Source organism: Aegilops tauschii, chromosome 2, assembly GCF_002575655.3.
Source record: "Aegilops tauschii subsp. strangulata cultivar AL8/78 chromosome 2, Aet v6.0, whole genome shotgun sequence".
Lineage (NCBI taxonomy): Eukaryota > Viridiplantae > Streptophyta > Magnoliopsida > Poales > Poaceae > Aegilops > Aegilops tauschii.
In genome coordinates this window covers 261363768-261435856 of record NC_053036.3, presented here as the reverse complement: position 1 = coordinate 261435856, position 72089 = coordinate 261363768, and positions in this window count along the sequence as shown.

Here is a 72089-nt window from a genome sequence, read left to right as displayed (position 1 = left end):
GTGCTCATCCTCACGAAATCCCTTGGCTTTACCTTTGCTCATCTTCGCTTTTATCTCTTCAATCTCCTTGTCTGTTTTCTGAGCTTCTCTGATCTTGTCCATCAAGGTAGAATGAATATCCAATGACGCTAAATAGCCTCTTGGGACTATCTCCAAACATAACTCACGTATGTCCTCGGCTAACTCCTGAGGTAACTCTCCTGTCATGAGGGATTTGACATGACTCTTGCGGCTCAACGCGTCTGCTACTACGTTAGCCTTTCCGGGGTGATAAGCAAAATAGTCTTGCTGGCACAATCGATGTTTCCTCCATACAACGATAGCCAATCCATTCCCAAAATCACATCCAAACCTTGCGATTCCAAAACAATGAGGTCTGAGGGGAAAACATGCCTACCAATGGCCAATGGTATCTGAAAACATCCTTGGGTGGCCATATACTCTGCTCCTGGCGAGGTTACTAACATGGGGCTTTTGAGAACTTGGGTGGACATCTTAAACTTGTTTACGAATCCCCTTGATATGTATGAATGCGATGCACCAGTATCGAAAAGAATAGTTGCAGTAAATGACTTAACCAAAAACTTACCTATTACTGCATCAGGCTGAGCTTCAATCTCCTCCACGCTCACGTGGTTCACATGTCCTTTGTTGAACGGGTTCAGCTTCTTCCCAGAGCTTCCATTGCCATTTCCATTTTGGGCTTTGGGACAATCAGTTGCATAATGTCCCGTCTTCTGGCACTTGAAACAAGTAGTGTGACTTAGATCTCTCTTGGTTGGGGTAGATGGGTTGGTGCGGTTTTGTCCGTTTCCTCCTCCATTCCCATTACCATTCTTGGAGCCATTATGGTTGTGCGAACTACCTCCTCCATGGGTATGCTGAAACTGTCCTCCCGGCTTCGGGGTAAATCGTGGCTTCTGCTGGGCTCCAGAATTATACTTCCCTTGTCCATACTTCCTCTTGCGGTTTTCAATCTGCTGCTGCTTCCCTTCAATCATGAGAGCTCTATCTACCAGCTCCTGGTAGTTGTTGAAAGTTGCTACCATCAACTGCATACTCAGCTCATCATTCAATCCTTCCAGAAACTTCTCTTGCTTGGCTGCATCCGTAGCAACGTCATCTGGTGCATAACGTGCTAACTTACTGAAATCTTCCACATACTGGCCTACGGTGCGTCCTCCTTGGCGTAGGTTGCGAAACTCACGCTTCTTCATAGCCATAGCTCCTGCTGAAACATGAGTTGTACGAAAAGCTTGCTGAAACTGGTCCCATGTGACAGTGTCAATAGGGTGCGTGGTTGTATAATTCTCCCACCATGATGCTGCGGGTCCATCAAGCTGATGTGCGGCAAAACGCACTCTTTCCGCGTCTGTGCATCCTGCAGTGGTCAACTCCCTTCCAACTTTGCGGAGCCAATCATCTGCAACAATCGGCTCGGTGCTACTGGAAAACACCGGCGGGTTTAGCCTTAAGAAACGGGCTAAGTGATCAACAGGTGGTGGTGGCGGTGGGTTGTTATTGTTGTTGTTGCCTTGGTTCTGAACTAACACTTGCATCAAGACATTCTGTTGCTGAATCAACTGGGTGATCTCTGGCGGGAAAACAAATCCGGTGTCGCGTCTCGAAGGCATCTGATAGGTTTAGAAAAGATGAGAATTTAGAATAGAATGAGGTCTAGAGAGAAAACACTACCCATATGCTCATGAGACAAATTCAATCAATATCACTCAATCAATTCAAACAAGGCAAAACAATCGATCTAACTAGCGTTACAAAGTGCTTGATCTATACTACTAATGGGGGAAAACTACTACTGATATGGTAGTCTACTAAAAATTCTGATCCGTTGAAGACTCCATGATGACTGCTCCAGCTTCATCAATCCATTCGCCTTCACTTGGTTCCGAGTCGGTGTCATCGATGATGATGTAGTTATCCGGACAAGTGCATTCGTCGACTTCTGCTTTTGGCACTGGATTTCCCACGAATGATCCAATCTTATTCTCCAGGTCGTCAATCTTCCCTACTAGTGCGTTGATTTCCTCCAAATAGTCTTCGCGTGTAGTCTTGAGTTCTTCTTGGAGCTCCTTGATCTTCGTGAATGCCTTCTTCAGTTCTTCCTTGTCCGTGCATATCTGATTCTCCTGGCGTCGGATATGTTGGTTCTGCTCCTGGATGAAAGCTGCAATTGATCCATCCTTCTTGGTCTTGATCATCTCCCATTGCGCGTCTCGACGTCCACAAATCTGGTAAATTGTATCCTTAAGCTCCTGGTGATAGACTTCTCCAATGCGTCCCATGGCGATATGTGCGGCCATGCTCTTCCCTAAGCTCCAAGTTGGTGCACCGAAAACCAATCTCATGGGTTCCGTAATTGGCGCGAACGTCCTTCCTGGAATGATAACTTGAATCTTCCAGCTCTCCTCTTCAGGTAATGTGGCGTTGTAGGTTCCGGTGACGCTTGGTATTCCTATGTTCAAGTACTTGGTGACTTCCTTCAAATGTCATCCAAACGGCGTGTCTTCATCCGGTTGCATGAACTTGCTCCTTGCATTCGCCATTCCTAAAAGAGTATAAAGTGGAGAGGAGTCAGAAATGAGAAGAGGGAAGTTTTCTAGGGCTTAGGCTTAGTGGTCGTGTCCTATAGTCAGCGTGTGCTCTGATACCAACTTTGTAGCGACCAGACCTCAAATGGCCTGTGCTGCTGTGCACCAGTGTCATCCCTGGATCAGTAATGCTGACACGCACAGTACAAATGGAGGATTTATAACAGAGTAGCAATCACACACTTATTACACCGAATATCTCCAAAGAGAGTAAGTATAATAAACATGGCTTAAGGCCATCTAATAACGATAACAGCGGAAGACTTGGAAGATAAGTGAGTCCATCAACTCCAGTGGCATCACTGAGTATAAGACCACGACCTAAGGCACCTTACTCGTCATCTGAAAAGTCTGCAACATGAAACGTTGCAGCCCGAAAACGGGTCAGCACATAGAATATGCTGGCAAGGTAACACATAGAGAGCAATGAACAATAGTAATGCTATACTATATGCATATGTGGCTGGTGGAAAGCTCTATGGTTACAGTTTTGCGAAAAGCCAATTTTATCCTACTGCAAAGGAATAAATTTTATTTAACTATCATGGTGGTTGTGAAACATTGAGAAGGTACCTCCAACTCAATCCCAATTAAGTATCATCATTAACCAAACAAAATTAATTATAAGTATCACGGTGATGAGATTCAAATGAAAATCCAGGTACTAGATACTCAAGTTGTCCATAACCGGGGACACGGCTAATCATGATCAGTTTGTACACTCTGCAGAGGTTTGTGCACTTTTCCCCACAAGACTCGATCGCCTCCGCTTGATTCTCGCACTACAGGTTGTTTGAGAAACGGATGACCGAGACACAGTCTTTCAGAAACAGTCACTCTCTACTCTGGATGGACCGATACACCTACTTTCCCCTACATCTGCTAGTCCACCTCTTCAAGAGATCCTGTAACCTACTCAGCTATGCTAGAGCCCATAATAGCTTGCGGCTGCACACGGAAGTTTCTAGCATGAAAAATCTTATGATCCCTTTGAGCCTGGGTGGCGGACCTTATACATACAGACAACACTGGGTTCTCCAGGTGTCTCAATCCACCCAGATGTGAGTTTTAGTTGCCACCTTAAGTTGAACCATTATTAAACACTCACATCTGTCATGAATATCTCTCAAACCCAATCCACGTCTACGAGCATAGCATGGCAATAATAAAAGCAACGTAGAAGTAACTCCCAAGGGTTAGATAAAGAACAGGTAATAGGTACTACCTCAACTACATCCCAATACCCACAGTTTAATTAGATCCTAATCATGCAATGTGTTTGGGAAAAATAGATCTAATGCAATAAAACTAGGTATGAACGGGGTGTGAGCAAAGTGTTACTTGCCTTGCTGATGATCCGCAAAACCTAGCGAGTCGAAGTAACAAGCGGCACACTCCGGATACTCTGTCGCAAACAAACAAGCATACAATCAGTACTCATCTAATGCACAGGTAAAACTCGAAAGAAAGATCCAACCAGAAAGTTCAACTTAAGAACTCCGGTTTGCAAAAAGAATCAACTCGAAAGAAACAACGAAAGTCAAACGGCGAAAGAAAGAAACTTCGTTTGCTAATCTGGATCTAGGTCAATTTTTACTGTAGCAAAAACTTGTTTGAGTAGGTTAAACGGAAAGAGAATTTCGAGACGAAACTCTAGGCGCTTGAATCACCTGATTCCGATAAACGAGCGAAAAGTTAAACAGATTCGAAGTTTCGATCAGAAATCAAATCCGAGAAAAATAACGAGAAAATCCGACGAAAAAGAAAATCGGACGAACGGTTAAATAACGGACGTTCGTTAACAGAGAAAAACCGACGAACGCGTTCGTTAAAACGAACGGTTCAGTGAACGCTCGTAAAATAAGAAAACTAAAAAAACCGATCTAGGGTTTTTTTTTAAACAAAAGGTTTTTTTTTCAGAAAAACCGGTCAACTCGAACGGCAGTACCTCGGCGGGGCTCGCTCCGGCGAGGGCTCCGGCGGGCGGGGCTCGGCGGCGGGGGTGCGGGGCTCGGGCGGCGGTTCCGGCGGGCGAGGGGCGGGCTCCGGCGCTCCCGGCGGCGAGGGGCGAGGTCAACGGCGGGCGGCGGCGGGCGACTAGATGCGGGGCGCCGGCGGCGGCTTCTCCGGCGAGGGTGGCGGCGAAAACGGAGGGGGGTGCTATATATAGGTAGGGGGGCTAGAGGGCTTGGGGGAGGGGCAAAGCCCGAGGCGGCGGCGGCTTCGTGCTCCCGGCGGACTCCGGCGGCGTGGGGAAGAAGGAGAGGTCGCGGCGGCGTGGGCCTGGCTTCGGCTGGGCCTCGGCCCAGTCGGGCAAGCGCGTATTTTTTTTTTAAATTGTTCCGCGGAAAATATTGCATAGAAAAATAAATAAATATCGGAAAAATACGAAATAAATTTTGCCCGTCTAGTTAGAAAATCTAGAATAGGGTGAACATTTTTAAAATCAAAAATAAATATTTTGAAAACATGCATATTTTTAAATGCAATAAAAATTGCAAATAAAATCCAATAAATTCCAAATAATGTTTTTAACATTTTTCCTCCAGTATTTCAATATTTTTGGAGAAGTCATATTTTCTCCTCTCGTTTATTTTTAAATGAAATATTTTTCCGGAGAGAAAAATAATTAAAATAAAATCCTCGTCTGAAAAATCAAATAAGAAAATTCGAGAAAATCCCCAACTCTCTCCGAGGGTCCTTGAGTTGCTTAGGATTTATCGAGGATTTGTCAAAATGCAATAAATCATGATATGCAAATGATGATCTATGTATAACATTCCAAATTGAAAATTTGGGATGTTACAAACCTACCCCCCTTAAGATGAATGTCGCCCTCGAGATTCGGGTTGGCTAGAAAACAAGTGGGAGTGGTTTTTCCGTTGATCTTCCTCTCGCTCCCAGGTGGCCTCATCTTCTGTGTGGTGACTCCACTGAACTTTGCAAAATTTGATAACCTTGCTGCGGGTAACTCGGCTGGCATACTCGAGAATCTTAACTGGCTTCTCCTCATAAGTCAAATCGCTTTCCAAATGAATCCCTTCCAGTGGCACAGTATCTCTCAGTGGTATCTCAGCCATCTCTGCGTGGCACTTCTTCAACTGCGAAACATGAAATACATCATGTACTTCAGACAATCCTTCGGGCAATTCCAGCTTGTAAGCAACTTCTCCCATACGTTCCAACACTCAGTATGGTCCGATAAAACGGGGTGCTAACTTTCCCTTAACTCCAAAGCGCTTCACTCCTCGAAGTGGTGATACTCGAAGATACACTCTGTCTCCGATTTCGTGAACTGTCTCCTTGCGTTTAGAATTAGCATAACTCTTCTGCCTGGACTGGGCTACCTTGAGCCTATCGCGAATCAACTTCACTTTCTGTTCAGACTCCTTAATCAAATCTGGTCCAAACAACTGATGGTCTCCAACTTCGTCCCACAACAACGGTGTTCTACACCTCCTTCCGTACAAAGCTTCGAAAGGGGCCATCTTCAAACTGGTTTGATAACTGTTGTTATAAGAAAACTCCGCATATGGCAAATTGTCGTCCCAACTTGATCCATAATCTAGCGCGCAGGCTCTCAACATGTCCTCCAAAATCTGGTTGACTCTCTCGGTCTGTCCATCTGTCTGCGGGTGAAATGCCGTACTGAATTCCAGCCTGGTTCCCAATGTTTCATGTAGCTGCTTCCAAAACTTCGAGGTAAATTGGGTTCCTCTGTCTGATACAATGGTCCTCGGAACTCCATGCAAACATACTATCCTGGTCATGTATATCTTTGCCAACTTAGCACTGGTGTAAGTGGTCTTCACTGGAATGAAATGAGCCACTTTCGTCAAACGGTCGACTACAATCCATATCGAGTCATAGCCTGAACGGGTCCTGGGTAATCCGGTGATAAAATCCATGCCTATTTTATCCCACTTCCATTCGGGTATCGGCAATGGCTGTAGCAATCCTGCTGGCTTCTGATACTCTGCCTTCACTCTCTGACATACATCACAAACTGCTACAAACTCCGCAATGTCCTTCTTCATTCCGGTCCACCAGAAAGTATTCTTCAAATCCAAATACATCTTGGTATTCCCTGGGTGAATCGAGTACGGTGAATCATGGGCTTCTTGCAAAATCAACTTTCTGATCTCTAGATCATTTGGCACATATACGCGGTCCTCGAACCATAAGGTATCGTGCTCATCCTCATGAAATCCCTTGGCTTTACCTTTGCTCATCTTCGCTTTTATCTCTTCAATCTCCTTGTCTGTTTTCTGAGCTTCTCTGATCTTGTCCATCAAGGTAGAATGAATATCCAATGACGCTAAATAGCCTCTTGGGACTATCTCCAAACATAACGCACGTATGTCCTCGGCTAACTCCTGAGGTAACTCTCCTGTCATGAGGGAGTTGACATGACTCTTGCGGCTCAACGCGTCTGCTACTACGTTAGCCTTTCCGGGGTGATAAGCAAAATAGTCTTGCTGGCACAATCGATGTTTCCTCCATACAACGATAGCCAATCCATTCCCAAAATCACATCCAAACCTTGCGATTCCAAAACAATGAGGTCTGAGGGGAAAACATGCCTACCAATGGCCAATGGTATCTGAAAACATCCTTGGGTGGCCATATACTCTGCTCCTGGCGAGGTTACTAACATGGGGCTTTTGAGAACTTGGGTGGACATCTTAAACTTGTTTACGAATCCCCTTGATATGTATGAATGCGATGCACCAGTATCGAAAAGAACAGTTGCAGTAAATGACTTAACCAAAAACTTACCTATTACTGCATCAGGCTGAGCTTCAATCTCCTCCACGCTCACGTGGTTCACATGTCCTTTGTTGAACGGGTTCAGCTTCTTCCCAGAGCTTCCATTGCCATTTCCATTTTGGGCTTTGGGACAATCAGTTGCATAATGTCCCGTCTTCTGGCACTTGAAACAAGGAGTGTGACTTAGATCTCTCTTGGTTGGGGTAGATGGGTTGGTGCGGTTTTGTCCGTTTCCTCCTCCATTCCCATTACCATTCTTGGAGCCATTATGGTTGTGCGAACTACCTCCTCCATGGGTATGCTGAAACTGTCCTCCCGGCTTCGGGGTAAATCGTGGCTTCTGCTGGGCTCCAGAATTATACTTCCCTTGTCCATACTTCCTCTTGCGGTTTTCAATCTGCTGCTGCTTCCCTTCAATCATGAGAGCTCTATCTACCAGCTCCTGGTAGTTGTTGAAAGTTGCTACCATCAACTGCATACTCAGCTCATCATTCAATCCTTCCAGAAACTTCTCCTGCTTGGCTGCATCCGTAGCAACGTCATCTGGTGCATAACGTGCTAACTTACTGAAATCTTCCACATACTGGCCTACGGTGCGTCCTCCTTGGCGTAGGTTGCGAAACTCACGCTTCTTCATAGCCATAGCTCCTGCTGAAACATGAGTTGTACGAAAAGCTTGCTGAAACTGGTCCCATGTGACAGTGTCAATAGGGTGCGTGGTTGTATAATTCTCCCACCATGATGCTGCGGGTCCATCAAGCTGATGTGCGGCAAAACGCACTCTTTCCGCGTCTGTGCATCCTGCAGTGGTCAACTCCCTTCCAACTTTGCGGAGCCAATCATCTGCAACAATCGGCTCGGTGCTACTGGAAAACACCGGCAGGTTTAGCCTTAAGAAACGGGCTAAGTGATCAACAGGTGGTGGTGGCGGGGGGTTGTTATTGTTGTTGTTGCCTTGGTTCTGAACTAACACTTGCATCAAGACATTCTGTTGCTGAATCAACTGGGTGATCTCTGGCGGGAAAACAAATCCGGTGTCGCGTCTCGAAGGCATCTGATAGGTTTAGAAAAGATGAGAATTTAGAATAGAATGAGGTCTAGAGAGAAAACACTACCCATATGCTCATGAGACAAATTCAATCAATATCACTCAATCAATTCAAACAAGGCAAAACAATCGATCTAACTAGCGTTACAAAGTGCTTGAGCTATACTACTAATGGGGGAAAACTACTACTGATATGGTAGTCTACTAAAAATTCTGATCCGTTGAAGACTCCATGATGACTGCTCCAGCTTCATCAATCCATTCGCCTTCACTTGGTTCCGAGTCGGTGTCGTCGATGATGATGTAGTTATCCGGACAAGTGCATTCATCGACTTCTGCTTTTGGCACTGGATTTCCCACGAATGATCCAATCTTATTCTCCAGGTCGTCAATCTTCCCTACTAGTGCGTTGATTTCCTCCAAATAGTCTTCACGTGTAGTCTTGAGTTCTTCTTGGAGCTCCTTGATCTTCGTGAATGCCTTCTTCAGTTCTTCCTTGTCCGTGCATATCTGATTCTCCTGGCGTCGGATATGTTGGTTCTGCTCCTGGATGAAAGCTGCAATTGATCCATCCTTCTTGGTCTTGATCATCTCCCATTGCGCGTCTCGACGTCCACAAATCTGGTAAATTGTATCCTTAAGCTCCTGGTGATAGACTTCTCCAATGCGTCCCATGGCGATATGTGCGGCCATGCTCTTCCCTAAGCTCCAAGTTGGTGCTTCGAAAACCAATCTCATGGGTTCCGTAATTGGTGCAAACGTCCTTCCTGGAATGATAACTTGAATCTTCCAGCTCTCCTCTTCAGGTAATGTGGCGTTGTAGGTTCCGGTGACGCTTGGTATTCCTATGTTCAAGTACTTGGTGACTTCCTTCAAATGTCGTCCAAACGGCGTGTCTTCATCCGGTTGCATGAACTTGCTCCTTGCATTCGCCATTCCTAAAAGAGTATAAAGTGGAGAGGAGTCAGAAATGAGAAGAGGGAAGTTTTCTAGGGCTTAGGCTTAGTGGTCGTGTCCTATAGTCAGCGTGTGCTCTGATACCAACTTTGTAGCGACCAGACCTCAAATGGCCTGTGCTGCTGTGCACCAGTGTCATCCCTGGATCAGTAATGCTGACACGCACAGTACAAATGGAGGATTTATAACAGAGTAGCAATCACACACTTATTACACCGAATATCTCCAAAGAGACTAAGTATAATAAACATGGCTTAAGGCCATCTAATAACGATAACAGCGGAAGACTTGGAAGATAAGTGAGTCCATCAACTCCAGCGGCATCACTGAGTATAAGACCACGACCTAAGGCACCTTACTCGTCATCTAAAAAGTCTGCAACATGAAACGTTGCAGCCCGAAAACGGGTCAGCACATAGAATATGCTGGCAAGGTAACACATAGAGAGCAATGAACAATAGTAATGCTATACTATATGCATATGTGGCTGGTGGAAAGCTCTATGGTTACAGTTTTGCGAAAAGCCAATTTTATCCTACTGCAAAGGAATAAATTTTATTTAACTATCATGGTGGTTGTGAAACATTGAGAAGGTACCTCCAACTCAATCCCAATTAAGTATCATCATTAACCCAACAAAATTAATTATAAGTATCACGGTGATGAGATTCAAATGAAAATCCAGGTACTAGATACTCAAGTTGTCCATAACCGGGGACACGGCTAATCATGATCAGTTTGTACACTCTGCAGAGGTTTGTGCACTTTTCCCCACAAGACTCGATCGCCTCCGCTTGATTCTCGCACTACAGGTTGTTTGAGAAACGGATGACCGAGACACAGTCTTTCAGAAACAGTCACTCTCTACTCTGGATGGACCGATACACCTACTTTCCCCTACATCTGCTAGTCCACCTCTTCAAGAGATCCTGTAACCTACTCAGCTATGCTAGAGCCCATAATAGCTTGCGGCTGCACACGGAAGTTTCTAGCATGAAAAATCTTATGATCCCTTTGAGCCTGGGTGGCGGACCTTATACATACAGACAACACTGGGTTCTCCAGGTGTCTCAATCCACCCAGATGTGAGTTTTAGTTGCCACCTTAAGTTGAACCATTATTAAACACTCACATCTGTCATGAATATCTCTCAAACCCACTCCACGTCTACGAGCATAGCATGGCAATAATAAAAGCAACGTAGAAGTAACTCCCAAGGGTTTGATAAAGAACAGGTAATAGGTACTACCTCAACTACATCCCAATACCCACAGTTTAATTAGATCCTAATCATGCAATGTGTTTGGGAAAAATAGATCTAATGCAATAAAACTAGGTATGAACGGGGTATGATCAAAGTGTTACTTGCCTTGCTGATGATCCGCAAAACCTAGCGAGTCGAAGTAACAAGCGGCACACTCCGGATACTCTGTCGCAAACAAACAAGCATACAATCAGTACTCATCTAATGCACAGGTAAAACTCGAAAGAAAGATCCAACCAGAAAGTTCAACTTAAGAACTCCGGTTTGCAAAAAGAATCAACTCGAAAGAAACAACGAAAGTCAAACGGCGAAAGAAAGAAACTTCGTTTGCTAATCTGGATCTAGGTCAATTTTTACTGTAGCAAAAACTTGTTTGAGTAGGTTAAACGGAAAGAGAATTTCGAGACGAAACTCTAGGCGCTTGAATCACCTGATTCCGATAAACGAGCGAAAAGTTAAACAGATTCGAAGTTTCGATCAGAAATCAAATCCGAGAAAAATAACGAGAAAATCCGACGAAAAAGAAAATCGGACGAACGGTTAAATAACGGACGTTCGTTAACAGAGAAAAACCGACGAACGCGTTCGTTAAAACGAACGGTTCAGTGAACGCTCGTAAAATAAGAAAACTAAAAAAACCGATCTAGGGTTTTTTTTAAACAAAAGGTTTTTTTTCTTCAGAAAAACCGGTCAACTCGAACGGCAGTACCTCGGCGGGGCTCGCTCCGGCGAGGGCTCCGGCGGGCGGGGCTCGGCGGCGGGGGTGCGGGGCTCGGGCGGCGGTTCCGGCGGGCGAGGGGCGGGCTCCGGCGCTCCCGGCGGCGAGGGGCGAGGTCAACGGCGGGCGGCGGCGGGCGACTAGATGCGGGGCGCCGGCGGCGGCTTCTCCGGCGAGGGTGGCGGCGAAAACGGAGGGGGGGGTGCTATATATAGGTAGGGGGGCTAGAGGGCTTGGGGGAGGGGCAAAGCCCGAGGCGGCGGCGGCTTCGTGCTCCCGGCGGACTCCGGCGGCGTGGGGAAGAAGGAGAGGTCGCGGCGGCGTGGGCCTGGCTTCGGCTGGGCCTCGGCCCAGTCGGGCAAGCGCGTATTTTTTTTAATTGTTCCGCGGAAAATATTGCATAGAAAAATAAATAAAAATCGGAAAAGTTCGAAATAAATTTTCCCCGTCTAGTTAGAAAATCTAGAATAGGGTGAACATTTTTAAAATCAAAAATAAATATTTTGAAATCATGCATATTTTTAAATGCAATAAAAATTGCAAATAAAATCCAATAAATTCGAAATAATGTTTTTAACATTTTTCCTCCAGTATTTCAATATTTTTGGAGAAGTCATATTTTCTCCTCTCGTTTATTTTTAAATGAAATATTTTTCTGGAGAGAAAAATAATTAAAATAAAATCCTCGTCTGAAAAATCAAATAAGAAAATTCGAGAAAATCCCCAACTCTCTCCGAGGGTCCTTGAGTTGCTTAGGATTTATCGAGGATTTGTCAAAATGCAATAAATCATGATATGCAAATGATGATCTATGTATAACATTCCAAATTGAAAATTTGGGATGTTACAGAGAGTAAGGGCGTAAACATGTCAGCAGAGAGTGAGGGGCAGCCGGCGGGGGAGGACCGGCGCGGGGGGATTGAGGGGGAGACTGAGTGAGTGGAGAGAGTGAGGGCGTAAACATGTAAAAATATACATAAAAAATACATTGATTATCAATGATCTTTTTGTGTACAATCTGAATTGTCAACATGAGTCCCCAACGGTTTAGAAACTGGTGAAGACTCATATTGCGACCACAAATTCTACACACAGAGTTCAATGAAGACCAAGTGCTTGTGATAGTTTGAGAAGTAACATATTTAAGGTGGTAAAAATCTTGCTAGGGGAGCGAGGTGGGACTAAAAACAGCCTGCCACAACCTCTTTACTACCGGTTCATGCCACAAACCGGTACTAAAGGGGCTGGCCGGGCCCCAGCCTCTTTAGTACCAGTTCGTGGCATGAACCGGTACTAAAGGTTCGCACTGAACCGGTACTAAAGATCTCCTCCCGCCTAGCCGTTTGAACCGGCACTAATGGATACATTAGTGCCGGCTCAAATGCAAACCGGCACTAATGTGTCTCACATTTGACCCTTTTTCTACTAGTGACACTTTGTTCTCATACATGGATCCTATCTCAGATTTCATGGCCTCAAGCAATTTATCGAAATTTGGGCTCATCATAGCTTCTTCATAGTTCGTAGGTTCGTCATGGTCTTGTAACATGACCTCCGGAACAGGATTACCGTACCACTCCGGTGCGACACGTGCTCCGGTTGACCTACGAGGTTCGGTAGTAACTTCATCTGAAGTTTCATGATCATTATCATTAGCTTCCTCTCTAGTTGGTGTAGGCATCACGGGAACGGTTTTCTGTGATGAGCTACTTTCCAATTCGAGAGAAGGTACAATTACCTCATCAAGTCCTACTTTCCTCCCACTCACTTCTTTCGAGAGAAACTCCTTCTCTAGAAAGGATCCATTCTTAGCAACAAAGGTCTTGCCTTCGGATCTGTGGTAGAAGGTGTACCCAACAGTTTATTTTGGGTATCTTATGAAGACAGCCTTCTCCGATTTGGGTTCGAGCTTATTAGGTTGAACCTGTTTCACATAAGCATCTCAACCCCAAACTTTAAGAAATGACAGCTTAGGTTTCTTGCCAAACCATAGTTCATACGGTGTCGTCTCCACGGATTGAGATGGTGCCCTATTTAACGTGAATGCAGTTGTCTCTAATGCATAACCCCAAAACGATAGTGGTAAATCAGTAAGAGACATCATAGATCACACCATATCTAATAAAGTACGGTTACGACGTTCGGACACACCATTACGCTGTGGTGTTCCAGGTGGCGTGAGTTGTGAAACTATTCCACATTGTTTTAAATGAAGGAAAAACTCGTAACTCAAATATTCGCCTCCGCGATCAGATCGTAGAAACTTTATTTTCTTATTACGATGATTCTCCACTTCACTCTGAAATTCTTTAAACTTTTCAAATGTTTCAGACTTGTGTTTTATTAAGTAGATATACCCATATCTTCTCAAATCATCTGTGAAGGTCAGAAAATAATGATACCCGCCGTGATCCTCAACACTTATCGGACCGCATAGATCGGTATGTATTATTTCCAGTAAGTATGTCGCTCGCTCCATTGTTCCGGAGAACGGAGTCTTAATCATCTTGCACATGAGGCATGGTTCGCAAGCATCAAATGATTCATAATAAAGTGATTCCAAAAGTCCATCCGCATGGAGTTTCTTCATGTGCTTTACACCAATATGAACTAAACAGCAGTGCCACAAGTATGTTGCACTATCATTATTAACTTTGCATCTTTTGGCATCAATATTATGAATATGTGTATCACTACGATCGACATTCAATAAACCATTCAGCTTGGGCGAATGACCATAGAAGGTTTTATTCATGTAAACAGAACAACAATTATTCTCTGATTTAAATGAATAACCGTATCGCAACAAACATGATCCAATCATATTCATGCTCAACGCAAACACCAAATAACATTTATTTAGGTCCAACACTAATCCCGAAGGTAGAGGGAGTGTGCGATGGTGATCTTATCAACCTTGGAATCACTTCCAACACACATCGTCACCTCGTCCTTAACTAGTCTTTGTTCATTTTGTAACTCCTATTTTGAGTTACTAATCTTAGCAACTGAACCGGTATGAAATACCCTGGGGTTACTATGAACCACTGTTCAAGATATCTTCTGATATTCCGATAAATCGATCGATTTATCGCTTACCGTAGTCTGATCGATAAGATAAATCCGCTGATAAATCAGCTGATATGGCGATAAATCGGCCGATATGACGATAAACTAGCCGATTTACCTCTTATCATGGGTTGACCGATAAGTTCCCGATAAGCGATATCCCCAACATTGCTATGAACACTAGTAAAGTACACATCAATAACATGTATATCAAATATACCTTTGTTCACTTTGCCATCAGTCTTACCCGCCAAGTATTTGGGGTAGTTCCGTTTTCAGTGACCATTCCCTTTGCAATAGAAGCACTCAGTTTCAGGCTTAGGTCTAGCTTTGGGCTTCTTCATGGGAGTGGCAACTTGCTTTCCATTCTACTTGAAGTTCCCTTTCTTTCCCTTGCCCTTTTTCTTGAAACTAGTGGTCTTGTTAACCATCAACACTTATGTTATTTCTTGATTTCTACATTCGCAGATTTCAGCATCGTGAAGAGCTTGGGAATTGTTTTCGTCATCCCTTGCATATTATAGTTCATCACGAAGTTCTAGTAACTTGGTGATAGTGACTAGAGAACTCTGTCAATCACTATCTTATCTGGAAGATTAACTCCCACTTGATTCAAGCGATTGTAGTACCCAGACATTCTGAGCACATGCTCACTACCTAAACTATTCTCCTCCATCTTGTAGACAAAGTACTTGTCAGAGGTCTCATACCTCTTAACATGGGCATGAATCTGAAATTTCATTTTCAGCTCTTGGAACATCTCATATGCTCCATGGCGTTCAAAACATTTTTGAAGTCTCGGTTCTAAGCCGTAAAGTATGGTGCACTAAACTATCAAGTAGTCATTATACCAAGCTTGTCAAATGTTCATAACGTCTGCATCTGCTCCTACAATAGGTCTGTCACCTAGCGGTGCATCAAGGACATAATTCTTCTGTGCAGCAATGAGGATAATCCTCAGATCACGGACCCAACCTGCATCATTGCTACTATCATCTTTCAACTTAGTTTTCTCTAGGAACATATCAAAAATAAAACAGGGGAGCTATACGTGAGCTATTGATCTACAACATAGATATGCAAAAACTATCAGGACTAAGTTCATGATAAATTAAGTTCAATTAATCATATTACTTAACAACTCCCACTTAGATAGACATCCCTCGAGTCATCTAAATGATTACGTGATCCAAATCAACTAAACCATGTCTGATCATCACGTGAGATGGAGTAGTCTTCAATGGTGAACATCTCTATGTGATCATATCTACTATATGATTCACATTCGACCTTTTGGTCTCCAGTGTTCCGAGGCCATGTCTGTTGATACGTCCATTTTGCATCATGTTTTCCTACTATTATTTATGATGTTTTTATGCATAATAATTCTTTTTGGAGTAATTATAATGCATTTTCTCTCATAATTTGCAAGGTACACACAAAGGGGGAGAATTCCGCAGCTGGAAATCTGGACCTGAAAAAGCTACGTCAGGCTACCTATTCTGCACAACTCCAAACAAGCTGAAACTTCACGGAGAATTTTTATGGAATATATGAAGAATATTGGAGCAAATAAGTACCAGAGGGGGCCCACGAGGTGGGCACAACCCACATGGGCACGCCAGGGAGCCCGGGCGCGCCCTGGTGGGTTGTGCTCACCCAGGCCCACCTCTGGTGCCCATCTTCTGGTATATAAGTCATTTTGACCTAGAAAAATAAGGAGAGGAATTTTGGGATGGAGCACCGCCGTCTCGAGGCGGAACTTGGGCAGGAGCACTTTTGCCATACGGCGGAGCGATTCTGCCAGGGGAACTTCCCTCCCGGAGGGGGAAATCATCGTCATCATCATCACCAACAACTCTCCCATCTTGGGGAGGGCAATCTCCATCAACAACTTCAACAACACCATCTCATCTCAAACCCGAGTTCATCTCTTGTGTTCAATATTATTACCGAAACTATAGATTGGTGCTTGTGGGTGACTAGTAGTGTTGATTACATCTTGTAGTTGATTGCTATATGGTTTATTTGGTGGAAGATTATATGTTCATATCAATATGTTATTTAATACCCCTCTGATCTTGAGCATGATTATCATTTGTGAGTAGTTACTTTTGTTCTTGAGGTCACGGGAGAAATCATGCTGCAAGTAATCATGTGAACTTGATATGTGTTCGATATTTTGATAGTATGTATGTTGTGATTCCCTTAGTGGTGTCATGTGAACGTCGACTACATGACACTTCACCATATTTGGGCCTAAGGGAGTGCATTGTGGAGTGGTAATTAGATGATGGATTGCGAGAGTGACAGAAGCTTAAAACCCAGTTTATGCGCTATTCCGTAAGGGACCGATTGGATCCAAAAGTTTAATGCTATGGTTAGAATTTATTCTTAATACTTTTCTCGTAGTTGCGGATGCTTGCGGGAGGGTTAATCATAAGTAGGATGTTTCTTCAAGTAAGAATAGCACCTAAGCACCGTTCCACACACATATCAAATTTTCAAAGTAGCGAACACGAATCGAACCAACATGATGAAAGTGACTAGATGAAATTCCCGTGTACCCTCAAGAACGCTTTGCCTATTATAAGAGACCGTTTTGGCCTGTCCTTTGCCTCAAAAGGATTGGGATGCCTTGCTGCACTTTTGCTACTATTATCGTTACTTGCTCGTTACAAATTATCTTGCTATCAAACTACTCTTCTACTTACAATTTTAGCACCTGCAGACATTACCTTGTTGAAAACCACTTGTCATTTCCTTCTGCTCGTCGTTGGGTTCGGCACTATTACTTATCGAAAAGAGCTACAATTGATCCCCTATACTTTTGGGTCATCAAGGATATTTTCTGGCGCCGTTTCCAGGGAGTGAAGCACCTTTGGTAAGTGGAATTTGGTAAGGAAAGATTTATATAGTGTGATGAAATTTACTGTCACTTGTTACTATGGAAAACAATCCTTTGAGGGGTTTGTTTGGGGTATCTTCACCTCGACCGGAACCATAATTAGCTACCCCTCAACCTACTGCACCTACTGAAAATATTGAGTATGAAATTCCTTTGGGTATGATAGAACAACTGCTAACTAATCCTTATGCAGGAGATGGAACCGAACATCCTGATATGCACTTGATATATGTGGAACAAATTTGTGGATTGTTTAAGCTTGCAGGTTTACCCGGAGATGATGTTAAGAAGAAGGTTTTCCCTTTATATTTGAAGGGAAAAGCATTGGCATGGTATAGGCTATGCGATGATATTGGATCTTGGAATTGGAATCGATTGAAATTGGAGTTCCACCAAAAAAAATATCCTATGCATCTAGTTCATCGTGATCGAAATTACATATGTAATTTTTGGCCTCGTGAAGGAGAAAGTATTTCTCTAGCTTGGGGGAGGCTTAAGTCAATGTTATATTCATGCCCCAATCACGAGTTCTCAAGAGAAATTATCATCCAGAATTTTTATGCTCGACTTTCTCATAATGATCGATCCATGCTTGATACTTCTTGTGCTGGTTCTTTTATGAAGATGACTGTTGAATTCCGGTGTGATCTTTTGGAAAGAATTAAACACAACTCTGAAGATTGGGAAATCGATGAAGGTAAAGAGTTAGGTATTAAGCTTAAGTATGATTGTGTTAAATCTTTTATGAATACCGATGCTTTTCAAAAGTTTAGCACTAAATATGGACTTGACTCTGAGATAGTAGCCTCCTTTTGTGAATCATTTGCTACTCATGTTGATCTCCCTAACGAGAAGTGGTTTAAATATCAGCCACCTGTTAAAGAAGAAATTAAAGAACCGGTACTAGCTAAGGAAGAAACTATACTTTATAATGTTGATCTAGTTGTTCCTACTACTTATATTGAGAAACCAACTTTCCCTGTTAGGATAAAGGAACATGCTAAAGTTTAAACTGTGGTTAACAAAAGTTATATTAGAACACCTAAACCTAATGAACAAATCAAGGTAGAACCTAGTGTTGCCATGGTTAAAGATCTCTTGGAAGAAAATATAGATGGGCATGTTATTTACTTCTGCAATGAAGCTACTAGAATTTTCAAACCTGATAAAATAGATAATCATAGACCCATTGTTTGCATGCATGTTGTCTCAGTTAAAATAGGAGATCACTATTATCATGGTTTATGTTACATAGGTGCTAGCATGAGTGTTATTCCTTATTCCTTATATCAAGAAATTATGAATGATATAGCACCCGCGGAGATAGAAGACATAGATGTTACTATTAAACTTTCTAATAGAGATACTATATCACCAATTGGGATTGTTAGAGATGTTGAAGTCTTGTGTGAGAAAATAAAATACCCTACTGATTTTCTTGTTCTTGGTTCCCCACAAGATGACTTTTGTTCCATTATCTTTGGTATTCCTTTCTTAAACACCGTTAATGCTAAGATAGATTGTGAGAAACAAATTGTCGGTGTTAGTTTTTGTGATGAATCTCATGAGTTTAATTTTTCCAAGTTTAGTAGAAAGCTTCATGAAAAAATTTGCCTAGTAAGGATGAGATAATTGGTCTTGCTTCTATTGATGTGCCACCTACTGATCCACTGGAACAATATTTGTTAGACCATGAAAATAATTTACATATGCATGAATGAAATGAAATAGATAAGATTTTCTTTGAACAACGTCCTCTGCTTAAACACAATTTGCCTATTAAAACTCTAGGAGGTCCTCCTCCACCTAAAGGTGATCATGTGTTTGAATTAAAACAATTGCCAGACACTTTACAATATGCTTATCTTGATGAAAAGAAGATATATCACGTTATTATTAGTGCTAACCTTTCAGAACATGAAGAAGAAAGATTATTGAAAGTTCTAAGGAAGCACCGAGCTGCTATTGGATATACTCTTGTTGATTTAAAGGGCATTAGTCCCACTCTATGTCACCACAAGATTAATATGGAACCTGATGCTAAACCCGTTGTTGATCACCAATGTTAGTTAAATCCGAAGATGAAAGAAGTGGTTGAACAGAAATATTAAAACTTCTGGAAGCAGGTATAATCTATCCTATAGCTGATAGTAGATGGGTAAGTCATGTTCATTGTGTCCCTAAGAAAGGAGGTATTGCTGTTGTTCCTAATGACAAGAATGAACTTATTCCACAAATAATTGTTAGAGGCTATAGAATGGTAATTGATTTCAGAAAATTAAATAAAGCAACTAGCAAAGATCATTACCCTCTGCCTTTTATTGATAAAATGCTAGAAATATTATCTAAGAACACACATTTTTGCTTCCTTGATGGATATTCTGGTTTTTCACAAATACTTGTTTCTCAACCTGATCAAGAAAAGACCACTTTTACTTGCCCCTTTGGAACTTATGCTTATAGACATATGCCTTTTGGTTTATGTAATGCACCTGCTACCTTTCAAAGATGTATGACCGCTATATTCTCTAACTTTTGTGAAAAGATTGTTGCGGTTTTCATGGATGACTTCTCTGTTTATGGGAAGTCTTTTGATGATTGTTTAAGCAATCTTGATCGAGGTTTGCAGAGATGTGAACAAAAAATTCTTGTCTTGAATTGAGAGAAGTGCCACTTTATGGTTAATGAAAGTATTGTCTTGGGTCATAAAATTTCTGAAAGAGGTATTGAAGTGGACAAAGCTAAGGTTCATGCAATTGACAAAATACCATGTCCTAAAGATATAAAAGGTATTCATAGTTTCCTAGGTCATGCTGGTTTCTATAGGAGATTTATTAAAGACTTTTCTAAAATTTCTAGGCCTCTTACAAACCTTTTGCAAAAGGATGTCCCTTTTATTTTTGATGATGATTGTTTAGAAGCCATAATTTCTGCACCTATTGTTCAACCACCTGATTGGAACTTGCCTTTTGAAATTATGTGTGATGCCAGCAATTATGTTGTTGGTGTTGTTCTAGGACAAAGAGTTGATAAGAAATTGAATGTTATTCATTAAGCTAGTAAAACTCTAAACAGTGTTCAAGGAAATTACGCTACTACTGAAAAAGAATTCCTAGCAGTGGTGTTTTCTTGTGATAAATTTAGATCTTACATTGTTGATTCAAAAGTTATTGTTCACACTGACCATGATGCTATTAAATATCTTATGGAAAAGAAAGATGCTAAACCTAGACTTATTCGATGGGTTCTCTTGCTACAAGAATTTGATTTACATATCACTGATAGAAAAGGAGCTGAGAACCCCGTAGCTGATAACATGTCTAGGCTTGAAACTATTCTTGATGACCCACTACCTATTGATGATAGTTTTCCTGATGAGCAGTTAGCTGCAATAAATGTTGCTCATACTCCTTGGTATGCTGACTATGTTAATTACATTGTTGCTAAATATTTACACCTAGCTTTACATACCAACTAAACAAAAAATTCTTCTATGATTTAAGACAGTACTTTTGGGATGACCCACATCTTTATAAAGAAGGAGTAGATGGTATTATTAGACGTTGTGTACCTGAGCATGAATAGGAACAAATCCTACGGAAATGTCACTCCGAGCATATGGAGGGCATCATGCTGGAGATAGAACTGCTCACAAGGTATTGCAATCCAGATTTCATTGGCCTACTCTCTTCAAAGATGCCTATAAGTTCGTCTTATCTTGTGATGAATGCCAAAGAATAGGTAATATCGGTAAGCGTCAAGAAATGCCTATGAATTATTCACTTGCTGTTGAACCATTTGATGTTTGGGGATTTGATTACATGGGACCTTTTCCTTCCTCTAATGGGTATACACATATTTTGGTTGCTGTTGATTATGTTACTAAATGGGTAGAAGCTATTCCAACCAGTAGTGCTGATCACAACACCTCTGTTAAAATGCTTAAGGAAGTTATTTTCCCAAGGTTTGGAGTCCCTAGATATTTAATGACTAATGGTGGTTCACACTTTATTCATGGTGCTTTCCGTAAAATGCTTGCCAAGTATGATGTTAACCATAGAATTGCATCACCTTATCATCCTCATTCTAGTGGTCAAGTTGAACTTAGCAATAGAGAAATAAAATTAATTTTGCAAAAGACTGTCGATAGGTCCCAAAAGAATTGGTCTAAGAAATTGGATGATGCACTTTGGGCTTATAGAACAGCATATAAAAATCCTACTATAAAATGGTTTATGGAAAAGCTTGCCATTTGCCTCTTGAGCTAGAACGTAAGCATATTCGGCAATCAAAGAACTCAACTATGATTTCAAACTTGCTAGTGAAAATAGTTTATTTGATATTAGCTCATTAGATGAATGGAGAAGCCAAGCTTATGAAAATGCCAAGTTATTTAAAGAAAAAGTTAAAAGATGGCATGATAAAAGAATTCAAAATCGTGAGTTTAAAGTTGGAGAATATCTTCTTTTGTACAACTCTCCTTTCAGATTCTTCGAAGGAAAACTCCTCTCAAAATGGGAAGGACCCTATGTTATCGAGGAGGTTTATCGGTCTGGAGCTATCAAAATAAATAATGTCGAAGGTACTAACCCGAAGGTTGGTAACGGGCAACGAATAAAACATTGTATCTCAGGTACGCCCATACATGTTGAAAGCAATATTATCCAAACTTTGACACCGGAAGAACACATAAAAGAGTCCTTCTGGAACACTCCAGAATCGTGAAAATAAGGAGGTACGTGATATAGTACGTAAACGAACTCCGAAAAATCTGCAAAAATATTTTTTGTCAGTTTTGGAATATTTAGAAAATTAGTAAAATAAGAAACAACCAGGAAGCGTACCTTGGTGAGCACAAGACACCAGGGCGTGCCTGGCACCTCTGGTACCTTCCGGACTCTGTTTTTCTTCCATTTGCTTGTTTCCCAAGATAAAAAAATCTTTATATACCACTGAGGGAGTCCTGGATTATGGGGTCCTTGGGTGTCCGGGCTATGTGATGTGGGCCGGACAGATGGGCCGTAAAGATACGAGATAGAAGGCCTTCCCCCTCGTCCGGATGGGACTCTCCTTTGCGTAGATGGCAAGCTTGGTGTTCTGATATGAAGATTCCTTTCTCTGTAAACCGACTCTATACAATCCTAGCCCCCTCCAGTGTCTATATAAACCGGAGGGTTTAGTCCGTAGAGCCAATCATAATCATACAGGCTAGACATCTAGGGTTTAGCCATTACGATCTCGAGGTAGATCAACCCATGTAACCCATATACTCATCAAAGTCAATCAAGCAGGAAGTAGGGTATTACCTCCATTAAGAGGGACCGAACCTGGGTAAACATTGTGTCCCCTGCCTCCTATTACCTTCGATCCTTAGACGCACAGTCCGGGACCCCCTACCCGAGATCTGTCAGTTTTGACACCAACATTATTGCTTTCATTGAGAGTTCCACTGTGCCGTCGTCGAAAGGCTCGATGGCTCCATCGATCATCTACAACGATGCTGCCGGGAAGGAGATATTCCTACCCTGCCAGATCTTCGTATTCGACGGCTTCGTGCTGCGCGCCAACTCGGTTGGCCACCTGGAGCAAATCGACAGCTACGCCCCTGGTCACCAGATCAGTTTTGGAAATCTGAACTATGTCACTGATATCCGAGGAGACTTGATCTTCCAAGGGTTTGCGGCTCCAACCACCGCACCGGCCTTAGATCCGGAGCACGTCACCAGGTCCGAAGACGGGAGTTTAGAACCCGCCGGACTCTCTGCAGCTATAGAGTTGAACACTGAAGAACCAGAGAGAATAGCACCGCTGGCAGTTATCACAAAGCCGAGCTCTTCTCCGGATACTAGCTCCGAACCCTCGAAGCCCGCGTCATGCGAGTTCGGCCAGGGAACTTCTATCCCCATCCAAACCTCGCTCTTAAACAAGGCTCTGGACTTAATGCGATCCCTCGCCATCACAGAGGAACCGCTTCCGAATTGCGCCCAGCCTAGACTAGGGGCTGAAAATAGGGAATTTTACCTCCCACCCACCACCTACTTTATAGCCACTGTCGAGGACCTAACCGACATGCTGGACTATGCCTGCGAAGACATCGACGGTATAGACGACGATGACGGAGAGGAGCAGGCCCAAAATCCGCCGTTCACCGGACGCTGGGCGGACACTTCCTCATATGACGTATACATGGTGGACACACCTAAAGAAGGCGACGACGATGATGAGAAGAACCCAGTCGAGGACGAACCTCCTGAGATACCACCGAAGCGTCAACGTCAGCGGCGCTGCTCTAAATCGCGTCGCGGAAAAGATAGCAATACCGGCACCGGAGACAATGATACTCCGGAAAACGCCAAAGACCAAGAAGACCCCATCGAACCAACATCCGAGCAGGATGATCGGGAGTACGAACAAGTTGACCCTCACGAGCAAGCAGGGAACAAGGACTCGGAGGACAGCAACTATTTGCCACTCTCCGAGGACGACGTGAGCCTCGGCGACGAAGATTTTATCGTGCCAGAGGAACCCCTAGAATAAGAGTGCTTTAAGCACTGGCTAATAGCCAAGGCAAGAAGCCTAAAAAGGAAGCAGCAACAGCTTCAAGCTGACCAAGATCTGCTCAATGACAGATGGACTAATGTCCTAGCAGCCGAACAATACGGCCTCGAACGCCCAACAAAGAGTTACCCGAAGCGTAAGCTGCTACCCCAATTTGACGATGAGGCGCTGGAGCCTATACCATCCGCTCGTAACACGGCTGACAGACCCGACCGACCACCACGTGGCCGGGACAGAACAACAACTCAAGCCGAACACAAGCCCGCACCACCTCGTCGTAAAAGCAAAGAAACAACAGCTTGAGGATACACATATGACCTACAACAGGACCTAGAAAATAGAGCAGGTCAGACCAGATCAATCTACGGATCGTGGGGGCGTGCCCCGGCACGAGAAGACGGCTATTAAGCCTGGCGCAACAAGCATAACCATGCCCGGGCCGAAAACCGCATACGCACGCCATCCGAACTGCGTCGTGACATGGCCCGATACAGAGGCGCCGCACACCCCCTGTGCTTCACCGTTGAGGTAATGGAGCACCAGTTCCCAGAAGGGTTTAAACCCATGAACATCGAATCATATGACAGCACAACAGATCCCGCAGTATGGATTGAAGATTTTCTTCTCCACATTCACATGGCTCGCGGTGATGATCTACACGCCATCAAATACCTTCCCCTGAAACTTAAGGGACCAGCACGGTACTGGCTGAATAGCCTACCAGAAAACTCTATTGGTAGCTGGGAAGACTTGGAGGACGCATTCAGAGATAACTTCCAAGGTACCGATGTTCGGCCCCCAGACGTCGACGACCTTAGTCACATAATCCAGCAACTCGAGGAATCGGCTCGGCAGCTATGGACCAGGTTCTTAATCAAGAAGAACCAGATTGTGGATTGTCCAGACGCCGAAGCCCTTGCAGCCTTCAAGCATAGCGTCCAAGACGAGTGGCTCGCCCAACACCTGGGCCAAGAAAAGCAGAAGTCCATGGAAGCCCTTACCGCACTTATGACCCACTTCTGTGCAGGAGAGGATCGCTGGCTTGCTCGTAGAAGCAATAGCACCAGCGACCCCGGAACCTCCGAAGTCAGGGACGGCAATGGCAAGCCACGACGCAACAAGCACAAGCGTCAAAACAATAACGAAGGAACCCAAGACACGACGGTCAACGCCGGATTCAGCGGCTTCAAACCCGGTGAACGGAAGAAGCCATTCAAGGCAAACAGAGATGGCCCATCCAGTTTAGACAGAATACTGGATCGGCCTTGCCAGCACCCTCGATAAACCTGCCAATCATACCAACAGAAATTGTTGGGTCTCTAAGCAGGCCGGCAAACTTAACGCCGAACACAAGGGAAAAGGGTCGCCAAGCAACGACGATGACCAAGAGCCTCGTCAACCGAACACAGGGGGACAGAAGCAATTTCCCCCCAAGGTAAAACAGTGAATATGATATATGTCACATATATCCCTAAGAGGGAGCGCAAGCGCGCACTACGGGACGTCTACGTCATAGAGTCGGTCGCCCCCAAAATTCAACCCATGGTCGGTTTGTCCGATCACCTTCGATCGAAAGGACCACCCAACCAGTATCCGTCACGGAGGTTCGGCAGCTCTGGTCCTCGATCCAATCATCAATGGATTCCACCTCACGCGAGTCCTCATGGACGGCGGCAGCAGTCTCAATCTACTTTATCAAGACTGTCCGCAAAATGGGCGTTGATCCGTCAAGAATCAAGCCCACTAAAACTACCTTCAAAGGAGTAATACCTGGTGTAGAGGTCCGCTTCACGGGCTCAATCACGTTGGAAGTCGTCTTTGGCATGCCGGACAACTTCCGAAGCGAAGACTTGATCTTCGACTTCGTCCCCTTCCGCAGCGGCTATCACGCACTGCTCGGACGAACCGCTTTCGCCTGCTTCAATGCGGTCCCACACTATGCCTATTTGAAGCACAAGATGCCCGGTCCACGTGGCGTCATTACAATCAATGGAAACATGGAGCGCTCCCTCCATACTGAGGAGCATACTGCAGCCATTGCGGCCAAAGTACAAAGCGGCCCTGTCAAGCCGCACACCTCATCGGCTATTAAGCCACCGGACTTCATTGCGCAGGGCCGGTCAGTTCTGCATGCTGGCAGCCCAGCAACTCCAGGGCTGGATTAGCAGTTTCGCCTCCATCGACCGCCACGTACATCAGCGAAATTCATACCGCGCGTGCACAATTATGCACTCAAAATACCTTGGGCATTGGCGGAGGCAATATACGGATAGGCCTATAACACGTTTCGACCTTATATGGCCTTCCCCTTTGTTTAATCAACTTTTCTTTTTTACCACAGGTGAATCGAAACCTACTCATTCTTCGGACTCACGAGGACTCTCTCCGAGCCTGGTTCTGTATACATAGCCGAAGACCATTCCTCTAAAGGAATCTTTCTTACTTGGGCGAAAGCGGCGCAGACGTGCGGCAGGAAGGTGCAAAGCATTTTGCAGACCACAACTTCACTCAAGAACCTGTATAGAGCTTTTCCCCTTAGCCCTAGACCATCGGCATGTAAAATGGCCTTGGTGATTACGGTACCTTCTGTAAGATTACGTTTTGACGTATCAATCAGATCCCAGTGAACCAAATTCCTGTTCGGTATCGTCTTACTTACAGACTTTATTCCGTCTGTTCAGTTGTCTCACGCACACACCTCGGCACAAAATTGCCAGGGGCTCTATAGGGCAACATGTGTGTTACCAAACAAAAGTCCGAACAGCTTTATAGCACAGTTCGGCGTCCCGAGCTCGGCACTAGATGCATCGGCTCTGAATCATGTATTTGGTCAATAGTTGGGTTGCCCGGCTCCTGTGTTTACTACCTTACATTTCGTCTGATCGGCTAGGGTAGTAAAGGGAGAACTACTGTGATTGTGCTTCTGGTTCGTCCGATTAAGCACCTTAGTAGAGAAAGCTGAAAACTGACTATCATGATGCAGCGAGAGCTGGTCAGCCACTCGGCCATTTATTAAAATCCTTAGCGATTTTTTCGTATTACACGGACTGTTTCCCGGTCACATATGTAACGCATCCGCGTTAGGGTAGCCGCGTACATACCAGGGGCTACTGTATAGACCCATTGTCAAACTCCTATAGCTAAGTGAGAGCAATAAAACCAAATAGTCCGATTGCCTGGTTCGCCGCACTGGCACCTCCTTCAGGGACCAAGACGTTGGGTTAAGTGTAGTCATGTGCAATTCTGAACACCCCTGTAGTATCTACATGGGTGGGGGGGAACCCGACGACTGGGAACTCTCAGATATAATAAACGGCTGCATAGGAGGATACAACTTTTCATCAAGGAATGAATATATTACAAAATACTTAGTTCATAATACAAACCCCCCGAACAGTTCGGACTCGTTTATTCAAACACTACATCCTTAGAGCATTGGCCCTCTACAAGGCGGGCACCTTTTAGCACGTCCTCAAAATAGTGCTCCGGTGTGCGGTGGGCCTTGCTTTCGGGAGGACCCTCAACTGCCACCTTTTCGGCCTTCATTTTCACCCAGTGCATCTTGACACGGGCGAAAGTAATACGCGCTCCTTCTATATAGGACCACCTCTTGACGGCGTCAATCCGAGGCAACGCATCAACGAGATGCCGCACGAGGCCGAAGTAGCTATCCAGAATGGATTTGGTAGGCCACAACCGCACTATGACGTCCTTCATGGCCGCGCTGGACATCTTATGCAGCTCCGCCCATTCTGCCATCTGGTCATTTAGCAGTACAGGACGCTCTTGCCCCACAAACTGCGACCAGAAGAGCTTCTCCATCGCATACCCCTCCTGGGCCTGGAAGAATTGGACGGCGTCCGCGGAAATCTTCGGCAGATCCGCATATGCGTCTGGAGAACTCCACAGTCGATTAAGCAAGGCATACTTCCGGTCCACAAATTTAGCCTGTAAAAGAAAAGGCTTACCAACCGCTACCTGACCGGCTTGACAGATTTCCTCGCGCGCTGCCCGGGATTCGGACCGCGCCTCTGAAGTGTCTTGAAGTGCCTTGACGAGTTCGGTCCCCTTCGCCTTATTTTCCGTTTCCAAGGACTCACACTTGGCGGCGGTGCCCTTGAGCTTTTGCTCCATCTCGGTCACCCGTTCCTCAAAATGGCGCCGAGCGGCCTGTTCGGCCGTCAAGTCCGCAGCCGCCTTATCCGCGGCTGCCTTGCTTACCCCTGCTTGCTCCTTGGCTTGAACAAGCTCTCCCCTGAGGGTTTCCACCACGGCGGCACCATCTGTACAAACACGCACATTGCAACTCTTGAATTTCCACAAAACATGGACATAAACAGGCATATAGTAAGATGTATCTTATACCTTGCGCCTGGTCGAGCCGCGTGTTAACAAGGACTAGGTCCTCATCGGCTCGCTCCAGTTTCCGTTTGAGTTTGGAAACTTCCACTGACTGCGTAGTCGCCACTAACAGAGAAAGCCTGTTTCAATCCAGATAAAAAGTATGTTACCACCTGACAAATGATTATTGATCCTCTGCTCGCTTTTTTCAAAGAACCGAACAGAGTCTTAGGGGCTACTATCTAAATACACGCATATTTCTCATAAAAATGATCACAAACATTACATTGCGTACCTCGAAGCCTGCTAGCAGGTTGGAGAAGGCTTCGTTCAGCCCACTCTTGGCGGACTGAATCTTCTCAGACACCATACCTATCAGGATGCGGTGCTCGTCTAGGACGGATGCACTTTGGAGTACGTCCACTGTAGTGTTCGGCGCCTCGGGATTAGTAGAGGTCGCCGCTCCCTCTTCTCCTGCAGGGGGTCGCTCATTAGACTCCGGAACCTTGTGGGTCTCTGGAGTAGTATGCAGCTGGGGGTCGGATTGACCGAGGCCCCCGTTGCCGGTCTTCATGGGGGCGTACCCCTAGTCCTCCGACAGCCAAGGCGTTACCCTCTGGCGCCGTTAACCCCCCCCCCCTACGTCTCTTAAAGACTTGGGGAGGGCCTACGGGACGACACCTCAGCGTCATCCTCCTTGGGCGGCGGAGAAACTAGTGGAGGCGACTCGCTCTCCATCATCTCCAGCGGCAGATCCCTTGAGGATGAGGATGGCTGTGGGAGAACGCGGGCCGGACTAAAAAAGATATAACTTAGAGTTATTATCGCAATTCATAAGAGATCGAATGAATGTGAAAAACCCCGGACTACTTACGAGTCGGCATGGGGCTTAGTCCGGCGACGGTGCTTCGGGATAGCCTCGGCATCTGACTCCGAGTCATCAGGGAGGGTAATTTTGTCCCTCTTGGATGCTTCGGCCTCCAGGTCTTCAGAGGCCGCCCTCTTTTTGCCCTTGCGGGGAGGATCTTCTTCTTCCTCCTCCTCCTTGTCGCCGTCGCCCTCGTGAGAGGACTGGGCATCAGCTTCTCAGGACATTGCGTCCAAAGTGCCCTCTTCTTTCTCCTTCTTTTTCTTCTTGTCCTTCTTTACCAGCGCCTGGTATGGCACCGGGACCAGCATCCTCATTAGTAGAGGAGTGGCTGGGTCTTCGGGAAGCGGAGCCGGACACCGGATCTGCTCCACCTTCTTGATCTAGACCTATTTGGGGATGGATTGTTCAGTACTTCTCCTTTGGATGGATGAGCCTATTGATGTTCTGAGGTTTTTGAATTTACCTCGGAGGCCGGATGGTTGCAATCGAGGCCGGTGTCGTCTGAGTACCTTGGCCACGATTTTTGCTTCTTAAAAAGTAGCTTCCAGATCCCCTTATGCGTTGTGTCGTAGAACCATTGTAGGGTCTGCGGCCCTTCCGGATTGAACTCCCACATCTTGAGGGGCCGCCGCTGGCAGGGAAGTGCTCGGCAGATCAGCATCACTTGGATTATGTCGGCGAGGGTAATGTCCTTGGCTATCATGCTATGGACACGTTTCTGCAACAACAACACCTCAGGGACCGACCCCCAGTCCGGACCCTTGTCGGTCCAGGATGTGAGCCTTAGCGGGGGTCTAGATCTAAAGGTTGGAGCAGCTGCCCACTTGGAGCCGCGGGGTTCTATGATATAGAACCATTCCTGTTGCCATATTTTGATGCTGTCTACAAAGGTTCCCTTTGGCCAGTTGACTTTGGGTAGCTTGCTCACCATGGCGCCACCACAGTCCGCATGTTGCCCGTCAACCACCTTCGGCTTCACATTAAAAATCTTGAGCCATAAGCCGAAGTGTGGAGGGACACGGAGGAAGGCCTCACACACAATGATGAATGCCGAGATGTGAAGGAACAAATTTGGGGCGAGATCGTGAAAATCTAGCCCGTAGTAGAACATGAGACCCCTTACAAAGGGGTGAAGGGCGTATCCAAGTCCGCAGAGGAAGTGGGGGATGAACACCACCCTCTCGCCGGGCTCCGCAGTAGGGATGACCTGCTCCGGATCGGGAAGCCCGTGCTTCATTTCCGCGGTTAGATACCGCGCTTCCCGCAGCTCCTTGATGTTCTCCTCCGTGACGGAGGAGACCACCCACTTGCCTTGAGAGCCGGCCATGGTCGGAGGAGTTGCAGAGGGGAGAAAAGCTTGGAACTTGGGCGCTGGAGCTCGAGGATGGAGAGGCAGAGGGAGAATGAGGCATGGGGCGGAAGAGTTGGATTCTATCCACTTATATGGACTGCGAATATCAAGCGTCCCCTCCCTCGAGCCTTAAAACTCACCTGTTCCCAAGGGGTCAGGCGAACAACATGGTTAGGTTATCAAAACTTGTCTTGATGAGAATCCCGCAATAAGGGGACACGATCTCTGCTTTGACAAGACGTGCCCATGGGAGTTGCGTATTAAAACGCAGGGCGGGAGGCCCAAAAAACGGTTCGAAATGATAGTAGAGCCAAATGTGATGTTTCACCAGAAAAAGCTGTCAAAGGATATATTTTAAGTATTATGCTTTTATGGTTGGCAGGATAAACTTGTTATACAGAGCCGGATATAGATCTCTTGTTCGGGGAACTACTTTGGAGTATTCAGAGGAGGAACCCCCCTTGCAATGCCGAAGACAATCTGCATGCCGGACACATCGTCATTGAAGACTGGTTCAGGGGCTACTGAGGGAGTCCTGAATTATGGGGTCCTCAGGTGTCCGGGCTATGTGACGTGGGCCAGACAGATGGGCCGTAAAGATACGAGATAGAAGGCCTTCCCCCGTGTCCGGATGGGACTCTCCTTTGCGTGGATGGCAAGCTTGGCGTTCGGATATGATGATTCCTTTCTCTGTAAACCGACTCTGTACAATCCTAGCCCCCTCCGGTGTCTATATAAACCGGAGGGTTTAGTCCGTAGAGGCAATCATAATCATACAGGCTAGACATCTAGGGTTTAGCCATTACGATCTCGAGGTAGATCAACTCTTGTAACCCATATACTCATCAAAGTCAATCAAGCAGGAAGTAGGGTATTACCTCCATTAAGAGGGCCCGAACCTGGGTAAACATTGTGTCCCCTGCCTCCTGTTACCTTTGATCCCTAGACGCACAGTCTGGGACCCCCTACTCGAGATCTGCCGGTTTTGACACCGACAACCCCCCGAACCTATTGACTACTGTATCACGGAGAAATCTTCTGTTCTCTTTCCTTGCTGTTTTCGTGTCAGATCTGAAAATATGTCATCCCAAGACTCAGAGGGTGAGAGCTATGTTGTTGATTTCATCACAAAGCCCAAGTCCTATGGGGATGTGGAGCACTATGGCTGGACCACGGAGGAAGAGGAAGACTATTATCCTAGGGAGAAGGAGGAGACGAGCTCAGATGAGGATGAAACTCCGTTGCCTCAACCTGGCGACATGCATGTGGAATTCAAGAAGTCAAGCCTCCTGAACAAACCAAAGAGGCCTAAGGTTCAATTTATACCCTTCCACCTTTTGCAGGACAGTAAGCAAGATTTATGCAAAAAGGTACTGGAGCTTGAACAAGAGATCGGTGAATTGAAGGAGGAAAATTCCATCCTCAAGCGTAAGCTGAGGAAGAAGGACAAACCCTCTACTTCATCTTCACCACCACCTCCTTCTTCATCACCAAAAGAAAGTTGAGTATCGGGTATGGGCACTCCCCTTGGCTTCCGCCAAGCTTGGGGAGGTGCCCCGGTATCATATCATCCCCACTATCTTTTGCCTTTACTTATTTTGGTTCAATGTTTTGCTCTAGATGAATAAAAGTTTAGTTCGATCCTTTCTTTTTGAGAGTTTGCTTAGTGATCTATCCTTGCAATCGTGTGCGAGATATATAATAAACTTTAGTTTGAGTTTTTGCTTTCTTTACTTTCATGTTACAATAAAAAAGAAAGGAAATAAATAAAAGGAAAGGAAATAAATCAAGAAGATCATATGCTAATCTTATGGTAGGTGATGACACCACATAAGGAAAAGTATAAGTAGAAAATTTTATTAGAGATTGACAAACATAGCATTAGTCAATGATACAACTCATGAAAGAATTAATTAGGGAAAAGAAGATTTACATGTAAATATACTATCCTAGAAATCTTTTGTGATTGTGAGCCCCCATCAAAATATTATATGCCAAAATTGTTGACGTCGGATAAGGAAGACAACTTAATGATTTATGTTTGTTCATATTCACATAGAAGTCATATTGTCATGGATCCTTTAACATGTGGTGCTTTCCCCTATCATTGCTAGCCAAAAATTGCGCACCAAGTAGAGATACTACTTGTGCATCCAAAAACCCTTTAACCCAAATATTATTTTCAAGAGTCAACCATACCAACCTAGGGATTGATCAAGATCCCTCAAATAAGTTGTCATCATTGAAATATGGCAATAAAAATTGCTTCTAAAAGTGTGAGATCATTTAGTGTAAGAGAAAATTGAGCGTTGTACGAACTTGTGATGGTCAAGAGTAAAAGCGACAGACTACATAATAAAGGTTTCCATCACAAGGGGCAATAGAACGTGATGTTCTTTTGCACTAAGGGGTTGAGCATACAAACAAATAAGCGCATGGCAACCTCTGCTTCCCTCTGCGAAGGGCCTATCTTTCACTTTTATGTATTTACCTTTATGCAAAGAGTCAAAAGTTTTTCTCTCTATTCCTTTTTATTTTCTCCTTTGGCACATCATGTGGTGAGGAAAGACCTAGGCACATATGTCTAGTTGAATATGGGTAGCATGAGTTATTATCATTGACATCACCCTCGAGGTGAGTACGATGGGAGGCGAAACTATAAGCCCCTAACTTTCTATGTGTCCGGTTGAAACGTTTTGCTCATGTGTACGCGGTGAGTGTTAGCAATCATAGAAGACTATATGATGGTTGAGTATGTGAGACTTGCCTAAAGGCTCGGATGCGTGACCCTTCCTGAAAAGATGATGAATTATAGTTGCAAAGTTGACTGAGAACATAGTTTGTTGGTTTCTAATAGAGTTTTTGCTTTATACTTCGATAGTGTGATGAATTGTCACTTATGCATGAGAAGTCTATGATAAAAGTTCTATGATAAGATTCTTATTGTTAACATCAACAAACATAAACATAAGACTCTTATCATAGACTTCTCATGCATAAGTGACAATTCATCACACTATTGAAGTATAAAGCAAAAACTCTATTAGAAACCAACAAACTATGTTCTCAGTCAACTTTGCAACTACAATTCATCATCTTTTCAGGAAGGGTCACGTATCGGAGCCTTTAGGCAAGTCCACATACTCAACCATCATATAGTCTTCTATGATTGCTAACACTCACCACTTACACATGAGCAAAACGTTTCAACCGGACACATAGAAAGATAGGGGCTTATAGTTTCGCCTCCCAACGTTTCACCTCCAGGGTGATGTCAACAATAATAACTCATGCTATCTATATTCAACTGGACATATGTGCCTAGATCTTTCCTCACCACATGATGCTTGCCAAAGGAGAAAAATAAAAAGGAATGGAAGGAAAACTTTGGCTCTTTGCATAAAAGTAAATACATAAAAGTAAAAGATAGGCCCTTCGCAGAGGGAAGCAGAGGTTGCCATGTGCTTATTTGTTTGTATGCTCAACCCCTTAGTGCAAAAGAACGTCACGTTGCATTGCCCCTTGTGATAGCGACCTTTATTATGCAGTCTGTCGCTTTTATTCTTCACCATCACAAGTTCGTGCAACGCTCAATTTTCTCTTACACTAAATGATCTCACACTTTTAGAAGCAATTTTTATTGCCTTTTTGCACCGAGGACAACTTACTTGAGGGATCTTGCTCAATCCCTAGGTAGGTATGGTGGACACTTGAAAGTAAGATTTGGGTTTAAGGGTTTTTAGATGCACAAGTAGTATCTCTACTTAGTGCGGAATTTTTTGCTAGCAAAGATAGGGGCAAGCACCACATGTTAAAGGATCTATGACAATATGACTTCTATGTGAATATAAACAAACATAAACCATTAAGTCGTCTTCCTTGTCCAACGTCAACAATTTGGGCATATAATATTTTGATGAAGGCTCACAATCACAAAAGATTTCTAGGATAGTATATTTCTATGTGAAACTTCTCTTCCCTTATTAATTCTTTCATGAGTTGCATCATTGACTAATGCTATGTTTGTCAATCTCTAATAAAATTTTCTGCTTATACTTTTCCTTATGTGGTGTCATCACCTACCATAGGATTAGTATATGATCTTTTTGATTTATTTCCATTCTCTTTTTCTTTGTTATTTGCAACATGAGAGTAAAGAAAGCAAAAACACAAACTAACTTTATTATAAATTGCACATGATTACAAGGATAGATCACTAAGAACACTCTCAAAGAAGAAAGGATCAAACTAAACTTTTATTCTTCTAAAGCAAATGATTGAACTAAAATAAGTAAAGGCAAAAAGATAGTGGGATGATACGATACCTGGGCACCTCCCCCAAGCTTGGCGGAAGCCAAGGGGAGTGCCCATACCCGACACTCAATTCTCATTTGGTGGTGAAGAAGATGATGGTGGTGATGAAGCGATCCTGTCCTTAAGGATCAAGAGATTCTCCAAACGACGGGTGACGCTCCGGAGATGGATGATATGCTCTTGATGCAGAATATTTTCGCGAGTGAGATACTTATTTTGTATGCGAACTATTCAATGATGCGAAAGGCTTCAATCTCAGAAGGGGTAAGATGAGCAAGGTAAGTCTTAAGGATATCTTCTTCTTCCTCCTCGGCCGGCAGTGCTTGTTCTGCCATCGACGGTGGATCTACGGTAGCCTCCTTGCCCTTGTCTCTCTTGACGACGTCTGTGGGCTCCTCCCTCTTTAGCTCGATCTTCATCAACCAAGCATCTTCTTCCATGTTGTTGGAGGAGGAGGAAGACATGATGCCTGGCTTGACAAATCTGACCGAAAACAGCAAGAAAAGAGAACAGAGGATTTTCTCCGTGATACGGCGATTAACAGGTTCGGGAAGTATATGTAGATTTTTTATCTTGGAGGACAAGCATATGGTACAAAAACAGAGTCCACAAGGTGTCCCAGGTGGGCACAACCCACCTGGGCGCGCCAGGCAAGCCTGGTTAGCCCTAGTGTCTTGTGCCCACCAGGGTACGCCTCCTGGAAGTTTATTTATTTCCTAATTTTTTCAATATTCCAAAACTGATAAAAAAATATTTTTGCGGATTTTTCGAAGTCCATTTACTTACCATATCACGTACCTCCTTATTTTCACAATTCTGGAGTGTTTCAGAAGGACTCTTTTATGTGTTCTTCCGGTGTCAAAGTTTGGATAATATTACTTTCAACATTAATGGGTGTACCTGAGATATAATGTTTTATTCGTTGCCCATCGACAACCTTCGGGTTAGTACCTTCGGAACTATTTATTTTGATGGCTCCAAACCGATAAACCTCCTCGATAACATAGGGGCCTTCCCATTTTGAGAGGAGTTTTCCTGCAAAGAATCTGAAATGAGCATTGTACAAAACAACATATTCTCCGACTTTAAACTCATGCTTTTGGATTCTTTTGTCATGCCATTTTTAACCTTTCTTTGAATAATTTTGCATTTTCATAATCTTGGGTTCTCCATTCATCTAATGATTTAATATCAAATAACCTCTTTTCACAAGCAAGCTTGAAATCATAATTGAGCGCTTCGATGGCCCAATATGCTTTATGTTCTAACTCAAGAGGCAAATGACAAGTTTTTCCATAAACCATTTTATAAGGAGACATACCCATAGGATTTTTATATGCTGTTCTATAAGCCCAAAGTGCATCATATAATTTATTAGACCAATTCTTCTTAAACCTATTGACAGTCTTTTGCAAAATTAATTTTCTTTCTCTATTGCTAAGTTCAACTTGACCACTAGACTGAGGATGATAAGGTGATGCAATTCTCACTACAAAAAAAAGACACATCCGTGACATTTTGGGCCGAACGAATAAATTTTCTGTCATACTTATGACACTTCTATGACGATAATTGTGACAAAACCCGGTATCATCATAGATGTGGTGGGGTCCTACTTCTATGACAAAAAATCATGACAGAAAATGAGCTTTTCGTCCTGGGCGGGCCGGAGACGCAGCTGCATGACATTCTTTGGCCGTCCATGACGGAAAAAACCGTGGTAGAAGCGAGGGCGAGGAAAATATCGGGGTGTTCCCTGTTACGGTGGGTGGTCGGGGCCGAGCAATGCGCATTTCTCTGGTACATGCACGCGCGTGGGTGCGAGGCGTTGGGCTCTAACTGAACCCGAGCGGGGAGTTGGGCTCTAACTGAACCCGAGTGATTACACTACAGGCTACGCGTTACTAAACCCGAGCGATCGATCGATGGCTGTTAACTGAACCCGATCAAGCGATTCCTTCGCTACTGCTGCTAACTGAAGCCGATCGATGTTGCCTCTGGATGAACAGTGAGCATTGCTGGGGGGGTTTGGATGAACAGTTCCCGGTGGGGGTGGATGAACAGGACCCCGTGGTGTTGCCTCTGGATGAACAGGACCCCGATCGATCGAGCCGGTTGGGGCAGGATGAACAGGACCCCGTGGAGGGCAGGATGAACAGGACCACCCCGTGGAGGGCAGGATGAACAGTAGAAGGTGGAAGGCTGGATGAACAGTAGCCCGTGGAGGGGTGGTTGAACAGGAGCCCGTGGAGAAGGCTGGTTGAACAGTAGCCGGTGGAGTAGCGCGCGGTGGAGGCTGGATGAACAGGAGCCCGTGGATGAACAGTCGCAGGTGGAGGCTGGAGGAGGTCGACGATGGATGAACAGTAGCCAGTGGAGGCTAGAGGGGGTCGACGGTGGAGATGAACAGTATCCCGTGGAGTCCCGTTTTGTGGTACGCCACACCCCTCCCGATGAACAGGACCCCCGTTTCGACCGTAGCGCTCCAACACAAGTCTGTTTCCTCCGTTTTGCGGTACGCCACACCCCTCCCGATCAACAGGACCCCCGTTTCGACCGTAGGAGGTCTGTTTCCTCCGTTTTGCGGTACGCCAGACCCCTCCCGATGAACAAGATCCCGTTTCGACCGTGGCCGGTCGAACACAAGGCTCTTTCCTCCGTTCTGCGGTACGCCAGGCCTCGTTTCCATCGGCTATTCCGTCCAAGCCGGTTGGCTCCCACGCGTTCTGTTGCCTCTCGATGAACACGACGCATTCCGTTGCCTCCCCATGAACACGACGACGACGCAGTTTCTCCGTTCCGACCCAGCCATGTACACGAGATCTGTCTATACGTATGCGCGAGTAGGTGTTCAAGACCCCGCCCGTATGTACGTACGTGGCCGTATTTTCTTTCTTGCACACTGGCCGCTGTACGTACGTGTACATGCTACATGCGCGCCTCAACTACGACACGTGCGCGCTCTACATCGACCAGTATGTACGTACACGTTCGCGACCAGAATGACAATGCTACGTATGCTTCGACCAGGTGGGTCCCGACTGTCAGGCACTTCCTTGCGTGCGAAGATATAGCTAGTGGGTCCCAGCAGTCAGGGGGCCAATCGGTTTTTTTGCCCGAACGCACTTCCTTGCATGCGAAGATGTAGCTGGTGGGTCCCAGCAGTCAGGGGGGAACGTTTTTTCGCGAAATACGGTGGCCCGTCCGGTGGGTCCCCGCTGTCAGGTGCAGGAATAATTATTTTGCGCATAATAAGGAGTCACTTCCATGCGGCTGCCGTGGACCCAGCTGTCAGCCTCTCCACGTACAGTACTCTTCCGATGGAAGTCGGTCGTTGACCACATTGACCACGCCGCGCCGAGAGCACCAAGGCGGTGGACGACGGCGAGGCCTAGGAAGGGGACGACGCGGAGCCAGGGAAGACGCAGCAGTGGATGCCCGCGTAGAGGAGTATGAAGGTTCACTAGTTCGCTGCGGTGTGAGGCTGCCATCGCCGCAGAATAACAAGGGGTGTGGGTGAGTAGAGGGATGGCCTGGCCAGCGGTGGGAGTAGTAGGGGGCGGTGAGGCCTCCGCCGCATCGCAACCGGCCATGGGATGCAGGAGCACGAGGCACGACTGGCGCTGGTTTGGGCGGCTAGAGCAAGAAGACCAGAGGTTGAAGAAGTACTCCGGCCGTTGGATGGACATCGTACGGTCACTGGAGCTAGAAACGTTCATATTGACTAAGTTGACAAAGCCATCCGTCCCCGTCAACTTAGTAGGCCCACAAGTTAGCCTCCCACCAAGGTGGGTCCCAGCTAGCAGGGGGAGTATTCATTTTTTTCTGCGTAATAAGGAGGCACTTCCGGTGGGTCCGAGCTGACAGCGGGGGGAACATTTTTTTCGCGAAATACGGTGACCCGTCCGGTGGGTCCCAGCAGTCAGGGGGAATATTTTTTTCACAACATACGGTGGCCCGTCCGGTGGGTCCCTGCTGTTAGGTGGAGGAATCATTATTTTCCGCGTAATAAGGAGGCACTTCCTTGCTGCGGCTGTGGACCCAGCTGTCAGCCTCTCGACGTACAGTACACTTCCGATGGATGTCGTTCCTTGACCATGTTGACCACGCCGCATTCCGTTGCATGCATGCGTCCATGGGCGCGGTGCGTCCCCACTGTCAGCCTCTCACGTACAGTCATCTTTCGATGACTCTCGGTTGTTGACCACGTTGACCACACCGTGCCGAGCGCACCAGAGGCCGATGGACGACGGCAAGGCCCCAGACTGGAACGACCCGGAGATGGGGAAGACGGGGCAGTGGAGTCGCAGATGGAGAGGAGTGGGAAACTTGACTGGTTCGGGTGCGCGGCAGCACAACCACAGTGCCGCCCATGGGAGGCAGGAGCAAGAACAAAGGTTGAAGAAGGAGCACGGCTGTTGGATTAACATCCAATAGTCCAGCTGCTAGAATCATTTGTTGATTAAGTTGACAAAGCCCTGCGTACACGTCCGCTTAGTAGGCCCACAAGTCAGCCACCAAATCTGACGGGTCCCAGCTGTCAACGGGAGGAATAATTTTTTTCGCATAACAAGGAGGCACTTCCTTCCGTGCAAAGATACAACCGGTGGGTCCCAGCTGTCAGGTGGAGGAAACATTTTTTTCAGCTTAATAAGGAGGAACTTTCCTTGTGTGCGACCATGGACCTTGTGGGTCCTAGCCGTCAGGCTCTCCACGTACAGTCCTCTTTCGATGACTCTCGTTTGTTGACCACGCCGCACCGAGCGCAGCGAGGCGGTGGACGACGGCGAGGCCCCGGACGGGAACGACTCGGAGATGGGAAGACGCGGCAGTGGAGTCGCAGATTGAGTGGAGGAGAAGGGTTATAACTGGTTCTGGTGCGGCGTGGGGCTGCAGTCGGTGGAGAATAACAGGAGGTGTGGAGGGGTGGAGGGATAGCCTGGCCGGCGGTGGGTTAGCGCTTCGCAGCGATGCCTGCTAAGTAGAGCCGCTAGCCGCTAGAGGCCAGACCAGGCGGTCCCGGTGACGCTGGAGGAAGAAGACGAGAGATTGAAGGTGCATGCCGACCAAGTTGACAACGCCCTGCATAGGCTTCGACCTATTGGCCCACATGTCAGCCTGCAAAAATGTGGCATATATTTAACCCATGTTTTCTAGAATGTACAGTCCATTTGCTCGGCTGGGTGAACAAATAATTTCGCGTCAATGCGGCCCATTTAAATTATCTAAGAAATTCCAGCCCATTTGCACTTCCTTCAAATACACGAATTAGCTGGGCTCGTTATATATATAATGTTATGTTAGAAGGAGCAATTAATATCAAAAATAAACCGGAGAGGCACATTTTTTATATAATAATTAACAAATTAGCGAGCTTTTGTACGCAATCACCAGGATTTTCCTTGCCTGTGAGTCAAAAACAACCAGGATTTTCCTTGCCAACTTCTATTAAACATTTACTTTTATAAGTTAATAACACGTCGGATGTTTTTACAATGTATATATAAGTCTCTATAAAATATACGATAATAGTAATAATATAAATATATATAATGTGGTTAAAAAAATACATTGGGCTGCCGGTCTTTAAGAAAAATCCCATAGGCCGGTATGGACCTCAAAAAATAAGTTGAAACCACTGTCACCGTATGTCGTGGGCTACGCATGTTAAAATACAAAACCTAGGCCTAGCTGATACTTGTTCGCCCTCTGGAAAAAAATGATACCAGATCCCCGAGCGAAGTGGATTATAGAGGGGGTCGGCGGCACGACTGAAGAAGCACATCAGGAGCGATTTTTTTTCTTCAGTGGCTGGCTCTCGATGGCGTTTTTTACTTGCCTCTACACCATACAACTTGTATTTTTAGCCTCCCAGTCCGTGGTGGACCAGCAGCCCATTTGCTGGGCGAGCCAACCTACAGAAACCAGCACTCTATTTCTCATCAAGCCCCAAAAACAACGCAGTACTATGTTTGCTTTGAGGCCGAAAACATTACGGCAGGAGTTGAGCGGGGGAGGGGGCAAGACAGAGCAAAAAGATTAAAAAGAGCTGATGCGCCGTTGCTACCCTAACAAAGCAGGTGCAATTCTTCTCGGGAAGAAGGTGTGCCATTGACACCCACACATCACATACCCCACAGTAGGCATACTAACAAGTTCACACACAAGCACAACAGAAAAGGTAAACATTCGTATCAAACTCTGGTTCACAGGACACGTTCATATTCATAGCCAACATTCACTATCAACAACTCAAAAGATTCATATATACACATGTTCAGCATGTCTATGGATCCAAATGATTGATAGACCACACAACAATATACATAGATAATTCACAAAAAGATTCAGATATACACATGTTCAGTATGTTTATGCATCCAAATGATTGAGATCACAGCCAATATCATCCATGGACGAACTTTAATTACCTAGGGTACAGACTAGTAAATGGTGTTCAGTCGGAGGTACTTCTTGCTAAAATTAATGCTTGTACGAGTAAACTTTAGAGTACATAAGAGGCAGCACAGACAATCTGAACTTTGCTTGTAGGTTTATCCTCAAATAGTGGCCCCGTGCCGAGGGAGGTGTGAGCAACTTGGCCACTACTTTCATCCAACTAGTTTACTGGCTCATCTTGGTCCTGTAGCTCGCCAAAATTCTACATTGCAGACTGGTAAATGGTGTTCAGTCGGAGGTACTTCTTGCTAAAATTAATGCTTGTACGAGTAAACTTTCGAGTACATAAGAGGCAGCACAGACAATCTGAACTTTGCTTCTAGGTTTATCCTCAAATAGTGGCCTTGTGCCGAGGGAGGTCTGAGCAACTTGGCCACTACATTCATCCAACTAGTTTACTGGCTCATCTTGATCCTGTAGCTCGTCAAAATTCTACATTGCAGACGAGAAATGAGGCGGTTGAGAAAATGAACCACCCAACTTTTTTGTGCAGTTCAACTAAAATGGAGCATCCCTGGCGTGCAGACTGATTAAGTGCCAGATGAATATACACGTCAACCAACTTGTCTGGAATCTTTAGACTCCATGCCATACAGTTCGCTACCATATGTGCTGATAACCAAAAGGCACAAGTTGGGACCAAAGACTGGACTGCGTTTTTCTGGGCTATGCGCCAAGCAATATTTTTGGCGTTCACTCTCCTAATACTTGGAGTTTGACAATTGGTTGACGCCGGTTGATACTCGAATGAATATAGGCACTTCTTCTTGTCAACATCGATGCTTGTCTGAGTGAACTTTGGAGTACATAGCAGCAGCATAAGTACCTATCCATCTGATCTTTTTGTGCAGCTCTACTGGAATCACCCGATGTAATGATTTGCCTGCGAGTTCAGGCTCCAAGTTACTCCTTTATGAAATCGGCAAACAGTAGCACAATACCAAATTACCAATACATATGACAAGCACAATAATCAGGATAAAGACCAGTACCAACCTGTGTGAGGTAGCATATCAATTACTATTTCCTTTGACTGGAAGCCAAGATAAGCCAAGCGACTGACAGCAAAGGAAGAATGCAAGCCGAGATTAGCGACTAACAGGAAAGGAAGGAAGCTGTCGAGGCCATGAAGCACCCAAAGTTTTTGTGCAGTTCCACCAAAATCGAGCATCCCTGTTGGCACATATATTGAGAGAGTGAGATTACTTTAATAGTGGGACTAGTTGATGAAACATACACTAACAAATAGAAGCACCCTCATTATCTTAATGGGTAAAGTTAGCAACAAAGTAGTCTTGCTTAAAGAGAGGTATTAGTTTATTTAATCAATGCCAATTAGCTCAACACTCAAAGCATTGCCATGTATCATAGGTTGCAAAACTTTAACGTGCAAAGATAAAGGAGTTTCTCATGACAGTAGCATGATACAAATAGAGATGACAGCAAACTAATATGGATGAAGGCCTTAGGCCCATACCAACCTGAGGAAAAAAGCTTATTCATGTAGTCCCATAAGAGATAATAAAGCACTCCCTGGAATCACTCGATAGTATATATTTTTGTGCACTTCAAATGTATGGTTGAAATCACTCTTGTTTACCAGTGCTGAGATTATATCGAAACATTATCAAGAACTTCCAGCAGAGTTAAAGCACTGGCTGGGACACAGTTCATTGTATTGTCTTGTGTAGTTCCACTAAAATGTGTGATTGGCACAACATGATCCCTGTTTGCACAAGTAGGAACAAGGTGAAACCTTCATTAGCTTAGTGAGAAAGGATAGAAAGACATTAGCATATTACTCTAACAGTAGCATCAAATTCATGATGGACAATACGCAAAACATTGCCTCATTGAACCAATGGCAATAAATTGACATGCAAAACAATAGCACTATTATGTCATGACACTAATAATATTCCCTCCCTGCTCCACCACATGATTCACCTCCATAGACAAACATACACACGTACATGATTCAGCATAGGGTGCTACTAAAGATTTGTTTAACTCCGACAGGAAAATTAGGCAGCAACAAATTAGTGGTACTTAAGTACTCCTAATTAATTAAGTGAGACGGCAGAAGTGGAAGGGCTCCCTGGAGGATCGTCTCACATGTAAGGTAGTTGTTGCCGGAGCCCTTGAATGGCCTCGACTGAGGCCTCTGGCTTCAGCAAGATCGCCTTGCCACTGTTTATTCTTCTTCTTCTTCCTCTTCATGCTCTGTTTCTCATTCTCCTCACCAGTTGGTGAAACCAAGTACATGATTGGCCTTGTATTTCAGAATTGGTTTTGTCAGTGAGGGAGTACAAGTGTACTAGTAAACAATAGCATTATTTTCTCATGGAAGTCGCAAAATAGAGATGAACACATGCATTAAATATCATTCTTACCTAAAGGAAGGTTATGGTGCCAATATGGATGATGAGGATTGGAACTCCCTTTGTGCAGTTCCACCGAAATGAACAAACTGTTCCGTTCTGACATTCCAGTTAAACAACACAAAAGTCACTTCTTTTAAGAAGAGTTTTGTGCAGTGCACCAAAAGGTCACAACAGCAACCAGGTGAAATGGATATCCCTGTTTGCACAAAAAAGCTACAGAGGAAACAGTCAGGGTCTCAAACAATTACAAGCAAAAACATTTGGCTAAACTTGTCATGGCTTATAACAGTGGCACGACTTCATTTTTACCATGGGCATTAGATTAAGAACAGCTAAATATTTGGTATAAGGGCATGGGACAGTGGGTGCACCAGCAGTCCAGCACCATGTACCTAAACAGGGGCATAAAGTGGTGTTTCATAGTTTGTTGCCCCGAGAAAACAAACATCCAAGAAACATATCTGGGTTGGTCCCATTTTTGTTCACTCTAGCCACCTACTCCTATGTGTGGATAGCAAATCTAGTCCTGGTCATACCACTGTGTACAGCGTTACCCCTATATTTCCCTTTTCGACCAAGAGACCGGTTGGATGACCGGTGTGTACTACTTTCACCCCCTTTCCTTCTTGTTTGTACCAAGTCCGATGTACTACATACTAAATTCCCCCACACCCACTTTATATCTTGTTTGAACCAAGTACAAGATTCGACTCCATGAAGTGGCTTTACCTCTAACAATAGAAGAAAAAAAATAGGTGACATTGGACCATCCGATCCAGAGGGGCTGAGAGGTAGGAAATGATGCACATGCCGCGACGTAGCGAGCTGGGGAGTAGAGCTAAGGCGGTTTCGAAGGAAGATATACCTGAAGGTCATCGGGATGTGGATAGGTGGGCGGCGGGAGGCCGGATCCGCCCACACTAGGGCAACGACGAAGGGATCAGAGGACCTCCCGCGCCGGCGCGCGGCCAGAGATAACGGTGCGGCCGGCAGTGGGTCTCCTCCCTCGCTGTCGACGACAGCCTAAACGCTGCCCCTCCTCCCCTTCACCGGCGGAGGGGGATACGTCCGGATCTGTAACCAGCGGTGAGGATAGAAAGACAGTGTTTTTGAAGGGAGAAAGACAGTGTTACCACCCCTATCTTGTTTAGATCTGGAGAGGATGAGAGTGTGTGAATAGAGCAACCCTAGCAAGCAAGCGCGGAGGCTCCGACCTATATATACGTAGTGGGGTAGTTTTCCTTTTTCACTCCATCAAAACAATCGTTAAAAATTGTGTACTACGAGCCAGGTCGCCGTTTTTTTAGTTGTTGATTGTTTTTTGAGATAGCTACCCGCTTGTTCCAAGTGGTGTTACGGTGTGCCAGGTCGCACTTTTTTTTTAGGGTGCCAGGTCGCACTTTGTATCGTTCAAGTCTGGTACAAGTCCCTCCATTAAATGAACAACCACCCCCTCGTAAAAATGGTGAACAAGCCCACGGCAAAAATTATCGGAAACGTGGGTTGCCCCAACATGCATTATTATTTATATTTTCTACTCCCTCCGTTCCTAAATATAAGTCTTTTTTATTAGCCACACCTAAGACAAGAATTTTTTTTATTAGCAGTGAACCCCACATGTCATAGACACAAAAAGTGTGGCAAGATTCCCTTAGGCAAGCCAATGTGTGTCTAACAATTTGAGCAACTCAAGTTAGGCAAGTGTGGCAAGTGTGGGAAAAATAATGTGGCAACATAAGACAGACATAGTCACAATCCAAACAGCCCCGTAATTTTTTGTGACATGCATGAAAATTTGGTTAGTTAAATTTATAGTCAAAATTGGCAAGGTGCATCAAATCAACACATGCAAGTATCAAAAGGGAGGTCACGGCATGCATGCATGCATGCATGCGTTGTACTCCCCCCGTTTCCAAATATAAGTGTTTTTAGAGATTGCAACAAGTGACTACATACGAAGCAAAATATGTCTACATACATCCGTATGTAGTAGTCCATTTGAAATGTGTAAAAAGACTTATATCGACTGCAGTGCTTTGATGTGTCACGTCAACTCGTACAAGACCGAGAAGTTTGATTACTACAACGCCCCCTCCCTCGTGCATGAGCGTGGTGGCTGGCGGGACTAGTAGGAGCTTTCGCTACACGCTTCTTGACGGCGGCGAACTTGCGGATGGAGTTAACCATCATGTCATCCATGCGAGAGGCGAAGCCGGCGTCGGCAAGGCCTACGACGCCGGCGGTCGCCAGCACCGTCTGGAAATGCTGTGCGGTGCGGGGCCGCAGGCTGGCGCCTTGGATGATTTGGCACAGCCGACTGCCACTCGCGACCATCGCCTCCATAGGTGCTTCTGGCTTCTGGTCACTTGGTCTTGGATTGGAGTGAGTAGTGTTGCGCAGTGATTGAGAAAGAACATTTATTGTCAATCTAACCCTGCCATCCATACACCTCTTTGGTTTAGATTTAGTTTAGGGTTAGAATCTAATTCTAACCTCTAACTGAGTTAGTAGAGTTCTCCTCGTCTCGGTTCATCGCCATCATACTTTCCCCATTTCTGTGTTTTCATTATCCAGTGAATCAAATAGGCCCTTAGACTGGTTTAGGTCCAGTAGTTTTTTATAAACGTGTTATGTCCAAAATTTAATGAACGTGCTCCGGTTTCTACGAAAATAATCTGGTTTCATGTAGTAATTCATTTATTTATTTATTCTTCTGCGGGGGGTTTGCATGTAATTCGTGAGGTCTGAAATGTAAAGTACCCCGACATATGCTCTGAGTCGTGCATGCACTACGACCCAGATGCTCTATGTCCCACATGTCAGCGAAAGGGTGCACGTAGAAATAGCCTAGGAGTACATATAGGAGGATAAATGCGCGAAAAAATATGTACGATGAAGCGTAGCTGCTGTTCGGAAAGGAGACTGCAACGCCCCGGGTCCGATGCGCCAGGTGTCTGCCAGTTATTCGCTGCCGTTGCCATGTCTTTTGCTTGCGTGTTGCATTTTGTCATGTCATCATGTGCTTTGCATTTGCATACGTGTTCGTCTCATGCATCCGAGCATTTTCCCCGTTGTCCGTTTTGCAATCCGATGCTCCTATCTCCTCCGGTGCACCCCTCTTGTTTTCTTTCGTGTGCGGGTGTCAAACTTTCTTGAAATGGACCGAGGCTTGTCAAGTGGCCCTAGTATACCACCCGGAGACCACCGGTCAAGTTTCGTTCCATTTGGAGGTCGTTTGGTACTCCAACGGTTAACCGGGTAACCGCGAAGTCCGTTTTGGCATTGCAGCAAAACCCCCCTTCTAACAGTCCCAAAACCCCTCTAAGTCCCTGCCATGCTCTCGGTCGTTCGATCACCATCGCGTGGGCGAAAACCACACCTCGTTTGGACTCTCCTAACTCCCTCTGCCTTTATATTTGCCCTCTCCCCCAAAAAAATCACGGATGAAACCCTACCGTCTCCCTCCTCGCACCGCCGGACATGTCCGCCCGCCGCCGGACGCCGTCCGCCGCCGCTCCCAGCCAATCCGGAGGCGACACGTCAGCTCCCCGCGCCGAATTTTTCCCAAGTCTTTCTCTGATGTGATTATCATGCCATGTTCAACTGTGTGTAACTTCTTGCATGTAGCTCCGATTCGCGCGTCTGATATGTCAAATTGTTCGTCTCGTGATGATCTACATTTTGTTCAATTGCAGCATGATCATTTGAGTTCATCTTGATGCCCAAATCTCTGTTGGAAGAGGGCTAGTTGCTGTTATCTGCTGGTTCTTAACAGAACTTGGAGATTTGTCATTTTTGTATCATTAAATCTGTGCATCTTTTGAGCATGAGCTCTACATGTGTTTTGAAGTATGCCATGCCATCTTTCCAGTGGTGTAGTCCATGTATTTTTGTGATCTCTGTGGTGACTATCACAAGCATGCAAAGTAGGCCCCGTAATATTTCTGATTTCAGGGACTTAGTGATTTCTCTAAGTCCTTGTCTGCTGTATTTTTGTTGCCATGTTAACTTGATGCTACAGAGAGATCCATGCATATTTTGGTGATGTCCAGTAAGGATGTTTTGTAGATATTGTTGTAATTGATCCAGTCCTGCAATTGTTTGCATTTATGGAGTGCCATAGCATGACTCAATCTTGCTCTACTTTTGCTATAAAATATTTCTGGAAGATTCTTAACATGATATGCAATTTTGCCAAGCTTGTTGTAGTTGCTCCATACATGCTATGCAATTGTTCTTGCCATGAATAGCTTCATAAACATGCCTTCTTGCTGTAGGTATGCCTGTTTTGTCATGAATTGCTCTGTAGTGAATGCATCAAGCTCACCAACATGCCTACATATTAATATTTCTGCCATGCTCTGTTTTCTGCTAAGTCTGAAACCTGATAACGAAACTTGCTATGTTTACATGCTTTCCATCATATCTTATGGTCCTTTTTGGCTTATGGTCAGTAAGGGACTTTTGTTATATGCTTTGAGTAGATTCATTCCATGCCTTGTTTTGCCATGTTAAGTTCCTGTAGCATGTTGATATCATGCTCTGAACATTGCAACCTGATGTTATTTCTGTCATGTCCAGTAATTTCACGAAGTCTGTGAACCTGTTATTATTTGCAATCTTGCCATGTCTTTTTGAGCATGTTCTAGTGATTTCTGGAGATAGCTCAGTGTTCATGTTTTGTTGTGCTTTACCTTTACATCATTTCCATGCCTTTTGTTCTCATGTTGAGTTGCTGTAGCATATTGTTTTGATGCTTGCCATATGCCTAGTTGCTGTTTTGGCCAGATTGTTGCTATGTCTTGTTTGAAGTGTATGTGTTGCACCGTTGCTCCGTTTTGAGCATGCTCTATATGAAACTTGCTTAGTTTTGCATGTAGTCTCATATTATCATGTTGCATACTTTTTTTGAGGTGTTTGCTTGATGTTTGTATGCATTTTGCATCAATGCCATGTTTATCTTGTTTTGCTCATATCTTCTAGGCCGTAGCTCCGAATCTAATGAACTTTATATGTAACTTGACTAGAATTTCGTGTAGATCATCATGGTGCTCTTTAACTTTCTGTTTAACAACTTGAACATAAGGTTTAATCAGTTCTGGACCAATTTCGAAATTTGCACATGAGGACTTACCGGAATTGTCATATGTTGTTTCCGGCCTCATTTAAACTTGCCTTGATGTGTTGCTCTTGTATGCATCCTCTCTTGCCATGAGTAGCTTCATATAGCCTCGTCATGCATCATTCTTGTTTGAGCATCATACCTTGTTCATGCGTGGTGTGTTTACCTTGTTGTGTGCTTCTTCTCGATAGTTCCCGTGTCGTTGCGATCGTGAGGATTCGTTCGTCTTCGTGGCTTCATCTTCTTCATGGATTCGTTCTTCTTCCTAGCGGGATTTCAGGCAAGATGACCGTCACCTTGGATCTCATTACTACCATTGCTATGCTAGCTGCTTCGTTCTATCGCTTTACTGCGCCACCTATTCATTTGCTCCTCAAGCCTCCCAAATTGCCATGAACCTCTAACCTTTGTCACCCTTCCTAGCAAATCGTTGTTTGGCTATGTTACCGCTTTGCTCAGCCCCTCTTATAGCGTTGCTAGCTGCAGGTGAAGATGAAGATTGCTCCATGTTGGATTATGTTTATGTTGGGATATCACAATATCTCTTATATTATTAATGCATCTATATATTTGGTAAAGGGTGGAAGGCTCGGCCTTATGCCTGGTGTTTTGTTCCACTCTCGCCGCCCTAGTTACTGAGATACCGGTGTTATGTTCCCGGATTTTGCGTTCCTTACACGGTTGGGTGATTTATGGGACCCCCTTGACAGTTCGCCTTGTATAAAACTCTTCCAGCAAGGCCCAACCTTGGTTTTTACCATTTGTCCAGCCTATTTCTTTTCCCTAGGGAGTCGCTCTCTCGAGGGTCATCTTATTTTAACCCCCCCCGGGCCAGTGCTTCTCCAAGTGTTGGTCCGAACTGAGTAGACTGCGGGTCCACCTCGTGGAAACTCGAGGTCTGGTTTTACTCGTAGGATGTCTCATCCGGTGTTGCCCTGAGAACGAGATATGTGCAGCTTCCATCAGGATGTCGACGCATCGGGCGGCTTTGCTGGTTTTGTTTTACCATTGTCGAAATGTCTTGTAACCGGGATTCCGAGACTGATCGGGTCTTCCCGGGAGAAGGAATATCCTTAGTTGACCGTGAGAGCTTATCATGGGCTAAGTTGGGACACCCCTGCAGGGTATTATCTTTCGAAAGCCGTGCCCGCGGTTATGTGGCAGATGGGAATTTTTTAATATCCGGTTGTAGATAACTTGACACTTGACCTTAATTAAAACGCATCAACCGCGTGTGTAGCCGTGATGGTCTCTTCTCGGCGGAGTCCGGGAAGTGAACACGGTTTCTGGGTTATGTTTGACGTAAGTAGGAGTTCAGGATCACTTCTTGATCATTGCTAGTTCTCGACCGTTCCATTGCTTCTCTTCTCGCTCTTATTTGCGTAAGTTAGCCACCATACTTGCTTAGTCGCTGCTGCAACCTCACCACTTTACCCCTTCCTTTCCCATTAAGCTTTGCTAGTCTTGATACCCATGGAAATGGGATTGCTGAGTCCTCGTGGCTCACAGAGTACTACACCACCAGTTGCAGGTACAGGTTTTGCGATGATCATGACGCGAGAGCGAGGTTTACTTGTTTGGAGTTCTTCTTCTGCTTCTTCTTCGATCAGGGGATAGGTTCCAGGCCGGCAGCCTGGGCTAGCAGGGTGGATGTCGTTTGAGTTTCTGTTTATGTTTCATCCGTAGTCGGATGTTGTTCTTATGTATTGATGTATTGATGTATTCTTGCGGCATTTGTATGCCTTGTATGTATCCCCAAATATTATGTAATGTTGATGTAATGATATCCACCTTGCAAAAGCGTTTCAATATGCGGTTCTATCCTTGGTGGGGCCTTCGAGTCTCTTTAGGATAGCATCGCATATTGGGCATGACAGAGACCTAAAGTGATGATAGGTATAGGTCGCACGCACCCAACTAGTGGTAGTACTAGACATACGACTGCTTTTTCCCGAAAAAAAGAGGTACGAGTGCTCGGTACTCCTATTCTATCAACGCGAGTCCCATCTGACAACAGCGTCTGTGCTATAGCTAGCTCTTCTCCCTCATTTCTCTCTTCTAATTCTAAACTCAGCCGACGCCCGGTGGGCGGGGTGGGGATTTGCCGATGGTCGGTTTGCTCAACTGCGGCCCCACCTCACAGTGAAAACGTTACTACTGGAATAAAAGTGCCATATACTCCTATACTAATAAAACATTAAGGCCACGAGGCAATGCAGTGCTGGTTACAGGAGGCAAGAAGAAGAGATGCATCCATCGACGACGTCCACCTCCTCGACTCAGGGCGCCGGCCCACCGAACGGCGGCTAAGTAGCAGCGACTTTTGTGGCCAGGTCGGCGTGCTTCTGAACAATGGCGTCCAAAGATTCCAGCCGCTGGAAGAATCCCAACGTCTTTCTGTCCTCGTTGGCCTTGTAGTGGCCTATGTAGACGATTTCCTCGTAGACGTGGATGTGCAGGTCGACGGTTTCTTGCATGGCGAGGCATTGCGCGACGAGCGCGGCCTCGAGGTGCACATTCTTCATCGCGCCCTCCGGCAACTGCAGGGCCACCAGGGCTTGAAAGAGTTCATCACCATGGAGGCCGATGAGGGTGGCAAGCAATGAGGAGCCTGGGCGCGTGGGCTGGAGCAGTACGGCAAGGTCGTTCGTGCGCTTCTTGACGGTGGCGAACTTGCGGATGGAGTTGACCATCATGTCGTCCATGCAAGAGGCGAAGCCGACATCGGCGAGGGCTACGACACCGGCGGTCTCCAGCACCATCTGGAAACGCTGCACGGTGCGGGGCCGCAGGCCGGCGCCTTGGATGATTTGGCACAGCCGACTGCCGCTCGCGTCCATCTCCTCCATAGGTGCTTCTGGCTTCTAGTCACTTGGTCTTGGATTGGAGTGAGCAGTGTTGCGCAGAGACTAAGGAGTAGATGGATTGGAGTGGTCGGGCGCCTTTATATGAGAATCCAAACTCTGTTGCATTCACATCGTGCTGGCTCTATTCTGCTTCTCCAATTGATTCCCTCTGCATGTAGAGTAATTTGAGGATGCATCATTGACCGTTCAATGTCTCAGGAACCGCTACCCTCTCCCTCCTTGGCATTCAAGCACCTATGGAGGCGACTGCCGCTCGCGTCTATCGCGTGTCAGGAGACGTTCCCGTCGACGACGAGGTGCCTATGGTGACTTCGTAAATTTCAAGATGATAGTACTAGTATACTCAATATTGTGCACCGCTACCAAGGCCGAGAGGAAAACGAGAGAACTACGTATTTATTTATGGTGTAGATTCACTCATTTTGCTCCATATGTACTCCGTCTCGGCGTAGTCTAGTCACTTGTTGAAATCTCTAGAAAGGCAAATACTCCTTTCTGGTTTACAGGGCTATACTAGCAAGTACTTACTACAATAGTAGGCTCACATAGCAATTTTTTCTCATGCAAGAGCCTAGCTATATGCGTGCTCCAAGGTTCGCAACTGCCACGTTCGGGTTGCACTTGGCTCTTCGCCTCTTCAAGAAGACGAACAATGATGTTACTACTACTACTTCTACAGTATCGAATCCACTGTTGCATGTCCGTCCACCGTGAGAGGGAGGGATAGCTTGTTGTAGTACTATATAAGCAAAAGCCTGTCCTCGTCTGCGAGCCACCGCGCGCATGGGCGAGGGAGAAGGCGTGTAGTAGTAAAATCAAGCTTCTCCTCGTTGTACGAGTTGACGTGACACATCATAGCACTGGCCCCACATGGTTGCCTCTAAACTTGGCTGAAAGACCCGTAGTGTACGATACTCCATTTGCTGCAACCTCTAACATTTACCCCACCACAAATTAAAATATATATTCCTGTCTTGACCAGATGAGCGTGCAAACTAGAATCACTAGGATGACAGGAAGGGCCAGAAGATAATTTTAATCAAAAAAATATAGCATGGAGCTGACCCCAATGATTTTAAGCTTACAGGCACGATACACGCTATCCTAGACTACTCTACACATGAAACTGCCACACGAGCATCCGGGCTGTGCTTGGCTCTTTGCCTCTTTGGGAAGTCAAACAAAATGATGGAGTACTACTGCAGTGGAGGAGTACTACAGTATGCTTCTGGCCATCTGACACCGATTGAACTGCTGCATGTCCACCGCGTACGGGAGGGAGAGCGTGTAGCGAACGAAAGCTTCTCCTTGTCCTGCCAGCCACCACGCTCATGGGCGAGGGAGGGACGCAGCTTCATTGACTTACTGCTCATGCCTTTGTGTCCATGACAGGTGGGCCCAACAGGTCGGTGGCCCACCTGTCATGCAGCCAAAGGCAGGTGCAGTTAAGGCGAGAGGGCGTTGTAGTAATCAAACTTCTCGGTCTTGTACGAGTTGACGCGACACATCAAAGCACTGCACTCGATATATTTCAATAATTTGCGTTTACCGATGAATTAATTACAACGCATGCATGCATGTCGTGACTCTCCTTTTGATACTTGCATGTGTTGATTTAATGCACCTTGAAGTAGTATGAATATGTGACGGTAAAGCTTTGTAATGCCCCGGCCCTAATAAAGCGAGAGATGGTTGTGCACGAGGAGGGCGAGATAATGCAGATGGAACAGGACCCGACGATGGAGCTCCCTATGGTCTCGATGGACCTCACCTTGCTCCACTGCCCCATGTGCCTCCGCCCCTTGAAGCCTCCAGTGTATGAGGTTCGAATACACCTCGTCTGTTCGGCTGATCGAGCAAGGTGCGGGTTTCTTGATTGATGTGTTGTTCGATTGATTTGTGCAGTGCAAGGGAGGGCACCTGGCTTGCGCGGACTGCCGCGTCGAGCGCCCCGGGAACCAGGGGAAGTGCCAGAAGTGCGAGCGCGGCGGTGGCTTCGACGTGCGGAACACGGCGGTGGACGCCGTCCTCTCCTCGGTGAGGGTGGAGTGCCCGCACGAAGGCTGTGGGCTCTACGTCACTTACCACAAGCTCGCCGATCACCAGAGCGTGTGTCCGCTCGCGCCCTGCAAATGCCCCGTGCCCGTCTACGGCTAGAAGGCCCACCGCCGTGGCTCTCCCACCACATCAGCACCGTGCATCCCATGCCCGTGCACAGGATCCAGTACGACAAGGCGCTCCAGCTGCAAATGCCACTGTCGGAGCCACGACTCTTGCTGTTCGCGGAGGAGGACGGCCGCATGTTTTTCTTGGTCGGCGGCGTGCTCGACATCGGCGCGCCTATCGCTGTGTCAGTCGTCTGCATCAGAGCGGGGGCGTCCCCACTGCCGCACTACGTGGCCGAGCTGTGGGCGAACGGCCCGCCGGGGGAACCCAAAGGCAGGACCGACGCCGTCAAGGTGGAAATGGAGGTGACAAGCAGCAGGGATCCCGGCGACGTCGCCGTCCAGGAGCTGACCTTCTTCACAGTTCTGCCCAAGCTGCTGGCCGGGGCTAAGCTGGTGTCCCTCCACATTCAGATTGACAAGCTCACGTCCTAAATGGTTCTACAGTGCCTTCTATTTATCTTTGTAATACGCTAATATAGGGGTTAGCTCGGTCTACTTTAGCTTAAGAGATGGTGGGTTTTGGTGGCGATGCAGCAATTACCTCGACATCAGATCAACAGTGAAAGTAATTTCGAACAGTCGAATGGATATTTTGTGTCTGTTGGATATAAAGATCATTTGGGTAAGAAGTAACAGCTTATATGCTTTTGTCGAAATGGAACAGCGATACTAGTATAAATTTTGTTGACATGCACTATTATTTTTGAAACGGACGTCGGGCTGTAGCTAGAAGAGCGGTTGGGACGCGGCATCGGCCCGTACCGCGGTGACCCCCGATTGGGACGCACCGACTATGGATTTTCTCCCTCGCCGATGTCGACCGCATCTACGCAGAACATTGTTCCCTTCCCCCAGCTGCGGGATCAGGCCAGATATGTGACCAGCGGTGTGGCCACCGTCGTTCTATGCTTGTGAAGAGAGCAACCCAAGCAAGCAGGCTTGTAGCTTAGGCTCCTACTAGTGTATATATAGTGGTTTTCTTTTCTCTCCATATCAACCATTTTATATTGCGTACGTGTCATTGAAGAGTGAAATGATGGTTGCTTCTTCCGACTAACTTACTGTGTGATTTGACTGCTCCTTTAGTGGCCCCTACACGTACCCCCCTACGTGTATGCAACAGTCACACGTACACATGGACGCAAAAACGCGCGCGACGCCCTAATGCATGCATGTCCGAGCACATGACGGAACACACACAGTCACGCTTAAGTGCTCAACCTACACGTGCATGCACACACACATACTCAGCCAGGGTGAGCTAGTGACCGTATAAACACCGGAAAATGTATATATTGAGCGCAATGAGCGTATTATGAAGTCCACTGACCGTATTTTTACAAATATACAGTGACAGACAGTGTATTTATCTCGTTTGAAATTAAGCCATATTAACCGGAGAGGAGGCAGTATGGACTAGCATTACTTTATTGTGTCCCATCAACTTGTCGGACGAGGAGAAGCTTGCAGGACGGGAGAAGCTTGCGTGCGGTGGCTCGCAGGACAAGGAGAAACTTTTGACTATTGCAAGCTGTCCTTCGCTCAGGCGGTGGACGTGCAACAGTTAATTCGGTGTCAGATTGCCAGAAGCATACACTATACTAGTACTATTATTGTTGCACTTCCCGAAGAGGCGAACAGCCAAGCGCAAAGTTTACTAGTACTACTACTATAGTCTATAGAGGTACTATACTACTACTAGGAACCGGATGGAGGAGCGTCTGCACTCTTATTATATTTTTAAAATGTGATAAAGCAATCTTCAACACATTTGGTTCTCTTCGAGGGTTCTCGCATGTGCTAATGGAAGTTGATTGCATGGAACACTCGCCACAATTCTCGCTTAATTCTGGCTCATATCCTGTTACAAATAGGAGCGCTCGGTAATATTTCCTCTTTTTTTGTTATTCAGCATGTAAACAGGTCAGCAAACCTTGCGACGCATCTTTGTGCGAACCGTTCTTGCTGCACTTTGAATGTGGCCGAGAGCTGGCTTGATGAAACACCTCGCTTCCTACTTCTTTTTTGCGGGGTACCTCACTTCCTAGTGACCAGTGTCTTGGCTGATCGTCCTAAGAATGCTTATATATGAATAAAGCTCTCCCATTTACCCGCAAAAAAGATTAAGCCATAATAACCGGAAAGGAGGGAGTATGGACTAGCACTACTTGTTGGTGTGTCCCGTCAACTCGCAGAATGAGGAGAAGCTTGCAGGACAAGGTGAATCTCGCTTACGCCTTTTGACTAAGCAACGTACCCTCGCCCAGGCGGTGGACATGCATCAGTTCATTCAGTGTCAGATTGCCAGAGGCATACACTGTAGTACCGAACATGCGGAGTACCATCATTGTTCGACTTCACGAAGAGGCGAAGAGCCAAGCGCAAGGTTTAGTAGTACGAGTAGTACTACTACTAGAACCGCATGGTGGAGCCTCTGTACTCTTATTTTTCTTAATCTTTGATAAAGGACACATTTATTCCGGAGAAGGGCGGAAAACGGCAGCCCAACATGTAATGATGATATCGATCAACCATGCTCGAATATATCTTGGCCTCCGTGCGAGCCCGCCTGTGTGTTCTCGCTCCTCGTCTCTCTCAAGGAACGGCGGGTTGGCCATTTTGCCGTCAATTGAGATTGGTTTGCTCACACTCCGGTCCCACATGTCAGTGATATGCCAAGAGGAGGTGCGTTGACCGACTGGCCATACGCGTACTTGGTTTTGCACCTTCATACTACTCCTCCCTCCGTCACAGTTTACAGGGCGCGCTTCATTATGATGCATTTCTCTCAATGCATTTCCACCACCAGAGAGACTTTAGACGCGTTTGGTTTAATGCTCAATTAATTAGGGCGTGGTAACCGCAATTTTCTCTCGATGTAGTACTACGGAGTGGAGTAAGTGCATGCATGTGTCTACCCGGGGTGGAAGCACTGCATGCATGTGTGTATGCATTATTTCCTCTAGTAATAGACGCCGTGCTATAACTACCAATGCTATTTTTCAGGCCGATCGCTAGTCGCCTTGGTCCCAGAGATTTTCTCTTTTTCTGAAGTGCGCTCTATAAACAGTGACGGATGGAGTAGGATGAGTGGATTCAAAGAAGAGCGTATTGATGGTTGCTTCTTCCGAGCAACTTACAGTGGGAAAGGTGGGGCTTATGATTTGACTGCTCATTACTCACTATTAATGCGGCGCAACGACCGGTCTGAGTCTCCCATGCGGCTGTGCACTACCCCCTTGGTTCTTAAATATACTCCGGAGTATTTGTCTTTCTAGAGATTTCAACGAGTGACTATCAAATATTTGTCTTTTTAGAGATTCAAATGGACTACTACATACGGATGTATATAGACATATTTTAGAGTGTAGATTCACTCATTTTGCTCCGTATGTAGTCACTTGTTGAAATCTCTAGAAAGACAAATATTTAGGAACGGAGGGAGTACACATACGAAGCAAAATGAGTGAATCTACACTCTAAATATGCCCATTTGAAATTTGTAAAAAGACAAATATTGTTGATGACAGTTGCGACGACAAAAAAGAAGCATATTCCTTGTCCTAAGGGAAGATAACAACACGGTTGTGTTTGTCTAAAACGGTGTGAGGACGATATTGCAATATGGAAAGTACGCCGGACGAGCTATGTTTTGTGCAAAGAACTATGGAAGATCCACATGCAGCGACGTGGGAAGACAGGCAATGGAGCAAGGCCGGAGGGGATACCTGGAGGTCGTCGGGATGTAACTAGGTGAGTGGCGGCGGGCGGAATCTGCCCATACTGCGGCAGCGAGAAGGTGGCATAGGCCCTACCACGTCGGAGCTTGGTCAGAGAGAACGGTGTGTACCGCAGATCGGGACGTGCTGCCTCGGCGCCGTCGAACAGAGCAACGATGCACGTCCTCCCTTTCCGCCGGCGGACGGGATGCGGCCGGATCAGTGACCAACGGTGAGAGAGAGAGAGAGGCCACCACAGCCTTGTGTGAGATACTCTGAAGAGAAACAAACCAGGCAGGGAGGCTCCATTGTATATAGTGGAGCGGACTACCTTTTTCTCCATAAAAATCGGTTTATATTCTGTGTACGTGCCATTGAGCGATATAACTTTATTTAAAAATAACGCGCCAACGTATCAAGTCGAACTTTGTTTCGTGCACACGTGGTACACGACCTCCGTAGGTAAACAACCGCTACACGCGTTCAAATTAGCACGTGGGCTGCCATTTCGTGCAGAAATGAGATCCACCGTGTACCCGCGCGGGTGTGGCTGGGCACAAAGCGTGAGTACGTGCACGGTGCACCTATTCTCTTCTTGTATGCGTACACCACCTACGTGGGGTTGTGTGAGAGAGATATAAACATAGAGAGATATAGTGTGTGGGTTCGTGAGAGTTTTTTTTAGGGGGGGGTCAATCAAAAAATGTAACATATGCAATGTGTGTGAAATAGAGTCCTGGATATATCATATATATAGAGGGGGGCGATCCACGAGAAGAGAGTGGAGGTACCATCGACTTGAGTTGTCCATAGAATCGAAGAGAGGGATGATGTGTGTGTGTATGCGCGCGGTCGATAAAGAGTGCCATCGAATTTGTGTGTGCCCACGTCAAAGATATAGAGTGGCTGGCCTACTAGAACGAGAGAGGGGACATGTGCGGTTTGTCTCTGTGGCATGGATACCTACCTACAGCGCTCGACTATCGGTGTGTGGTGGGGGGAGGGAGGCCTAATTAACTATAGAGGTACAATGGCTGGTATAGTGTGGAGGAGGAGAGAGGCCTACCTCATGTATTAAGGGAGATCGATCGACATCCATGCATATGTGTAGGAGAGGAATAAGGTTGGGAGATAGATAGAGCTAGAGTGTTGGATAGGCTTGCTAGACAACCGGAGGGCACGCCTGCAATATCAATAAGAGAGGGGATGGCTGCCTATATGTGCACGTGCGTGTGAGAGACGGGTCAGGAGGCATGCACGAATGATGAGGGGGGGGCAATATGGCTATGGTAAGCAGACATAACTACATAGGAAGATCAACCGTCCTTTGTCAGAGCAAGGAGAGACATAACTTGTGAGGTACGTCGATCGATGGGGGGGAATAGTTAAAGTCGACCTAGGTATATGTTGGGAGATCAATCGGTATACATGCATGTGTGTGTTAGAAGCAAATGAGGCACGGGGAGAAGGATAGAGAGAGAGGGATGCATCTAGGAGGCGGTGCGAGAGTCATACTATATCGAGGGGGAAGGAGTGTGCGAGTATGAGATCGATGAAAAGAGTGGTGGGAGCGAGGCATGGACGGTGATAAGAGAAGAGGGGAAGCTTGTGTTTGTGCTAGGCACTCCTGGCTAGAGAGGCATATCGATCGATGTGTGCCGTAAAGAAGGAGCTGGGGGGCCTACACACACCGTGGGTGAACGACCTAAAGTGAAAAGACGAATTTGCGCGATGGAGCTAGAGAATGCTGAGGGAGGGTTAGAGGGATGTGGGCGTCTGCATGCACGAGAGAAAGTTAGCGCTAGCTAGCTACAAAGATAAGAGGATTGTGTGGGTGTAAAAGATGAATAGAGATCATACTTCATTATAAAAAGCGAATTCAGATATTTGAAGAATTTATCATAGTGTTTTAAACCGACGCATGTGTGAATATATATAACGGTGATACACATGGTGTGGTTATGAACATGTTATACTACATATAATATATTTTATCTCTACTCTTACAAAAAATGGAGTTGTTGATGATGGTGTCATCCTGCAATAGAGGCCGTCCGATTTATATCTGACAGATAGGAAGAAAACTATGGCAATTTTGAAAAAAAGATACCCACACCCCTCTCCATATTTGCAAATTAGGCCTCCCCTTGATCATGTTGATGTTCTGTGGAATGCATGGGCATCTTGCTAGTACTACGTATAACATATAGAACATTGATCATAATTTGGGCTAACGTGTGGCTTTTGCAGCTCAGGTCTAAATACTTGTCATAATGTAGGGGGTGGGGCACTATACTATGTGTGATAAACACGGTGTACACGTATGGAACATGGTTTAGATTATGAATATATAGTTAGTACATCAAATGTACTATTATTTGGAATCAACATCAAGTGTATTCAAAAAATAGAATTCGATTTAATGTAGTACACATAGTTCATATCTATCTCTATAGTAATCATGTGGTGTGTTATTAAGGTAATACATGAATGATGGTTGAAGTTGGCAACAATCATGATTGTAGATTTGTTATTGAAATGGAGAAACGAATTCAAATTCAGTTTGAATTGCAGTGGTAGTATAGACATTTGGAATGCACTAAAATGTTGGTATGAGTAGGTTACAAGCATTATACAGCAAGCAAAAAAAATTAATTGGACATAACATGGATTCATACTATCGAATAGCATTTAATTACACTAAATTGTTGGTATGAGTAGCTTTAAATAGCATTTTTATTGTAAAACGGGGCAAGACTCTATCTTTGTGTGGTGTGAATAGTTTTATTTTTTTCGTTTTCTTTTTGGTTGAGGGAAGTGTGAATTGATTTGGTATGTACAAGTACAATATTACAGGTTAGGCTTGTCCCTAAAATTCAACCCCCGCCTTGTTATATCCCGAAAATTCAAATATCGTGCTCCCAAAACTGGCGCCTTCACAACCCGCGCCTTGTTATCCCGAAATTACAACGCGCGCAAAAACTCCCTCCAGCTGCCAAATCCCGACACGCGAAATCCCCCTTCTAACCATGAGCCGAGGTTCAAATCGGTGCGGGGTACTTTTGTAACACACCCTACATTTTGGACAAGCGCGTCCCTAAGTCATGGGTCACCCCCTCCCATCGCCTCCTTTTTGCCATTCGAAATCCCAGGCCGTCATAACCTCTCCGCTCCAGCCACGAAACCCCACCCTCCTCCGTCCGCCACCTCACCGCTGCCCAGTCGGAGCCTCTTCCCCGACGACGTCGTCCACCGCAATAGCTCGACGTCCCTCGTCCACCTCCCCGGATGAGGATCCGTCGTCCATCTCGCATCCCGCCGGTTCAGCCGCCTCGTCCTCCACCTCCAAGGAGCTGCTCCGATGATCGCCTCGTCTATCATGGCTGCTCCATCCCCACAGCGCCGAATTAACCTGCTCCACCGGAACCGCAGCATCCTCACCGACTCCTCGGACGAAGCCAAGGCCTACTCGGCTCCACCAAAGAGGTTTCTTAGCTCGACCTCCCGGCGCCGACGGTGCTCCATCCCGCACCCCCATGGAGCGGCTACCTTGAAGCCGGCGCCGCGGGCGATATCTCCACGGCGGCTCTCCCCCAGTGCGAGGCCCCTTCGGCGGCGGGGTCCATACCAGCTGGATCTGTTGTTGCTGCTCCGGCTCTCGCTCGCTCACTCGCGCTGCTGCTGCTACTCCGGCTCTCGCTCGCTCGCTCGTGCTGCTGCTGCTACTCTCCCCCTCGCTCGTGCTGCTGCTCTGCTCCGATTTAGCTACACTTCAGTCGACTGAATCGAATTTTGGGTCAGTCGATTTTCAGGGGGTGGGGGGCCTCACCGGAGTTAAGGAAGAATCACCTGCAGCTGGGACAGGGGCTCGCCGGAGAGGTACCCCACTATCGATCTTAAGGTTTAGGGTGGGGGCGGGGGGCCTATAGGGCTGGCCGGGGCGGCGGGGGACCGGCGGTGGGGAGTTGTTTTGGGGCAGCGAGGCGGCGCTGGGGCCGGCGGTACGGCCGGTGGTGGCTGGCGGCTCAGGGGGGTGCAGGTTGAAGATGAACTACAGGCCCTCCCTAAACTACATGTCAAGTGCCTCTCTGCTACCATTGCGTTCAGTTTCGACAGTAACATTCAGATTCCACAGTAAATTTCAGTTTTGACAGTTAAGTTCAGAGTCAACATTTTTTACCTCATCTGTTGTAGTCAGGTGGTTTTTGGTGATGTAAATTTTACATCTATTTTACATCATCTATTGGAGATGCTATTAGAATCCCACTTGAGATTGACGATGTCTGTCTTGTGCTGCTTCAGCCTTGACGTCTTACGGCTCACCGGGGCTGCTTCAGCCTTGACGTCTTACGGCACATATCGAGGAAGCAATGAATAGTATCTCTGTCTAATATCTGGTTCACCTAGGGTATGCCTATGTTGTTCATCTTGGGTGGGAAACAAATAGTAAAGCAATCATCATCTGTCTTTTTATTAAATTAAAGCAATCATCAGCCTGCTATCATTATTTTTGGATCCATCCACTGGTTGTTACCATCACTCTAAATTTTTGCATACTCTCCTTACATAATCTCACCATATTTTTTTCGTATGCATGTCAGATATTGTACACAGTCATGCTGAACATGTAGAGAAAAATAGAAGAGTTTTGCGCGGCAATACAATGTCATGCAGACATCGCTCCATGGTGGGTTCAATGGCAAACCCTCCCCACCCCTCTCCAGATTGTAATCCAGAGGAAGATATCTATTCTTAGGCGGATTCAGACGCCGCTGACCACTCCTATTTACCCCCCAAGGTGTTTGCTCTACCTTGGCATGATGATGTTAGTCATATCATGCATATGTTGCCTTGCAGTGCCTACTTTTGAAATCATATATGTCATTAGACATGTTCTGTAATGCCACCTGTTTAGTTTCTATATCATATATGGGAATTATGCAGTCTCATGTCTTTTAGCCAGCCATAATATACATGAAATGTGCAATGCCATCCTGTTTAACCAGGCATCATATATTTGAATGATATCTTGCCCATCCTTTTCTTCATTACATTTCCATTTGTCGACAATGTTTGTACATTAAACTACTCTTCCAGTGAATCAGCCATTTGGGTGGGAGATTGAAAAATCTGGAGTGAAAACAAGGCCTTCAGAGCAGACAGTGCTACCTGTCGAAGCATATCTCTTGTTGGGTCCCGATAGCTCCTCAGAGATGGATTCAGATACAGATGACCAGTCCTATTCCCCCACCGAGGTGTATGCTCTAACTTGGCACGGTTATACTGCTCATATCATGCATATGGTGTCTTGCATTGCATAGATTAGACATCATATACACAATATTCAACACCATGTTCTTAGTTCAGACATCATATCTAATGCCCTCTGTCTAGCATATAAATCACATATGTGAATTAAATGATGTGATCCTGGTTACTTAGATAACATGTAGGTGAATTATGTCATGCGATCCTGTTTAGTTATTCATCATATCTTTGAATTATGTTATGCTATGCTATCCAGTTTAGATAGACATCATATATGTGAAATTATGTCATGCTATCCGTTTTAGTTAGACAATATACATGTCAACTATTTCATGCCCTCTTTTTTCCACACTATCTATTGCATCTGTCTCTCATACAATGTCTATACATTCAACTATGTTTCCTGTTTATCAGCCATTTGAACTGGAGCGGGTGATGCCAGCATCTAGCGGACTAAAAACACGGTCTTCAAATAAAACAGTGCTACCTCTTGGTGGAGATAGCACCCCGGTTGTACATGCACGAGAACCAGCCTACCACACATAACCCAAACTCTCGCAGATTGTACCCCTACTGCGATGGACAGAGAACCAGCTTCACCCAATCTAACCCCAACCGCAGCAGATAGTAACCCAGTTCCTGTTGACACAGCACCATCTCCACCACAGAGCTCCAAAACAAGAGCAGTTAGTAAGGCAGCTCCAGTGCCCAAAGGGCCAGTACTACCACGGCGAACCCCAACTCCACCAGTTAGTACGCCTATTCCTGTGGAGGAAGCACAACCAGCTAGTCGTAGTTTAGCATCTATCGCATTTGATGTTGTTAAATCGTATGTGCGTATCTTCCCATCTTGGAAATAGTACACCGAAGATGAAGGAAAATGCCAGTTGCAGGCGTTTGTCCAGGAGTTATGTGTAAGTAATGTTATTCATGGCAATTACTTTGCTTTGTCCCATACATCCTACCTCCATGATGGTTATAATACAGCAAATTTTCCTATTTTTCTCTATAGAGAAGGACCGATTTGGAAACTCGGGATGAGGTAACCTCTGCTAATACCTCTGCTATCTTCAAGAATGCTTGGTGGCAGTATCGGAATTACCTGAAGAAAACGTACTTCACCGGCAAAGAAACTCATCAAATTCCCTTATGTTCTCCTGAGACACATTTACTGGACGATGACTGGGAACGCCTTGTTCTGTACTGGTCCCGAACCAAGAATGTGGTAAGGTCTATGAGCTCATTTTCTATTTTTAAGTACTATATTCTTGCGTCTTACTGTACTCTGTTCATGTAGAACAAGTGCCTAAACCTGAAGAACAACTGTTCTAATTTAAGATTCCATTGCTATCATAGTTCAAAAAAGCGCTAGGCGTTAATTGTGCGTTTTGCCAGCGCCTTGCGCTTTACTGACCAAAGCGCATGCTTATGCGCAGTTATGCACAGATTAAGCATAGTTATGCGCAATGCGTTTGGCCAACGCCTAGAGCCTAGACGCGCTTACGCGCTCGCTTAGGCGCGCCTTTTTTAACTATGATTGCTATCGTGCATACTGCTTTGCTCTTGTATCACTGTATTTACTCATACAAACTTATTTTTAAATTAAGGATCCAATCGAAACTGCAATGGCACAGCAGGTATGTTCACGCGTGTTTCTTTAACAGGCTTGCTCTTATCAGTAGCTCTGTTGATTTCAATTTCAATTGTGTATACAGTTGACTTCTCATATCATGCACATTACTAGCATCACAACAGAGCCAATAGTGTTGTTGTACATGTAGACCCGTGGTACCCATCTGAAATCTTGTTGTGCCGTGTAGTTTCCCACGCTTTGTATTCTTTCACTACTGCTTTGTCTTGAACTGATATGATTGGAACCGTGTCTCTATTTTGATTTGTCAAGACAACGCAGTGACCATAGGACATAGATATATGTTTGTTTGATGCTTTTATTATGTACTAGTACTTGGCAATAGAAGACTTGGTAGTTTAATCCTGTCGACCTTACTAATGAACTGGTTCACCGAAATGAGTTTCATATACTAGTACATGCTAAACTGTTATGTGTCTGCTTGTTTCTTATTTTAGAATGCTGACAGAATATTGGGCAAGAGTGCCTTATTAAGCAATGGTAAAGGAAGTAATGCAGATAATGAAGGAAATATGCCCTAGAGGCAATAATAAAGTATTATATATTTCCTTATATCATGATAAATGTTTATTATTCATGCTAGAATTGTATTAACCGGAAACATAATACATGTGTGAATACATAGACAAACAGAGTGTCACTAGTATGCCTCTACTTGACTAGCTTGTTAATCAAAGATGGTTATGTTTCCTAGCCATAGACATGAGTTGTCATTTGATTAACGGGATCACCTCATTAGGAGAATGACGTGATTGACTTGACCCATTCCGTTAGCTTAGCACCCGATCGTTTAGTATGTTGCTATTGCTTTCTTCATGACTTATACATGTTCCTATGACTATGAGATTATGCAACTCCCGTTTACCGGAGGAACACTTTGTGTGCTACCAAACGTCACAACGTAAATGGGTGATTATAAAGGTGCTCTACAGGTGTCTCCAAAGTTACTTGTTGGGTTGGCGTATTTCGAGATTAGGATCTGTCACTCCGATTGTCGGAGAGGTATCTCTAGGCCCACTCGGTAATGCACATCACTATAAGCCTTGCAAGCATTGTGACTAATGAGTTAGTTTCGGGATGATGTATTACAGAAATAGTAAAGAGACTTGCCGGTAACGAAATTGAACTAGGTATCGAGATACCGACGATCGAATCTCGGGCAAGTAACATACCGATAACAAAGGGAACAACGTATGTTGTTATGCGGTCTGACCGATAAAGATCTTCGTATAATATGTGGGAGCCAATATGGGCATCCAGGTCCCGCTATTGGTTATTGACCGGAGAGGTGTCTCGGTCATGTCTACATAGTTCTCGAACCCAAAGGGTCCGCACGCTTAAAGTTACGATGACAGTTATATTATGAGTTTATATGTTTTGATGTACCGAAGGTTGTTCGGAGTCCCGGATGTGATCACGGACATGACGAGGAGTCTCGAAATGGTCGAGACATAAAGATTGATATATTGGACGACTATATTCGGACACCGGAAGTGTTCCGGAGAAGTTTCGGATTAAACCGGAGTGCCGGAGGGTTACCGGAACCCCCCGGGGAAGTATTGGGCCTTAGTGGGCCTTGAGGGGAGAGAGAGGGCAGCAGCCAGGAGGTGGCGCGCCCCCTCCCAGGAGGAGTCCTAGTTGGACTAGGAGAGGGGGGCGCAGCCCCCTTTCCCTCTACCTCTCCCTCTTTTTCCTTCCCCCCTTCTTTTCCTAGTAGTACTAGGAAAGGGGAGTCCTACTCCTACTAGGAGGAGGACTCCCCCTCTCTCTTTGGCGCGCCTAGGGCAGCCGGCCTCCCCCTTGCTCCTTTATATACGAGGGCAGGGGCACCTCTATACACACTTGATATACGATATTTTAGCCGTGTGCGGTGCCCCCCTCCACCATATTACACCTCGATAATACCGTTGCGGAGCTTAGGCGAAGCCCTGCGTCGGTGGAACATCATCATCGTCACCACGCCGTCGTGCTGACAAAACTCTCCCTCAACACTCGGCTGGATCGGAGTTCGAGGGACGTCATCGAGCTGAACGTGTGTAGAACTTGGAGGTGCCGTACGTTCGGTACTTGATCAGTCGGATCGTGAAGACGTACGACTACATCAACCACGTTGTGATAACGCTTCCGCTGTCGGTCTACGAGGGTACGTGGACAACACTCTCCCCTCTCGTTGCTATGCATCACCATGATCTTGCGTGTGCGTAGGGAAATTTTTGAAATTACTACGTTCCCCAACAGTGGTATCAGAGCCAGGTTTTATGCGTTGATGCTATGCACGAGTAGAACACAAGTGAGTTGTGGGTGATATAAGTCATACTGCTTGCCAGCATGTCATACTTTGGTTCAGCGGTATTGTGAGATCAAGCGGCCCGGACCGACATTACGCGTACGCTTACGCGAGACTGGTTTCACCGTTCGGAGCACTCGTTGCTTAAAGGTGACTGGCGGGTGTCTGTCTCTCTCACTTTAGTTGAACCGAGTGTGGCTACGCCCGGTCCTTGCTAAGGTTAAAACAGCACCAACTTGACAAACTATCGTTGTGGTTTTGATGCGTAGGTAAGAACGGTTCTTGCTAAGCCCATAGCAGCCACGTAAAACTTGCAACAACAAAGTAGAGGACGTCTAACTTGTTTTTGCAGGGCATGTTGTGATGTGATATGGTCAAGACATGATCTAATATAATTTGTTGTATGAGATGATCATGTTTTGTAACCGAGTTATCGGCAACTGGCAGGAGCCATATGGTTGTCGCTTTATTGTATGAGATGCAATCACCATGTAATAGTTTTACTTTATCACTAAGCAGTAGCGATAGTCGTAAAAGCAATTAGTTGGCGAGACGACAACGATACTACGATGGAGATCAAGGTGTCGCACCGGTGACGATGGTGATCATGACGGTGCTTCGGAGATGGAGATCACAAGCACGGTGCTTCGGAGATGGAGATCACAAGCACAAGATGATGATGGCCATATCATATCACTTATATTGATTGCATGTGATGTTAATCCTTTATGCATCTTATCTTGCTTTGATTGACGGTAGCATTATAAGATGATCTCTCACTAAAAATTTCAAGATAAAAGTGTTCTCCCTGAGTATGCACCATTGCGAAAGTTCTTCGTGCTGAGACACCACGTGATGATCGGGTGTGATAGGCTCTACGTTCAAATACAACGGGTGCAAAACAGTTGCACACGCGGAATACTCAGGTTAAACTTGACGAGCCTAGCATATGCAGATATGGCCTCGGAACACGGAGACCGAAAGGTCGAGCATGAATCATATAGTAGATATGATCAACATAGTGATGTACACCATTGAAACTACTCCATCTCACGTGATGATCGGACATGGTTTAGTTGATTTGGATCACGTAATCACTTAGATGATTAGAGGGATATCTATCTAAGTGGGAGTTCTTAAGTAATATGATTAATTGAACTTAAATTTATCATGAACTTAGTCCTGATAGTATTTTGCAAATTATGTTATAGATCAATAGCTCGCGTTGTTGCTTCCCTGTGTTTATTTTTGATATGTTCCTAGAGAAAAAATTATGTTGAAAGATGTTAGTAGCAAAGATGCGGATTGGATCCGTGATCTGAGGATTATCCTCATTGCTGCATAGAAAAATTATGTCCTTGATGCACCGCTAGTTGACAGACCTGTTGCAGGAGCATATGCAGACGTTATGAATGTTTGGCTAGCTCAATATGATGACTACTTGATAGTTTAGTGCACCATGCTTAACGGCTTAGAATCGGGACTTCAAAGACGTTTTGAACGTCATGGACCATATGAGATGTTCCAGGAGTTGAAGTTAATATTTCAAGCAAATACCCGAGTTGAGAGATATGAAGTCTCCAACAAGTTCTATAGCTAAAAGATGGGGGAGAATCGCTCAACTAGTGAGCATGTGCTCAGATTGTCTGGGTACTACAATCGCTTGAATCAAGTGGGAGTTAATCTTCCAGATAAAATAGTGATTGACAGAATTCTCTAGTCACCATCACCAAAGTTAGTAGAACTTCGTGATGAACTATAGTATGTAAGGGATGACGAAAGTAATTCCCGAGCTCTTCGCGATGCTGAAATCGACGAAGGTAGAAATCAAGAAAGAGCATCAAGTGTTGATGCTTAACTAGACCACTAGTTTCAAGAAAAGGGCAAAGGGATAGAAGGGGAACTTCAAGAAGAACGGCAAGCAAGTTGCTGCTCAAGTGAAGAAGCCTAAGTCTGGTCCTAAGCCTGAGACAAAGTGCTTCTACTGCAAAGGGACTGGTCACTGGAAGCGGAACTACCCCAACTATTTGGTGGATAAGAAGGATGGCAAAGTGAACAAAGGTATATTGGATATACATGTTATTGATGTGTACTTTACTAGTGTTTATAGCAACCCCTCGGTATTTGATACTGGTTCAGTTGCTAAAGTAGTAACTCGAAACGGGAGTTGCAGAATAAACAGAGACTAGTAAAAGGCGAGGTGACGATGTGTGTTGGAAGTACTTCCAAGATTGATATGATCGTCGCACACTCCCTATACTTTCGGGATTAGTGTTGAAACTAAATAAGTGTTATTTGGTGTTTGCGTTGAGCATGAATATGATTTGATCATGTTTATTGCAATACGGTTATTCATTTAAGTTAGAGAACAATTGTTGTTCTGTTTACATGAATAAAAACCTTCTATGGTCATACACACCAACGAAAATGGTTTGTTGGATCTCGATCGTAGTGATACACATAATCATAATATTGAAGCCAAAAGATGCAAAGTTAATAATCATAGTGCAACTTATTTGTGGCACTGCCGTTTAGGTCATATTGGTGTAAAGCGCATGAAGAAACTCCATACTGATGGGATTTTGGAATCACTTGATTATGAATCACTTGATACTTGCGAACCGTGCCTCATGGGCAAGATGACTAAAACGCCGTTCTCCGGAACTATGGAGAGAGCAACAGATTTGTTGGAAGTCATACATACAGATGTATGTGGTCCAATGAATATTGAGGCTCGTGGCGGATATCGTTATTTTCTCACCTTCACAGATGATTTGAGCAGATATGGGTATATCTACTTAATGAAACAGAAGTCTGAAACATTTGAAAAGTTCATATAATTTTAGAGTGAAGTGGAAAATCATCGTAACAAGAAAATGAAGTTTCTATGATCTTATCACGGAGAAGAGTATTTGAGTTACGAGTTTGGCCTTCAGTTAAAACAATGTGAAATAGTTTCACTACTCACGCCACCTGGAACACCACAGCATAATGGTGTGTCCGAACGTCATAACCGTACTTTATTGGATATAGTGCAATCTATGATGTCTCTTACCAATTTACCACTATCGTTTTGGGGTTATGCATTAGAGACACCTACATTCACGTTAAATAGGGCACCATCAAAATCCGTTGAGACGACGCCTTATGAACTGTGGTTTGGCAAGAAACCAAAGTTGTCGTTTCTTAAAGTTTGGGGTTGCGATGCTTATGTGAAAAAGTTTCATCCTGATAAGCTCAAACCCAAATCGGAGAAATGTGTCTTCATAGGATACCCAAAGGAGACAGTTGGGTACACCTTCTATCACAGATCCGAAGGCAAGACATTCGTTGCTTAGTATGGATCCTTTCTAGAGAAGGAGTTTCTCTTGAAAGAAGTGAGTGGGAGGAAAGTAGATCTTGATGAGGTAATTGTACCTGCTCCCTTATTGGAAAGTAGTTCATCACAGAAATCTGTTCCTGTGACTTCTATACCAATTAGTGAGGAAGTTAATGATGATGATCATGTAACTTCATATCAAGTTACTACCAAACCTCGTAGGTAAACCAGAGTAAGATCCGCACCAGAGTGGTACGGTAATCCTATTCTGGAGGTTATGTTACTAGACCATGACGAACCTACGAACTATGAAGAAGCGATGGTGAGCCCAGACTCCGCTAAATGGCTTGAGGCCATGAAATCTGAGATGAGATCCATGTATGAGAACAAAGTGTGGACTTTGGTTGACTTGCCCGATGATCGGCAAGCAATTGAGAATAACTGGATCGTCAAGAGGAAGACGGACGCTGATAGTAGTGTTACTATCTACAAAGCTAGAATTGTCGCAAAAGGTTTTTCGACAATTTCAAGGTGTTGACTACGATGAGAGTTTCTCACTCGTATCTATGCTTAAGTCTGTCTGAATCATGTTAGCAATTGCCGCATTTTATGAAATATGGCAAATGGATAAACAAAACTGCATTCCTTAATGGATTAATTAAAGAAGAGTTGTATATGATGCAACCAGAAGATTTTGTCAATCCTAAAGGTGCTAACATAATATGCAAGCTCCAGCGATCCATCTATGGACTGGTGCAAGCATCTCGGAGTTGGAATATACGCTTTGATAAGTTGATCAAAGGATATAGTTTTATACAGACTTGCGGTGAAGCCTGTATTTACAAGAAAGTGAGTGGGAGCACTACAACATTTCTGATAAGTATATGTGAATGACATATTGAAGATCGGAAATAATGTAGAATTATTCTGCAAAGCATAAAGGAGTGTTTGAAAGGAGTTTTTCAAAGAAAGACCTCGGTGAAGCTGCTTACATATTGAGCATCAAGATCTATAGAGATAGATCAAGACGCTTGATAAGTTTTTTCAATGAGTACATACCTTAACAAGATTTTGAAATGGTTCAAAATGGAACAGTCAAAGAAAGAGTTCTTGCCTGTGCTACAAGGTGTGAAGTTGAGTAAAGACTCAAAACCCGACCACGGCAGAAGATAGAAAGAGAATGAAAGTCATTCCCTATGCCTTGGCCATAGGTTCTATAAAGTATGCCATGCTTTGTACCAGATCTATTTATACCCTACACTGATTTTGGCAAGGGAGTACAATAGTGATCTAGGAGTAGATCACTGGACAGCGGTCAAAATTATCCTTAGTGGAATAAGGATATGTTTCTCGATTATGGAAGTGACAAAAGGTTCGTCGTAAAGGGTTACGTCGATGCAAGTTTTGACACTAATCTAGATGACTCTAAGTCTAGGTCTAGATACATATTGAAAGTGGGAGCAATTAGCTAGAGTAGCTCTGAGCAGAGCATTGTAGACATAGAAATTTGCAAAATACTTACGGATCTGAATGTGACAGACCCGTTGACTAAAATTATCTCACAATCAAAAACATGATCACACCTTCGTACTCTTTGGGTGTTAATCACATAGCGATGTGAACTAGATTATTGACTCTAGTAAACCCTTTGAGTGTTGGCCACATAGAGATGTGAACTATGGGTGTTAATCACATGGTGATGTGAATTATTGATGTTAAATCACATGGCGATGTGAACTAGATTATTGACTCTAGTGCAAGTGGGAGACTGAAGGAAATATGCCCTAGAGGCAAAAATAAAGTATTATATATTTCCTTATATCATGATAAATGTTTATTATTCATGCTAGAATTGTATTAACCGGAAACATAATACATGTGTGAATACATACACAAACAGAGTGTCACTAGTATGCCTCTACTTAACTAGCTCGTTAATCAAAGATGGTTATGTTTCCTAGCCATAGACATGAGTTGTCATTTGATTAATGGGATCACCTCATTAGGAGAATGACGTGATTGACTTGACCCATTCCGTTAGCTTAGCACCCGATCGTTTAGTATGTT